The sequence below is a fragment of the Lepisosteus oculatus genome, chromosome 16, assembly GCF_040954835.1.
Source record: "Lepisosteus oculatus isolate fLepOcu1 chromosome 16, fLepOcu1.hap2, whole genome shotgun sequence".
NCBI classification, from domain to species: domain Eukaryota; kingdom Metazoa; phylum Chordata; class Actinopteri; order Semionotiformes; family Lepisosteidae; genus Lepisosteus; species Lepisosteus oculatus.
Window position 1 is genome coordinate 18,484,478 of NC_090711.1, and position 72,089 is coordinate 18,556,566.

A 72,089-nucleotide genomic window follows, 5' to 3' on the forward strand; every position below is an offset into this window, starting at 1 on the left:
CTGGCCCGGGGAAGGCACCGGTGTATGTAATGGGTTGTTTGCTGTAAGCCCAGAATTTGGTCTGGCAGGGGTTCCGCGGTATTGTGTACAGGCGTTCGAAGCTGGTGTATGCCTTAATTGCGCGTGGAGTTTTGAACGGGTTTTGGACCCTTACCGTGAAGTCAGGACTGGTGTGGGTCTTAATTGCACCCGGAGTTCTGAAGGTCAGAACTGGTTTGGGTCTTAATTGCACCTGGAGTTCTGAGGCTCTGAATCGGTGTGGGCCTTAATTGCGCCCGGGGTTCTAGAGCAAGTGGTGCATTAAATGCACGTAGTTCAGGACTGGTGTGGGTCTTAGTTGCACCCGGAGTTCTGAAGGTCAGAACTGGTGTGGGTCTTAATTGCACCCGGAGTTCTGTGGCTCGGGATCGGTGTGGGCCTTAATTGCGCCCGGGGTTCTGGAGCTGAGTGGTGCATTAAATGCACGTATAATCCAGGATTGGTGTGGGCTTTAATTACGCCCGGGGTCCTGAGATTAGCTACGCCTTGATCGTGCACAGATTGGCGTGGCGTGGTTTTTTTTTTGTTTTAAAGGAAACAGGAGTAGAAGAGATATATGTATGTATGTTTTTGGTGTTTTCCTTGTTTGTGAAATACATATACACACGCACTACACTAACATAAACACACCTCATAATAAAAGAGCAAAGCATTAAGTAGCAGGATTTAAAGGACGTTGAGACCCGAGAATCGCCCTGATTGAGCTCAGTGCGTAAGTCCACCCCGGGGCAAAAGCAGCGATGCTGGCGTTCTGGGGATGGTGAATTACTGATCAAGAAAGGGGGTTTTCAAGGTCTCGTTTCTTACCTGTGAACTGTGCGGTGTAAGTCCTCTCTAAAGTCTCGGAGAGGCATTTAGATCTGGAGGTAACAGACGCCCTTAGCTGAATGAGTGCAGTAATGCACAGGTTTTTCCAAGTGAAAACATCCCCCTACTGAATGAGCTGTTACCTCACACACGACAAAAGTAAATCTTAAAGAAACCAAACATGTGTGCTAATTGGGTGTTTGAGAAAGTGGTGGAAGTATCTGATTACATATCAGAAAAGTGTAAATTGACTGAAAGGGAAGAGAAATATAGGAAGAAGCTGAGTCTGTCAGAAGGAGTTTGGGGCGAAGATGCCTGTAAAAAAGCGTACGAACATTGGAACAAAAACAAAGATTTAGCTGCAGCCCTGGTGATCGGCCGACACCTGAGGTGGCAGATTAGCATGAAGGAGAAATCAGAATGGGATAGAAAAGAGAAGGAGTTCACAGAAAAAATAAAAGCGTTAAATGAGAGGAAAGATAATTTATTCGCGGCAAAAGAGGTACTAGAAAAAAAACTAAAAGAGGCAGTACAGGAGAATGAGAAATTAAAGAAGGAATTAACTCCTGGTCACGCTGCACTGGTTAATGTGCTACAGCCGGCGACTAAGTTATATCCTGCTCTCCCACAGGGGAACAAACAGGCAGGAAACGAAAATAATTGGGATCAATTCCCTCAGTGGCCATATGGAGAAGGGGGGTCTGATTGGGATAACACTTGGTATGAGTGTGATAAAGACGGATCAGGGTCTCCCCTGTTAGAGGGAGGGCGCCCGCAGGTCTGTACTCTCACTCGAAGTGGGAAAGGACTTGATGTAGCAGGGGCTGGTGCCGTTGATGACAGCGCCACTCTAACTCCGTCTCGCACCCCGCTGAGGGGGTCCGTTCTCGCACCTACCTTCCCTGAACCCCCAATACGATCAAATCCAAAACCGGAGGATATTGACCGGTGGGCTAGAGAAGTACCGCACCCAAAATTAGGGATGCAGCGAACCTGGAGTGCGCTTCAGGAATTAAAAGATACTTATGGTATCTCCCCCCTGACTGCCGCTATGATCCTCAGAAGGACAGGGGAAAAGCGTGTCGGAGAACTTAAACAATTGTGTGAGGATAACGGCAGGGGAGGGCGATGGGAATGGGTTTGGCGATGGCTTAAACAAAATTATCCACCAAAGACAGATTGGAAAAAGATATCTGCGTGTCAGCAAAAAGAAAGCGAGGATGTGGCTGACTTCACTGACCGCTTCGTCACACTCTGGCTGGAATGCTCAGGACTGAGTGACGAAGATGATGTGAATAGCGACGCCTCTGCTGTAATTAAACAAATTTATTTGGGCGGTCTTAAGCCTGATATAGCCAAAGCCCTTCAGTTAAAAGAGCCCGAAATAGGGTAAGATACGACTAAACAATTTGAGGAAATAGTTAAAATGGCACGGCAAATCGAGAGAAATATGTATGCTAAGGTGCGGGCAATACAAACAGGGTGGACACCCCCCATACTGAAGGGTGGAACTGGCCCGGACACCCGACTAAATCCAAAAAGCGAAATTACAACTCGGTGCCATTATTGTAAAAATTTCGGACATTGGCAAAAGAATTGCAAAAAGCGATTAGCCAGTGAGGGCAGGTTTGGAAGATACCGAGATCCCCCTTTCAATCCCTCGAATCGAGAGGGGCAAAAAAACCTGTTGTCACAATTACAGGATCTGAGCGAAGCAGACAAACGCGCTATCAGGGAGCTTTTAAACTAGGACTCCCCCTAGTGGCCTCCCTACGCCTATCTCAGGAACTGAGTGAAAAAGAGCTCAAATTACAATGCATGATTAATGGGATTCAAATGTCACTTTTATGGGACACTGGGGCTCAATTATCGTGTTTATCTGAACAGTCAGCCAAACGGTGTGGTGTCATGTTCACAGGGAAGGAGCTGGAGGCCACTGGTGTAGGGGGTAATAGAATAACACTCAGAGAAACTCAAGAACTCAAGATTAGACTAGGAGATGGGGAGGTAACATTTAATGCTGTCATGTGGGTAGGATCTACCCCAGATCTGTTGGGATGGGATGCTCTGAAATACCTACAAGGGGTTACATTAACCGTACATGAAGAGAGGGTGGAGGTAAACATCTGGTCCCTCCAAAAAGACGAACTAAAAGGGCATCCAATTTGGACTATGGATAAGGACGAATGCGGGCTTCTGGATATGGAACCCGCCACATTTACTGGGAAATCCCTGCCATACACAAAGCCATATAAAATCAACAAAGAGGCGGAGGAAGGGGTTCGACCAGTAATACAAAAACTATTGACTCAAGGCATTGTACGAAAAACACATAGTACAAGCAACAGTCCAATATGGCCCGTAAAGAAAGCCAGCGGAGCATGGCGATTCACAGTTGATTACTCAAAAGCTAATCAACACATCAACCGTCTCACCCCCTTAGTAGCAGACCCCTCTGCTATTTTTCAACTACTGACCCCTGAGCACCAGGTGTTTTCAGTAATTGACATGGCTAATGGGTTCTGGTCTGTTCCTCTACACCCAGAGGTACAAGATTGGTTCGCCTTTGTTGTAGATGGAGAACAATATACTTGGACCAGGTTACCACAGGGGTTTCATAACAGCCCCACCGTGTATCACATGGCACTTCGGAGGCATCTCCGGGAGCTGCCTCAAGTGTCCTCCGTCGTTATCCAATATGTGGATGATATTTTAATCGCGTCTCCTGACGAGGAAACCCACAAGAAGGACCTCCAAATTATTCTCGACCATTTGGTTAAAAAAGGACACAAGGCTAAGTTATAGCAAAGCACAGTTATGCCTAGACACCGTAATTTACTTGGGACAAAAGATTAGTCAGGGAAAAAGGGAATTGACAGAAGATCGGGCCCAGGCAATCCGAACACACCCTAGTCCCAATACAGTGAGAGAGCTCCGATCATTTCTGGGTCTGTGCAATTTCAATAGAAATTGGGTTGATGCTTTTTCTGAAAGGGCCAAACCACTTACAGACCTATTAAAGGGGGGAGGGAGGTCCCTTGATCCTATTGCTTGGAGTCCTGAAGCTGAACATGCTTTTAATGATTTAAAACAAGCTCTGTTACAGGCTCCTGCATTGGGGTTTCCTCAGACAGATCAACCATTCTACCTCTACGTAAGTGAAAAGAATGGATTTTGGACAGCTGTACTAACACAGGAACATGGGGGTAGGTACCGCCCGGTAGGGTATTACTCTGGATCCTTGGACGAGGTAGCCAGGGGCTGGGGACCATGTCTACGAGCCGTTCAGGCCGTCTGTCTAGCAGTACAGGCAGTCAATAACATAGTGCTAGATCAACAACTGATTGTTCGATGCCCACATGCGGTACACACCCTCATGTCCCTGAATCGGGTCAGTCAGGTTAATGCGATACGATGGAGCAAGTGGCAGGTCTTGTTGGAGGCTCCAAATATTACCATTGAACGTGAAGGAGCTCTTAATCCAGCCACATTGTTACCTGACCCATCAGAAGCCTACATGTTAGAACACAGCTGTGATGTTTGGGCAATGGGAGAAGATGAGGGCATCAAAATAGCCGAGCAACCACTAAGGAATGAAGACCTCATCCTTTTCACTGATGGAACTTCATTCATAAATTCTAGTGGGGAGAGGAAAGCGGGTTGGGCTGTGACTACAGAACATGATATCCAATGTGGGGGAAGATTTGAGGTACCCACGTCAGCACAGCGAGCTGAACTGAAAGCTTTGGTGGAAGCCTGTAAATTAGCAAAAGGCAAGACCACCACAATATACACAGACTCACGATACGCATTTGGAGTATGCCATGATTTTGGAAGGTTATGGAGTAATAGGGATTTTTTAACCTCTGCTGGCACTCCGGTAAAGAATGCAGATCTGGTGTCTGAGCTGCTTGCGGCTCTCCAACTCCCAAAGCAGGTAGCTGTAGTCAAATGTAAGGGCCACAGCAGAGAGGACACTCCCGAGGCCAGGGGCAATAAGCTAGCAGACTGGACAGCACGTCAAGCTGCCCTGGGGCAATGGGAGGAGTGGGCTATAGAAAAACCTCTTCAGATTATTTCAGTTTGCACAGTGAACATACAGGCACTCCGGACGGAACAGCTCAGCGAGCTCCAGGCCCAGGCTCCAAGGATTGAGAAATGGACCTGGATGGAACGCAATGTGGGGCTGCAGAAGGATGGGACCTGGAGGTGCCAGCGTACAGGCAGACCCGCCTGTCCCAAGCAACTAATGCCATACCTGGCACAACAAATACACTCCACAGGGCACCCAGGTTTTAGCCAAATGACTCGACGCTTTGCTCAGAGCTGGGTGGGCACAGGCTTCACACCCTTCGCAGCTGATGTGGTACAACGCTGTGGAGAGTGCCAAAAAGCCTCTGGAGCACCGCCGGTTCGGGCTCCTAATCTTCGACGTCCTGCACCCAAGGGACCCTTTAGACACTGGCAAATAGACTATTGTTCACTGCCACCCTGTAAAGGGAAAACAGGCCTCCTAGTGATGGTGGACCAGTTTTCTAGATGGGTGGAGGCTGTCCCTGTCAAACGAGAGACTGCGCAGACAACTGCCAAATATCTCGTGACAGAAGTAATTCCCCGATGGGGACTCCCGTGTCGCATAGACTCAGACCAGGGCACACATTTTACTGGAAAAGTGTGTCAGGTGGTGGCAGACCTACTAGGGATCAAATGGGACTTGCATTGCCCTCATCATCCGCAGTCCTCCGGCATGGTGGAACGGGTGAACCGGACTTTGAAAGCTAAATTGACAAAGTACCACTTGGGAGGGATCCCCTGGGTGGATGCATTGCCCGCCGTACTGTGCAGCATCCGGGCTGGGACAAATCGAATAGTGGGGCTGAGCCCATTTGAGGTGATCACGGGGCGTCCCATGAGACTGAGTGACTCTCCAGGACATGACAGAGTAGGCTTGAGTATACTAACTGATTCTCTGTTACAGTATTGCAAGTTGCTGACAGAGGCCACCCAAGGAGCCCGTGAGCAGGTCCTGGAGGCGTGGGGACCACCACCTGAAGGAGGGCACGACCTCATCCCAGGAGAGTGGGTGTGGATCAGGAAATTTCCTTCACAGGTTCTCCAGCCCAGGTGGGACGGACCCTACCAGATCCTGTTGACAACCGAGTCTGCGGTTTGAGTGGAAGGAAAAGATCGCTGGATCCACGCGTCACACTGCCGACGAGCCTCATCCCCGGACCCAGAATGAAATCATTTCTGTCAATAATGATAATTGTTGCTGTAGAACTATGTTCCGCAGGGATTAATGATCATCTCTCCCACAAAGGAGAACATGGAATTAATTCCTTTTTAGGCCTCTCCTATCTGACAGCTAAGAAAACCAACCAAAGTGCCTGCTGGGTGTGTGCCGCATTACCCAAATATGTACAGGGAGGACTTCCTATGGGGGCCATTCCTTGGCGTCTCGAGGAAGTCATAGGCATGATCATTTGGAGGGATAATTTAGGAGATTTTAATATGACAAACTATGGGGGTTGCCATAACACGACTTTAACCTGCACAACATTACAATATCTACAGGAGCGAGGCTTAGAGCCCACGAGTTTCACAGGCTCTTACGCTCCTAAATATAACAGAAGCCATACACCACCATACCTGACTCTAAATAAGGAACGTGAGGGAAACATATGTTTTCAGCACACTAATGGTCTGCACTTGGTTGGATGGAGTCGTTGCAACCTTACCATCGCTGCAAATATATCCACCTCTACCTTCCAAATTCCAGGATGGGATCGGCACACCCCACAATTCGGTATAAGTTTCTTATTTTCAGAGGCATGAGGAGCGCCAAACGGAACATATTTCATTTGTGGAAAACGAGCCTACCCATGGTTGCCAGCCCAGTGGTCTGGCTCTTGTTATTTAGGATATGTGGTTCCTCATATCCGCGTTCAAACCCACACCCCCTTCGGACCTAACCACAGACCACAAAGAAAATTGGCTGATTGGGAATATTATTTAGGTATAATATTTCCACAAGCCGGCATGAACTTTCTGAGTCGAGAGTTAATTCAAATGGCTTCGACTTTAGAAGAATTAGCAAATTCTACCTCATCTAGTCTGAAGGCTGTTAATGATGAGATGGTAGCCCTCAGAACAGTGGCCATGCAGAACCGACTAGCTTTAGATTATGTACTGGCGGCCCAAGGAGGAACTTGTGCAGTAATTGGCACTGAATGCTGCACATATATCCCTGATAATTCTGAGCACATCTCAGATCTGGCCCAACACATTTACAATGAGTGACAGAAATATCAGGACTATTATACTGAAAATTGGGGAATTGGATCTTGGGTAAAGTCTGTGTTTGGGGCCTGGGGCGGAACTTTTTTACAGTGTTTATTTGTAGGAATAGTATTGTTTATATGTATAATTGTAATCATCACGTGCACAAAAACATGTATCACATCTTGCCATAACCGTGGAACGTACAATGTCATGGCAATACATACCCTTTCGCCAAGAAAGGAAAGATCTGCCCTGACATTGTATGTATAAAAATAGGCTACACTGACGTATGCCATATTTTATAAGGGGGGAATGAAGAAAGATGTGAAGACGGGGGTTTGAATTTAATCTTTTCTGTAGGGGGTTTAGACTTCCAAGTCACAAGCAGGGGTTTATGGCAGGAAAGGGGGTTAACTGATAAGGATTGCAGATGCCAGCTAGGAACCCCCCTGGGTGTAATGTTAAACTGACCATTTGCCCAGAACATCATAAACTGGCCAAATACCATGAACCCCCCTCTTTACCATCAGACCGAGTGACGTCAGAAACGGAGAAGAAAACACTATATAACCCAAAAGTTTGTAACAGTACGGGGAACAATACTTCGGTTTTGTTGTTTCTTGCGGGAAACAAGACTTCGGCTTTATTGTTCCTTGCATGCAATAAACTCATCTGTTTTACTTCATCTCGGGATCAAGAACCTTATTTCTTCTGTTACAACACATGGTTTTATAATTATATAAATATATGAGATGGAAAGTAGTATTTTGAAATTGTAAAACTAATGTTTTAGAATATTTTGTAAAGGAAAACTACAAATGACTTCTTACTTCCTTAAAGCTCAAAATAAGACTTTACAGGTAAGACCCAATTAAAAAAATACTAAAAAAGCTATGTTTTTAAATGCAGATAGTTAAAGGAGAAAGAGTACTTTCCAAACCTAGTTAATCACAAATTTAAAAAATCTCATTCTGCAAACAACCATTTAGAAGTCTGGATAAAAATTATGAATGTTACATTGTAAAGCAGAACTGCTCTGAACATTTAAATATCAAGTGTTTGGTAGAAAAGGGGATATTTTAAATTACTATAAATAGATATTACAAAATGTGAAGACCTAAAAAATATGCAATTCACATCACTTTAAATAGATTTAAATATTATATCCAAGTTAAGAAATGATTTATTTCAAAACTGTCTTAATTGAATTAAAGGGAAGAATGTAAAAAAAATAGTCCCATCTCCCAAATCAGGTTTTTAGGAGAAATACAATTATATGTGCCACAGAATAGGTACATAGCAAAGTAATGTAATCGTTTTATAACATTTCTGTGATCATTTCACTGTTAAGAACTCAACTGATAACTATTTTTTATTGTATGTGTTCAAAGTCACACCTCAACTGTCTAATGATGTTAAAAATGACACAAATAACGATGTTAAAATTGTATTTCAATACTAGAACTGTTAAGAATAAAGCAAAATGATGTAGGATAAGGTTATACGTTTACACAATGAAAGAGAAAGGAGAACAAAATTCTTTATATTTTATTAAAACACAAATAGCAGAAATATTCAGATTAAAAAACTCATGGGATTGAAGATATCCTACTAAAATGTAGTCAACTGCATAATACAGTAAACGAACTTGAGAACCTATTATTTTTTTCCACATTCCACCTTTTTTTCAAAACGAATTAATTTTTGTACTAAAGATTTTACACGAAAACAAATCTGAAGTGATAATTTTCGCACTGAACTTTCACATCGAGTCATGAAAATAACGATTTCTAAGCATAATTAAAAAAAATATTTGGCACCTTAGCTATGACACGGGCTATGTTGCAACTCACTCTTACAAAGGATTCTGATAGTTATGATCGCTTTGTGAATATTTCACGCTGATAAACAATTTTTCTTCGGGGTTTCTACTTTATCTTAACATATTTTGCATCAAGTCTGAGTACTTCTGTGCTTCGTATCGGAATGGCTTCGGATATTAAACTCTGACAACAGCGACGATTTCTCTGCATATTAAGCACAACGCTTTGTTGTTGCTTTCAAATACAAAATATTTTTTTACTCCACTTCTCATTAAAAACACAGCACTATTCGTCAACGTTTGTCCTAACATTTCGATGTAAAATAAATTAAAAAATGCAAGAAAACTCGAGAACAACAAGCATGTGAACCTGAGGTCAAGGTTACTTGACGTCACACTTGAGCGTTTGCATGTAGTGGTGGCGCTGTTCTCTGTTCTCGGGACGTAAGATAGAGACACTTGCTCAAAATCACTGACTGCTCTAAATGACTGATTTCTGAAAACAAAATCGGGTTAATGTGATAAAACGATTATTAACAGTCCAAATTCAAGAGTGCGGTGAGGTTGATATGTGTAAATTCAGATTAGGACTTGAGTTTTATTCAAATATATGAGTTTATCAAGAATAAAACTAATACAAACAAAAGGCTTGTATAAATAGTTCAGGGAATGGTTGGAAAATAGCAAATTAGAAGTACTGTATTGTACAATTAGTAATTTCAAGTTCTAATTTGAGGCAAAAGGCATAAAGTGACATTAAATTCTTATCAAGATCAAGCCTTTACACTATCCCTATCAAGCTCTTGTAGGGGTTTTGTCAGCTTACTGGCACAGTATTTACAGGTATCTGTTATAGTAAATTAGGTGTTTACCTTGGCTATTAGGAATCAATCGTTTGAGCAACATGGAGTCTTCACAAGTATTTACGTCACATCAAAATTAATAGAAGAAGTGTACATAAGATGTTAAAAATATCAAATTGATACAGAAGCGATACATAAAAATAGAGATATTATGTTAGTACACCATTGGTTACATTAATCTCCTCATTAATCTAATTAAAATGATCAACATTAATGCACTTTTGATTAACTATGGAGACGTTAATATCAATTTCTTCAAAGTAGAAGTAGTTATGAGCACCTGACTTGATTATGATAATGAAAGTGATCAAGTTAGAAAAACCAACAGTTTACTCAATACATTGTCTTTATTTTTATGCATCTCTTCTGTGCACTTGCTATAAGCTTGATATTTTGAATGCTTTTATGCATCAAATGTTTTCTGTGTAATGATTCCTTGTGGATCCTTGAATCAATTTACTGTTACAACTAAACACTGCCAGTAAACTCACAAAACCCTTACATATTTGGGCATCCCATGTGAGGATTGGTTTAAACTAAAATAAGAATCAATTGAAAAAACAAAATCTTGAGAACTACAGATGCAGCCATTCAAAATGCACGGGCGATACCGCATTATTTTCCGGTGCGCTTTACACAGTCTACCGTGAGTTACCGGTAAATACCGCTAGTTACTGTAAATTCTCCTATAATACCACAAGCAAAATAATAGTATCTGGAATTTCCACAAGGTGGAGCTAATAAAGCTCAACCTCTCATGTTTGAGCTGTCGCCATCAAAGTCTTTAACGAAGATATTACAAATAGTATTAATAATGAATGACCTTGGACAAGCTGTAAACTCAAAGTATTGCCCTGGTCCACATTCTTTTTTTCATTGACCGTCTTTGTAAAAGTAACACCACAGCATTTCGCAATCACGCATTTGTTTCCAATCATGCAAAGTACAGTAATTTTTGAGAATCGATTCACCATGCCTTTCACATGCTCATAAAAGAGATTGATTTAGGAACATAAACATATTACTGTATGCAAACTGTACTGTATACAGTATGTATATGTATATTTAATGTCTTAATTGTGCCCGTTTAAGTATTGAATATTTATATGGAATTTTACCACTGAAGGAAATCGTAGTACCTGAGCATAAAAAGAATAGGAGCATACTGTAACGCGTGTTAAGGCCATAAACTATATTAATTTTGGAACTTAAACATACAGTATATGGCTGGTCTCGGTACTTTAAAGAAAACATACACACCAGTATTCCATTTCTCCCTATACATTTTTAGCATCGAAGTCTTTAACTAACGTGATACCGGAGTCAACAAGCATACTTTTAGAATTTGATTAAAAGGGAATATAATATGGAATCGCGTATCTAAAGAAATTAATAACAATATAATTATATTCATGTTGCAAAAAAACTTAAACGGACATAAAAACTCCCTTGCTTTTGTAATGTACCCATAGCCAAAATATAAATGTAGGGTTTGGGCATTTACTGGGACAATTATTAATCGTAGCAGTAAATCACAAAATTGATTCTTTTGATGGCTTTAGAATCCAACCATGCGACATAACTCAAACAACGCACACACACAGGTACTAATACACGAGGATACATTTATTAATACATAGAATATGCATGTAAACCTAACAGATCTTATCGAGAGGGTTATCAGAAAACAAAAGGTATATATTCAGTCAGTTACAAAGAGTTACACATCAAGAGGACATAAGTTCAGTATATCATTCATTTAGACCGTTTCGTCAGTGAACTTTGTTATAACTTCTACATTAGATACTCAAAACAAGTACATAACTCTTAGGAATTAAATTGATATCAACTGGTTGGGATAACAATTGAATTCTCGAGCAGTAATGCAGTGAAGTTGAATACTCATCCAATCTCTGGGGATTCAGATCTCCTGCGGGCACAAAGAAACAGTTGCAGGCTGTTGCTGTCCAATCCGCGCTCTCTGGCTCGGTGCCAGGCTGTGCTGTGCGGCTTGCGACGGTGCGCTGCTGATGTTCACTGGCTGGCTAGTTAGTGTTGGCTTTAACTAGCAAAGTTTGTGCACAGGAGAAAAGATGACTGTGGGTCCCAGCAAGTCAGGAAGAGGACCGGTTCGTTCCTGATGAAGAGCTAGTTCTGAATAGTGATTCAGCTGTCCACAGTTCTGACCTGTTCACAAGGCCTGCTGCTGGTCCTAACCTCGGGTGGATCCTCTGGTTACTCTCTGGCAACCTCCGCTCTAGACTCTTAGCACAAAGGAAAGTTCTGGCACGCTGACACACTGGCCGTTCCGTGGTTGTCTGGGCTGAGTCTCAGGATGGTCAGGAGGTGCGCTGCGAGAATGTCCTGCCCTTGGGAGCCTTCTGCTCCTGGGCCGTCCTGCCCTGGAATTCTCCTTTGAATTCCCTTTAGAAAAGTCCGCAGAATTCTCTCCAGAATCCTATTGAATCTCTCAGGCTCTCTGTGTTGCCTGTTTTTACCTGGAGGAACTTCAGCTCGTTGATTGGCTGAAAGTTCCATGGGCATCAGAGTCCCACGTGGGTTACTCGGCCCTACCAGTCCCTGATTGGTTGATCAAGGTGAGATATGAGTCACTTACTCCTGACACTTAGGAATGCAGTCCAGATGTCCATCTGGCACTCCCTAGACAGATAGGCGCCAATGGATGACCATTGATCATGATAGCCAGGCTTAGCTAAGTGCATCCCCCTTTGGGAGCTGTCCTTTATCCAAGGAACCTTAAATCAGCCTGCATGAATAGTTTCTCTGTGGCTGCACCACAGAGATGAACAGAGAGATGGGGCCTAATTTGGGAAAGTTCAGAAACACTTAATTCTGCCCTATTAATAAGCCTCGTCGCTACAGTAGCTAGGATTAACTAGGATTAACGTGTCTCTACCTACTGCGACTCGGACATGGAACGGCTAAAGATGGCGACAAGTCAGGCACCAATAAAAGAGGGCGTATTTCCGCCTCCATAACTAAAATGCCGAATAAGGGGTGGCATAAGCGACATACACAGTCGTGTAACTGACAGTTTGAGGTAGCCTATCGTGTTCATTTCGCTTTGTTGCTGATAGGTTAAGCTTTCCAAACTCAGCCCCGAAGTCATGTGAATGATTTTTCACCCTGTTTCACTGGTTAAATGCAATGATCACAAGCAACACCATGGTAGGATGTGGGACGTGTAGTTTTTAATTCAGTTTGAATTATAACTGTACGTTCTGTCTTCGTATTTGGCCACGGCTTTAAAGAGAGGGCGCGCCAAAATTTTTCAGTGCCCTCATCTGCGCTTTAAAGGTACCCCTGTCGTGGAAGAATTTGACCTCGGAACATTTACCCAGCGTAATTATTGTATTTCATTGCACTTTGACAGATTGTCTTTAAATCAATCGTTGTCAGAATATCCCCACCTCCAAACAAGAACAAAATTGCAATGATTTTATTACGTGGCTGTTTCAGTAACTTAAAGTATATATTCAAAGTAATAATTTAACAATATATGTACAGATGCAGCCATTCAAAGTGCGCGGTACAGACACGTACCGGAGGTAATTGGCTACGGTGTCGCGCATTGTGACGCACGATGACGCGCGGTACGTGATTGGTTGACCGACAGGGGCACTCGTGGTCCGTTGGTCTGTCGTAGAAAGAATTACAGTAAACATCTTTACTGTGCCCGTTGTAGTATTGAATATTTATATGGAATTTTACCACTGAAGGGAAATCTTAGTACCTGAGCATAAAAAGAATAGGAGCATACTGTAACGCGTGTGAAGGCTATAAACGATATTATTTTTGGAACATAAACATACAGTATATGGCTGGTCTCGGTACTTTAAAGAAAACATACACACCAGTATTCCATTTCTCCCTAAACATTTTAAGCATGAAAGTTTTATGAAACGGTTCACAAATATGCGATTGCTGTATGGAATGAATTTTAATTAAAAAAAAAATATGTAACACGAAAATTAAGCTGTTTACATCTTCCGCCTGAGAACAGTCACCTGTTGCTACCCAATGCAGAAACACAGCCACTAACAGCAAAGAGAGGACATTAGCTAGCCAATATGATAAAGAAATAAATGATTATTTTGTTTATTTCTTTTGCACATTTATTTGAACATTTCCATCGATTGTACAAGCACTTGGAAACTGTCCAATCCCTAGTTCATCAGGCATTTTCTTTTACGCTGTGGGCATTTTCCTGGTCTGGCGCCGATCTGTGTCTTCTAGGATATAATGCCAGCAAACTCTTGTTTTTATGTCCACTATAACAGACAATCTCCTTTGCTTTTAACCAAGCGTCTAACCCCTCTGATTGGAGAAAAAAGACGTGCTGGTTTGCAATACATACTGTACTAGGAAGATGATTTCTTTCTATTCGAAACGTGTATTTTAAAAGTTTAAGAAGTAAAAACCTTACAGCGTACACAGATTTCTAAACTGATCAGGATCGTTATCTTTGTCTTATCCATAATAATGTTCACCGCTCTGTCCAGCAAATTAATAATAAACTTTATTTTATATAACATTTTAAACGAATAATTAATTAGATTGCTCATAAACCTAATCGCTTTTTCTACATAAACACAGCATGATTGCTCTCTGAAAATGCTTTTTCTTTTTATTTAAGCTCAGATTTCAACTATAATACTATAGATCATAGTATTATAAACTTTCCTGGAAAAATGTCTTTTATGTAAACCATGTTTGCTATTAATTCATTTAGGGCTAGAATATGTTCATTGTCTTCCAATGAAAGAAGGGTTCCTTTCGCAGTAGTCGAGTTGACATTAGAAGCTTGCCACGCCCGGACTGTTGCACCAACGCATTAGCATCTTAAAGCGATTTCATTGAGGAGCCTAGCTTTCTTAACTAGTAAGTACTGAACTTCCTTGGTTTTGGAGGGGGAGGTGTCTTTCGCTGGAAATCTTGCCCCCTTCTACTTTGAAAATACCTGTGAAACCGGTTTAATTTGTCACAGCCAGCACTCCCGCAGAGAGGGGGGTTGTACTCGTTAATGTCTTAGCCGGAACACATCATTATATCTCATTTTGTATTTCTATAAAAAAATAGTTTGCCCAGCTTAACACTATTGCTGTTGTTTTTATCCTGTAAAGCGCTTTGAGGAGCACAGCTTTCTCACCACTTAGATTACCTTTTGATACCATCCTTACACAAAGCAGAAACTTATTGTATTTTCCGATGACATACAAGTGGAAAAATAACAGATTTTAATTGTCTTTTTTCTGAACCAAGGAAAATCTGATCATGTTTCTCTATAACAATAATAAAAAACTTTATTTTACTTATCACCTTTAAAAGTGGCATCTCAAAGCAATACAGTAGATGTAAACCACAGATTACAAAGTAAATACCCAGACAAACGCAAACGCGTTTTTAATAAAATGCTTTTATTCATTCAGCAGAGAGAGAGTGTAAAACCTGGGCGTAACAGCTGTTCCTTTTTCTGATCACTCGCTCTCTGGATAAACGTCTCACCCGTCCTGTTCTTTGTTTTCCTAATTTGCTGATTATGCCTTCTGCGATCCACTCCTGCCCTCACACCTAAAGAAGACTATTTTAAATTTCTTTGCGTGGTCCATTGTGCAATTAACCCTTGTATGTGCTGTCCTTAAGGTGATATCACATAAAGGTGATATGTTAAATAATGTTTTTATTATTGTTATAGAGAAACATGATCAGATTTTCCCCGGTTCAGAAAAAAATATCTAAAGTATACTAGTTTGTCACTAGTATACTTTTAATACAGTCTTTGCTGTGCTCTAGAGGATCCTTGTGATATTTCGAGCTCTGGTTGAATGATAAGTGTCGCAGTTTAAATAAATTTCGTAGTTGGAAATTATGGAACGCTCTGTTAAAAGTGTAGCGGCGAGGCTTATTAATAAGAAAGAATTAAGTGTTCTGAGCTTTCCCAAATGAGGCCCCATTTCTCTGTTCATTTCTGTGGTGCAGCCACAGAGAAACTATTCATGCAGGCTGATTTAAGGTTCATTTGATAAGGTTTCCTAGGACAGCTCCCAAAGGGGGATACACTTAGCTAAGCCTGGCTATCATGATCAATGGTCATCCATTGGCGCCTATCTGTCTAGGGAGTGCCAGATGGACATCTGGACTGCATTCCTAAGTGTCAGGAGTAAGTGACTCATATCTCACCTTGATCAACCAATCAGGGACTGGTAGGGCCGAGTAACCCACGTGGGACTCTGATGCCCATGGAACTTATAGCCAATCAACGAGCTGAAGTTCCTCCAGGTAAAAACAGGCAACACAGAGAGCCTGAGAGATTCAGTAGGATTCTGGAGAGAATTCTGTGGACTTTTCTAAAGGGAATTCAAAGGAGAATTCCAGGGCAGGACGGCCCAGGAGCAGAAGGCTCCCAAGGGCAGAACATTCTCGCAGCGCGCCTCCTGACCATCCTGAGACTCAGCCTGGACAACCACGGAATGGCCAGTGTGTCCGAGTGCCAGAACTTTCCTTTGTTCTAAGAGTCTAGAGTGGAGGTTGCCAGAGAGTAACCAGAGGATCCACCCGAGGTTAGGACCAGCAGCAGGCCTCGTGAACAGGTCAGAACTGTGGACAGCTGAATCACTATTCAGAACTAGCTCTTCATCAGGAACGAACCGGTCCTCTTCCTGACTTGCTGGGACCAAAAGTCATCATTTCTCCTGTGCACAAACTGTGCTAGTTAAAGCCAACAGTGAGCATCAGCAGCGCACCGTCGCAAGCCGCACAGCACAGCCTGGCACACAGCCAGATAGCGCAGATTGGACAGCAACAGCCTGCAACTGTTTCTTTGTGCCCGCAGGAGATCTGAATCCCCAGAGATTGGATGAGTATTCAACTTCAATGCATTACAGCTCGAGAATTCAATTGCTATCCCACCCAGTTGATATCAATTTAATTCCTAAGAGTTATGTACTTGTTTTGAGTATCTAATGTAGAAGTTATAACCAAGTTCATTTATGAAACGGTCTTAATGAATGATATACTGAAAGTATGTCCTCTTGATATATGTTACACTTCGTAACTGATTGAATATATATCTTTTGTATTTTGATAACCCTCTCGATAAGATCTGTTAGGTTTACATGCATATTCTATGTATTAATAAATGTATCCTCGTGTATTAGTACCTGTGTGTGTGCGTTGAGTTATGTCGCATGGTTGGATTCTAAAGCCATCAAAAGAATCAACTTTGTGATTTACTGCTACAATTAATAATTGTCCCAGTAAATGCCCAAACCCTACAGAACTGTTGCCTTCAGAGAGTGCACTACATTTAATTTTGCTATGGCAACATTACACTACAATACATAATTTTTAATATTTTTGTGGTAAGAGGGAGCAAAACATCAGTATTTACTTCTAGTTATTAGTGTATGATTTATAGTTGAAATTTGAGCCTAAATATAAAGTTAAAATCTCAACAAAGCAATGTAGGAAATGCACACACAGAAAATAAATCTGTTCTGACATCTCAAATCAGTTTCGATCAAGAAAAAGAACAAGAAAAAGAGCATTTTCAGAGAGCAATTAAACTGTGTTTATGTAGAATAAGTGATTAGATTTATGAGCAATCTTATTTCTTATTCGTTTAAAACGTGAAATGTCAGCTGCAAAAGATCACCCATTTTTCTCTCATAAAAAGTGACTATTAACTCTTGAAATCTGTTTTTATAGGTTTTAATGTCGTGCAATGTCTAAGCCAGAACACATCATTATATCTATTTTTTTTTTCTTTAAAAAAAAATTTAAATATCGTTTGCCCAGCTTAACAGTATTGTTGTTATTGTTTAAATTTAAATGGAAATGGGGGTGACGGGAACTCTTAATCTAAATAAAAATAAAATAAATAAAACAGGTTTCGATAGTTCATAACCACTTTTTATGTGCGAAACACGGGTGATTTTTCTTCCTCCTGATCAGCTTAGGAATCTGTGTACGCTGTAAGGTTTTTACTTCTTAATTAAACTTTTAAAATACACGTTTCGAATAGAAACAACATACTGTATGCTGTTGTCTTCCTGGTATGTAGAACAGATCAGCAGGTCTTTTTTTCCCAGTCAGAGGGTGTCAGATGGTGTCAGACAATCACCATTCTGAAGCCATACCGTAGTCTCTGGTATAGGGAGACCCCAGAATTCTGTTGCATAGTTTAAATCGTTTTAATTTTAGGAAATTATGAAACGCTCAGTTAAAAGCAAGGGAGATTGTCCGTTATAGTAGACATAAAAACAAGAGTTTTCTGCCGCGTTATTGGAAACCCAAATTTAACAAAAAATCTCCGGCATTATATCCTAGAAGACACAGACCGGCGCCAGACTGGGAGCATGCCCGGAGCATAAAAGAAAATGCAGATGAACTAGGGATTGGACAGTTTCCAAGTACTTGTACATTCGATGGAAATGTTCAAATAAATGTGCAAAAGAAATAAACCAAAAAATCACTTATTCCTTTATCATATTGGCTAACTAATGTCCTCTCTTTGCTGGTAAGTGGCTGTGTTTCTGCGTTGCGTAGCAACGAGTGACTATATTCTCAGGTGGAGGAATGTAAACAGCTTAATTTTCATGTTAAATATATTTTTTTACATTAAAATTCATTTTATACAGTAATCGCATATTTGGGGACCGTTTTATAAAACTTTGATGCTTAAAATGTTTAGGGAGAAATGAAAGACTGGTGTGTATTTTTTCTTTAAACTACCAAGACCAGCCATATACAGTACAGTTTACATACAGTAATATGTTTATGTTCCTAAATTAATATCATTTATGACCTTCAGATGCATTTTGCTCCTCTTCTTTTTATGCTCAGCTACTAAAATTTCCCTTAAGTGGTAACATTTCATATAAATATTCAATACTTAGTGGATTAAATGTGCACAGTAAAGACATTAAATGATTAAATCTTTTCACTACCAACCAGTGTCCCCTGTCGGTCATTTTGGCCAGCTAATCACATACCGCGGTACACTGCGGTGGCTTGTGGGTAGTTGCGTCTGGTACGGGTTTGTACCATGCATTTTGAATGGCTGCATCTGTATATTTTTTGGGGGGTTTGTCAAGATGGTTGAGTGTTTTAAAGCTTACATAATGATGCCCTGGGTTATATTTTCCATTCAAATTAGTGGAAGGTTGCATTAATTCTTCGGAGACAATCTGAACACCTAACCCTAACCACCCAAACCCTTAGCTAGGTTTAGGGTTAGGATTATTAGAAAACATAGAGGATGTTTGTTGGCATGGTTGTGTGATCCTTCAATGTTACCTTCAAATTTTTTGCCTTTCCTATATGGCTCTATGCAATGCATGATGACTTAATTACCCTAAAAGCAAAAGTTTGAAAGAAAGGGCTTCAGCTTTTCAAACCGTTGCATTTCACATTTATTGCACTGGCATTTTAACAGTTACAGGTAAAATGTATTGGCTATTCCTGACTCTTAACCTATTTAACCCTAAAACAATGCTTATCGAGCATATAATTCTACACACAATTTCTCATGACAGAATACTTGTTACAAAATACAATTGTAGCACAATACATACAGATGCAGCCATTCAAAATGTCTGCGGTACTTCATGGTACAACGCAGTGTGCCACGGCAGTATCACGCAGTATCACGTGGTGTAACACGTAATTTGACGTCATACCGGAAAGTATCCGGAATCACTTTGTAAAACCGACAGGAGGAGCCAATAAAGCTTAACCTCTCATGTACAGCATTTGAGCTTTTAAATTTAAACTGTGTATTACAGCATGTTAATCATCAGTCATTACAAAGTTGGTATATTTTATGAAAGCAAGATTACTCAGTTAGGCAAAAGTACACAACCTACATTTATCATAAAAGCTCTACTTATTATTTTACAAGAGAATGCACCTGACAAGCTGGACAATATGCTTCTCAAAGTGCTTTACAGGATAATAACAACAATAACAACAACAATTTTACAAGTCCTGGGAGGAAGAATATCATCAATATCAATAATAACAATAAAATTTATTTTATATAGTGCCTTTAAAGATGGCTTTTTTTTTAAAAAAACTTTTTTAAATGTATTTGCATTTGCACACAGAGCAGTGTTTACATGGAACATGGAGATGCCCTACTGAATAATTCCTGCACACAACCATTGCAGCAGAATATGCATCGTTTGGCAGGGCTATGATTCATACAAGTGGTGGTGGATTTGGAGAAAAATGTATTTACATTGGGTTGCTGTAAGTGGAGCACTAATAACCCCAAAGCTCTACTCATTATTTTACAAGAGAATGCACCTGACAAGCTGGACAATATGCTTCTCAAAGCGCTTTACAGGATAACAACAACAATTTACAAGTTCTCGGAGGAAAAATATGATCAATATTAATAATAATAAACTTTATTTTATGTAGGGCCTAAAAGGTGGCTCCTCAAAACGCTTTACAGGATAACAACCAATGAAACAACAGCGGCTGGGGTTTGAAAATACCTGTGAACCGGTTTGTTCACGAACAATGTACTGTAGACACAGAGACTCAGTAGCAGTAGCAATTAGCAATATCAAAATAGCAATATTATGGACACAAAATTGACTTTTAAAAAAAATGTTTTTGACAGCTGTTTTTTGTCGACAGCTTGACACAAGTTTATCGGTGAAAAGACCACGGGCATTCTTCCTCCCCCCTATATTCACAGAGTAGAATAGAATTTATTACAGTGCTAAATTGTAAGGGGTTAAGGAGGGGGGGGGGTGACTTTTGCTGGAAGACTCGACCCCTTCTACTTTGAAAATACCTGTGAAACCGGTTTAATTAGTCACAGCCAGCACTCCCACAGAGAGTGATGAAAACCGCGTAGCGCCAGGCGAATACACATTAATATGTTGGGCTTTTGGGCTCAGGTGGATTTGCGCCCTTCAGTTAAACCTGCGGTACCGCTGTGTACTGTACATACAGATGCAGCCATTCATAGTGCGCGGCACAGACACGTACCGCGGGTAATTGGCTACATCCTCGCGCAATACCGTGGTATGTGATTGGTTGACCGACATGGGCACTCGCGGTTGGTCGGTCGTAGAAAGATGTAAATGTTTTTACTGTGCCCGTTTTAGTATTAAATATATAATAATTTTACCACTGAAGGGAAATCTTAGTAGCTGAGCATAAAAAGAATAGGAGCATAATGCGTGTGAAGGCCATAAATGGCAGTGGGGGCAGGGTGTTTGGGAACAGGCTTCCCAGTTTAGCCAATCTTGTTACAGCATGTTACAGTTTACTATTATTAACCATATTAATTTTAAGTGCTTAATGCCATTTTTTGATCACGCACAAATATTCTTATGTCCATATCTTCACTTTCCACCCCCTCTGACAGCAGGATCTCCTGTTCTTAGCTCAGCAGCTCATTACAATATAGGGTGTTCAAAACGTTTTCTTTTTACACAGTGACACAGCGTCACGTTGTGAATCTGTTTTTTTGGGGCATTTACTGGGACAATTATTAATTGTAGCAGTAAATCACAAAATTGATTCTTCTGATGGCTTTAGAATCCAACCATGCGATATAACTCAAACAACGCACACACACAGGTACTAATACACGAGGATATATTTATTAATACATAGAATATGCATATTAACCTAACAGATCTTATCGAGAGGGTTATCAGAATACAAAAGGTATATATTCCGTTAGTTACAAAGAGTTACATATATCAAGAGGACATACATTCAGTATATCATTCATTTAGACCGTTTCGTTAATGAACTTGGTTATAACTTCTACATTAGATACTCAAAACAAGTACATAACTCTTAGGAATTAAATTGATATCAACTGGTTGGGATAGCAATTGAATTCTCGAGCTGTAATGCATTGAAGTTGAATACTCATCCAATCTCTGGGGATTCAGATCTCCTGCGGGCACAAAGAAACAGTTTCAGGCTGTTGCTGTCCAATCCGCGGTCTCTGGCTCGGTGCCAGGCTGTGCTGTGCTGTGCTGTGTGGCTTGCGACGGTGCGCTGCTGATGCTCACTAACCGGCTAGTTAGTGTTGGCTTTAACTAGCACAGTTTGTGCACAGGAGAAAAGATGACTGTGAGTCCCAGCAGGTCAGGAAGACCGGTTCGTTCCTGATGAGGCACTTGTTCTGAATACTGATTCAGCTGTCCACAGTTCCGACCTGTCCACGAGGCTTGCTGCTGGTGCTAACCTCGGGTGGATCCTCTGGTTACTCTCTGGCAACCTCCGCTCTAGACTCTTAGAACAAAGGAAAGTTCTGGCACTCGGACACACTGGCCGTTCCGTGGTTGTCCGGACTGAGTCTCAGGATGGTCAGGAGGCGCATTGCAAGAATGTCCTGCCCTTGGGAGCCTTCTGCTCCTGGGCCGTCCTACCCTGGAATTCTCCTTTGAATTCCCTTTAGAATTGTCCGAAAAAGTCTCCCAGGCCCTCTGTGTTGCCTGTTTTTACCTAGAGGAACTTCAGCTCGTTGATTGGCTGAAAGTTCCATGGGCATCAGAGTCCCACGTGGGTTACTCGGCCCTACCAGTCCCTGATTGGTTGATCAAGGTGAGATATGAGTCACTTACTCCTGACACTTAGGAATGCAGTCCAGATGTCCATCTGGCACTCCCTAGACAGATAGGCGCCAATGGATGACCATTGATCATGATAGCCAGGCTTAGCTAAGTGCATCCCCCTTTGGGAGCTGTCCCTTATCAAAAGAAACATCTTTAAATCAGCCTGCTTGAATAGTTTCTCTGTGGCTGCACCACAGAGATGAACAGAGAGATGAGGCCTCATTTGGGAAAGCACAGCAACACTTAATTCTGTCTCATTAACAAGCATTGCCGCTACAGGTGGTTAATGGTTTTGTCGGCAAACTGGTGAAACAGCATTCTGGTGTGAGACAAGGTTGCCCACTGTCCCCTTTGTTGTTTGTCCTTTATATGGAACCATTTGCAAGGATGGTAAACGGAGACCCAGGCATAGATGGATTATTGTTGCCTGGGAGTGGCGGAGAGCAAGTTAAGATGACTTTGTATTCAGATGACGTTACCTTGGTGCTGACCGCCGATCACAGCTTGCAAAGGTCCTTGGCCATCTTCGAAGACTTTGCTAGAGTATCAGGGGCCAGATAAAATAGAAGTAAAAGTAAAATTAAGTTTTTTGGGTTATGGAGAGACAGAGAGGAGGGCATACATGGCCTGGATTTTTGTAGAGGCCCTTTAAAGATTTTGGGTATCTCATTCCAAAATCAGGGAACGGTGCACTATAATTGGCTTCAGGCTTTGGAGGCAATAAGGGTGCGATTGTTAAGATGGGGTGATAAACGTTTAACTTTTGTAGAAAAAGTAATGGTTTTAAAGACTGACATTCTACCAGCCTTGATTTACCTGGCGAATATATATCCGATGCCTGCGAGATATAATAGGTATCTTACTAGAGAAACTTTTGTTTTTCTTTGGAACAGAAGATATGAGTATATTAAGCGCTGGGATATGTACCGGTCGATTGAAATGGGAGGTAGAGGAGTACCAAATATTCCAATTAAGTTAAATTGTATATATGTGTCGGGATTATGTGTTGCTTTGAGCCAATCAGTATTGCATAATTATCAGTTTTTTGTAAAGTTTTGGCTTGCCAACCGCTTGCGGCATCTCACCTGTTGGAGGAACGACGTCCCACACGGGGAGGACTTACCGTGGCATTATAGGCATTGTAAGAGGACACGGGGAAGGGTCATCTCTAACAGGTATTTCCGAAACGAAACACTGAAAATGCTAGAGATTGACCTTAGCAAGATGGCGGACAAAAATAATCAGCTGACCAATAGATGGAAAGGGTCTACCTTAAGAAACAATGAGACACAGCTGAGACGCATCAGGAACCGGAATATAAGTGCCCCGGAGGCAGTGAACAGGGCGGAAGCCTGTAAGGTGAATGCGTTTTGGAGGAAAAGAGGTGCATGGTAAGGATCGGGCTAAGGAACAACGAACTACTGCAAGGAGAAAGGTTTATGATTTTGGATTACGGACACTGTTTTAGGATACATCACGGATTGGCTTTATTACGAACTTTTGGAACTCGGAACGGATCAGGACTAAGGGAACGGATTACGGACTGTATTAGGAAGACAGTTATTGGAAGAAACGGCACGGATCTGAGGACAGTAAAGTGTGGTGTAAGTACTACCTTCGTTTACATAAACTATCCCCCGGAGACACCACAGCATGCGGTGTCCTGGGTCCGGAAACATCGGGTGGCAGAGGATGTGATGACCCTGAGAAATCACAGGGCACTGTACAGAGCTATAATGGGACAAGGAGAGGACAGAATTGTTGGGAACATGGATGCCGAGACCTGGAGGAGGGTTCAACCCAAAGGTTTGCGGCCGGACATGATGGATCTGAACTGGCAGCTGGTTTGGAAGAGACTTCCTGTGCGAGATGTATTGCACAGGCATAACTATCTAGACAAACTGAATGTCCGCGAGCAGACTGCCGGTCTCTAGAGACAATTGAGTCTTTTGGTTTTGTGTTTTTGCCCTGCAAGTGTGGAATAAATGTGCACCTTTATTAGAATCTATTCCCAAGCATTCCCATTCCCATTCTGCATTCCCAAGGCAGAACAGCAACCATGGTTTTACAAAGAGGCAGCTACTTGGCTGAAAAAGTATTCTGGGGCCAAGGTGGATGTGGAGTGTATGCGGTATCGGGTTTTATACGAGAGAGCGAGAGAGGTGTGCATGCGAAAGGAGTACCCGGGGATTACTGTACCAGAACAATGTTGGAGATTCCTTCACCACAAGGGCCTTCCCAACAGGATGAAGGACATCAATTGTGTGGGTGGAAGAGGCTTTCTGTGCGGGAGGTTATGTTTCATCACAGACTGACGAAGTCTCCGGAGTGTCCAAGAGCTGGATGCTCCAAGATAGAATCTATTGCTCATGTGTTTTGGGGATGTGGGGTTGCGCAGGCTGTCTGGGTTAAGTATCGAGCCTAGTTTTGCCTCTGTGGTGTCCAGTAGGGTTTTTAGGACTGAAGATCATGCGCCTTCTGCTGCTGAGGGACAGGAGAGAAGAACAGAGGAAGATGCTCATCAGGTGGCGTACCATGAATCAGCTGCACAGGACCCAGGGGAAGGCACGTCCGGGTATGCAGAGGTACCGGAGCAGCGGGTTTTAAAGGAAAGAAGGAGATCTGCACATAACGAGCTTTTTGAAGTGGGTTTGGCTGCTCTAGGATCGGAGTAAGTAACAAAAGGAGAGGCTGTTTCGTCGCCGGCATGGCAAATTGTTGGGAAAGGGAAGAAGTACAAGAAAACGGCGAGGGATGCTCGTGAAGATGACGGGCTGAGGAAGGAGGAAAAAAGGCCTAAAGAAGCAGGTTCTTCATCGGAGGAGGGTGAGACCCCAGTGTCTGCTTTAGTTTCTGAAGAGTCTGATATGGAGGAGGAAGAGTATGATTCAGAGGAGGAGTCGGGTGGAGTGATGTTGAGGTTAGGGAAAAGGTGGTGGATAAAGAGGTGGGAATAGAAATCGACCCAGAACAAGAAGAAAGAAAACCACCGGACCCGTCCGCGGGAAGCCAAGGGAAGGGGCCACCCCAAGAGGAGAATCAGGGGGAAACGGGTGGTATTAGCGGTTCTGAGGTGGATGGGACGTTGCTACTTAGTGGTGTTTCCGGAGCGGAGGAAGGGTTTTCTCCAGGTCTGGGTTTCCCCCTGACCCCCTCATGTTTGACGCCGCCAAACGCGGATGGGATGGGGGAGGGGTATAGCTTTTTGTTGTCTGGTCTCGATTCCTCTGCATTCATGGATATCAATAAGATTTGTTCATGTAATGTTCAAGGACTGAGGAATGATGTGAAGAGGCGAGCAGTGTTCTCCTATCTTGCAGACTTAAACCCTAGTCTCTGTTTTCTTCAGGAGGTACATTTGGAGGGCCCTGGTGATATTGATAAATTCTCTAGTGAGTGGAAGAAAGGTCCCTCTTGGTGGAGTGTGGGAGGGGTGCACTCCTCTGGCTTGGGTATTTTATGTGGGGATCTAGGTTTTCAAGCCACGGAGGTGACCTCTGTAGTGCCCGGGCGCCTTTTGGTGGTGGATGGGTGTTGGGGGAAGGTTAGAGTGCGGGTGGTTGGGGTGTATGCCCCAGCTGAGAGAGCTTTGCAGCCCTCCTTTTTGAAAGATCTAGAGCCCTGGTTATATACAAACAGGGAGATTTTTTTACGAGGAGAAGAAAGTGCTTGCGGCTTTGCAAAAAGAACTTGAGGATGTGTATATGGATTTTAATCTCACTGGTATTTTTCAGGAAGATAAGGCTTCCAAGCTAAAGTCCACACTCAAAGAGACCTGGATGAAGAAGGCCAAAGACTTCCTTTTTAGAATAAAAGGTGTGGTCTTGGAGAAGGATGAACAATGCTCTGCGCAGTTTTTCGGTACTGTGAGAGCCAGACAGGAGAGGACCCTCTTAAAGGAGCTCAAGATGGCTGATGGAAGAATCACGGATGACATGGAAGAGATGGTGACATGTGCCACAAATTATTATAAGGACTTATTCTCGGAGGAAACAGTTAGACGGGAAGTGTGGGACAGTTTACTGGATGGTATTGACTGTCCGTTTGATGCCTCTGAATTAGACCAGAGTCTGTCTTCCGTTGAATTGAGGGAGGCAATGTTAGGTTTGAGAACAGGTAGTGTCCCAGGGGTGGATGGTCTTCCGATAGAATTTTATAGTGTATTTTGGGATCAATTGGAGCCTCTTTTGATGGAAGTTTTTAAGGAAATCCTCGCCGGCAAGTGCTTGGGATCGACTATGAGGAGGGGTATTATTATGTTGATACATAAGAAGGGTGATAAAAGTGTTTTAGATAATTGGAGACCCATTCAGCTCTTATGTAGCGATTATAAGATTCTCGCTAGATTACTGGGTCACCGTTTAAGGCAGGTGATGGGAACCATGGTGGGCATAGATCAAACATGTGGGGTGGAGGGTCGTAGAGCTAGTTGGACTTTGCAATTGATTCGAGACGTAGTAGAGTGGGTAGAGGATAGAGGTCTTCCCCTCATGATGGTTAACTTGGATCAAAATAAAGATTTTGATAGGGTCCACCATGGCTTCCTTTGGGAGGCCTTGAGGCGCTTAGGATGTAGTGAAATTTTTGTTGGGTGGCTACGGGCTCTTTACAAGGATGCTGAATCCAGTGTGTGTGTGAATGGTTTTTTAGGGGGAGGTTTTACTGTCCAGCGTGGAGTGCGACAGGGATGTCCCTTGTCTCCCCTGTTGTATGTTTTATATCTTGAGCCCCTGTTAAAGAAAATACGCTGAGAAGGTTTGGTGGAGGGCATCCTCATTCCAGGGAGTGGTGGGTTAAGAGTCAAAGTAGCCGCTTATGCGGACAACGTTTCCTTGTTTTTAAGTTTGGATTTTAGTTTGTATAGAATTTTAGAAATTATTCAGGATTTTACGGCTGGGACTGGGGCCTTTTTAAATGTGAATAAATGTACAATCAAATATTTTGGAACATGGAAAGATAGGAAAGATGCAGTTGGTGGGATTCCGGTAGCAGATGGACCTGTGAAAGTATTGGGAATTCTATTTCAGGCATCTGGTTCGGCCAATATCAATTGGGAAGCACGTCCGCAGATAATCTATCAAAGGCTGGGCCTTTGGCGACAGAGACCTTTGTCCTTGGTAGGGAAGGTTCTAGTGCTAAAGGTAGACATCCTGCCGCTTTTGCTTTATTTAGGGGAAGTGTTTCCTCTACCTGGGCGCTATCGGAGAAAGGTCGTGAGAGCAGTTTTCAGTTTTATCTGGAGTGGAAAGTATGAATATATACGGAGAATTGATATTTACAGAGCAGTGGAAGAGGGAGGCAGGGAGGTCCCAGATATCCCCTTGAAGTTGGATTGTCTTTTCATTTCTAGATTGTGTTTCCTACTGCATTCTTCAGTGTCCCATCCGTGCAGATTTTTTGTCTTACTGTGGTTGTCTCAAAATGTAAGACACTTGGTACTTTGGTCAAACACTACCCCAAAGGCTGAAAATCTCCCGTGGCATTACAAGCACGCTATTGAATGGATTAAAAAGCACCCTGAGGTTAGAGAGGGGCAGGTAATTCTGGACCATAGACCAATGTACAGAATGATAAGGAAAGAGGAGAGTCAGGCTGTGCTGAGGGTGACTACAGAGGTATGGAGGAGGATTCAGCCAAGTGGTTTGGACAACCGTCATAAAGACCTGAATTGGTTGGGAGTGTGGGGCAGGATGGCAGTCCGTGAAACCATGTCTAAGCACGGACTGTCGAGACAGCCCTTGTGTCCCAGGTTGACGTGCAAGGAAGTTGAGTCCATAAAGCACGCTTTGTGGGACTGTAGGTTTGCGGGTGAAGTGTGGAGCCAATGTGCCCCTTAGTGTTTTTTGGTGTCAAAGGACATTGTTTTAACTTTTGCTCTGATTATGAGGGGAATGCCTCGTGTCAAGAAATGGAGTATCAATTTTTTGCTCTGGGTTACGCTAAGCATTATTAAGTTTCATATCTGGGCGTCAAGGGATGACTTAGTCAAGCACAATGTGCAAGTTACAAGTAGGATGGTGGTAGGGAGAATTAGAGCAGGTGTGTATGGAAGAATTAAAAGGGACGTCTTGCGGTGGGGTTTTGCGGCGGCCAAAGAGATGGAGGAGATTGTTTTTGCTGTATGGAGGACCCTGAGGTGGTGGATTAACTTAGTGGTGGTGTATTATTGTCTAAAATGTGTTGATGGGATATTTTGGTGTTATGGGTGGTTTGTATTCTTTGTTGAAATGGGAATAATTTGGGAAGGGAGGATTTGATTTGAATAAGGGGCGGGGTTAGGGAAATTGTGTTGTTCCGTGGCATATTGTTTTTTGGTGCTAGTGTGATTTTTGGGATAACGTTGTTGTTTGGTTCTGTTTGGGGTTATTGATTTTTGTTCTTTTTGATCAAAAAAAAAATCTGTTCTTATCAGTTTAATATCTGATACGTCCCCCATCGGGGGACCACATATTAAACGGATTTTTGGAACAGGGAGCTGGATCAGGAGCTTGCTCCGTCCTCTCCACGCATCGGCCCGGTATTGTAGCCCCTCCGGGAGCGGTGCACCACCTTCTCTCAGCGGTGAAAAGACAGACGTAGCTAGCAAGCAAGCAAGCAAACAAGCGAGGTGGACTGGAGCTCCTTCTTCTCGGGTCTCGTCTCTCGTCCATCTGTGTGTGTCTGTGTCCGTCTCTCTCTCGCCGTCTCCGTTCCCGTGCTCCCTCTGTGCACTTTCCCGCGTCTCGACTCTCTCGGCAAGCAGGCCGGCCCCCTTTTTGGCTCCTGTGTGTTTTCCCTCCAAAAAACTTAGGTTTTTCAGCCTTTTTCCAAGGAGTCAGGCGTGGCTTGTGTGTGTGTGTCCGTCCCCGTCCTTGCAGGCGGGCCCGTTTCGACAGCCGGGCATTTTCCCTCCAGAAAACTGAGTCTATCCACCTTTTCTTTCTTTTTTTTCGGCAGGCAGGCGCGTGCGTGCGCTCGCGTCCCAGTCCCTCCCTCCGGAGAGAGAGCTGCCCCTTGCCTCTGCCCGCAGGTGCTGGCGCTCCGCTTTCGCTTGCAGCCGGTTGGGCACAGCTGCTGCCGGTGGGAGAGGCCTAAGCTAAGGAGGCCGGGCGGCTGGCGCCCCCCACGGCAGCTGTCGTTGTTGGGCCGTTGACAGAAGATCAAAGAGGAGGGCCCCCGCAGGAAGGCAGGCAGGCAAGAGAGAGGGGGAGCAGAGTCCGGCGACAGGCCTCTGGCTGCAGGGAGGCCGGCAGCTGCGCGGGTCCCGGGCTCCAGAGGAGTCGGCCTGCGCCACTGTGCGCCAGCGGAATGCCTGCGCGTCGGTCCGCGCCTTTAGGGGCATCGCTTCTCTGCCTTTTGGCTAAAGTCAGATTGAGGGAGAGACGAACAAGAGGACAACTCTACGAGGACACTGCTTTGGACTGCTTTTGGAACTTTGAACCCGGATTGCTTTTTGGACAACGTTTCTTGGCTTTTGGATGTCGGCACCTTTGTTTCTTTTTCACCAGGCTTTGCGCGTGGGCTGTTTTGCAGCCGAAAGGCTGCTTCAACCATGGCGGCGGAGCCTGGGGAGGCGAGGAGGGCTGGAAAGGACCCCAGCATCAAGTGGACCATCCGCTTCCACTGGAAAGCGGAGACGGGGCCACTTGGAAGAGAAGAATTTGAGGATGATGTTTTGTTTGGAGCTCTGGGGCTGAAGGTGACGGAGATCAAATGCGTGCAAGGGAACCGGGCACAGAAGTTTATCGACAGCACGTTCATGAGCGCTGAGATCCACAAGAAAATGACGGAGAAGTGCCAAAAATCATTGAGGCCGGCGGAATGGGGGAGTACGAATGTGGCGGATTACAGGGCGACAGCAAGAGGTGGGTGGTCCTACACACGTTTGACCCGTTCATTTCAGATGCCGACGTGACAACCTTCCTGCGCAGATACGTGGAGGTGAGGACGACAGGACAAAGGACGGGTTCACCCACCCACCAGCGACCTTCTCAATAGGGACAGGTAGGGGGTATCAGTTCTACTTGGACCAGCCAGAATTCTGCAGGAAGTGCCGGGCCTTCGGGCACCGAGAAGGGGCGTGCAACGCGGAAAAGTGTGGGAAGTGCCACCGACAGGGCCACTATACACAGGACTGTCCGGTAAAGGAGTGCTCCCTGTGCGGGGAAACGGGGCACTTATACAGGCAGTGTAAGAAGAGGGGCACGGACATGGACAAGGTGGTCAAGGAGTGGATCAGGCAGGCAGATGAGAACAGCGAGGGGGAAGGCCGGCCAACGGGTAGCAGACCCTCCGGTAAGGGGGAGAAGAAGGGGGGAAAACAACAGGAATGGGAACAGGAGAAGGAGGAACGCCAGGTAGAAGAGGACGGCGAGCAGCCGGGAACATCGTGGGGAGCAGACGGTGAGCAGCCAGGAACATCGCGGGGAGCAGACGGAGAGACCGGAACCTGGGCGGAGGTGGTAAGAAAAGGGCGCCCCCAGAAGGGCGGGGGAAGAACTGCAGCACCAGCACCAGCAGAGGAGGAGGGGATGGTAACCTTGCAGAGCGCAGGGAAGAAGAGGAGAACAAAGAGACAGCGGGGAGAAAAGTGTCAGCAGGAGACGCAGGAGAAAAAAAGGAGGACGGCTGAGGAGGAAGGCCAGGAGGAAGATCCGGGGGACCTCGCGGACTCTGAGGGGATGGAAAAGGAGGAGGGTTGCTTGTTGGCCTTGAGCGACTCAGAGGCCGGAAGCACCTCGGACTCTCTCCCCCCAGGGCAGGGGTCAGGAACAGTAATAGGGCGCGTCTACTCAGTGGCGCCCAACACGACAGAAGACGGCAGCCCCCTAGTCGTCTGCCTGCCGGAAACACCCACCCCAGGACAGCCCCATGATCCAGTACATGGACACCGAGGACGAAAGCTCGGTGAGTACAGCAGGGACGGCGAGCTCCACCGATTTCAGCCGCTTGGAAGGAATGGAGAGTGACAGCCTCCCCCGAGAACCGCCATGACCCTCACTGTAGCAACAGCTAACATAAGGGGTCTGAGGAAGCAGGAAAAAAGATTGGTGGTTTTTCCTTACCTGTCTCGAAGGAAATTGGACTTGATCTTCCTACAAGAAGTCCACCTCAAGGACATAGACGACGTGAGGACCCTTCGGAGAGAGTGGAGGTGGGGCCCCTCGTGGTGGAGCGTCAGAGGGGTGAACTCCTCTGGTGTGGGCATCCTGTGCAGCTCGCCAGGGTTCGCCGCCCAGACAGTCAGCTCAGTGATTCCCGGACGTCTGCTGGTGGTGGACGGAACCTGGAGGGGAGTGAAGATAAGGTTAGTCAACGTGTACGCCCCAGCAGACAGAAGGCAGTGGGGCTCCTTTTTGAAAGACCTGGAGCCTGTGCTGTACACCAACAGAGAGCTGATTGTAGGCGGCGACTTCAACATCAACCTGGGAGACCCGCACGGCCAGGGAGTTCATCTGTTGAGGTCCTTGATTGCGGATTTTGGCCTTCGAGACGGGTTCCAGAACATTGCACAGCACACCTGGGACAACGGAAGAGGGAGCTTTCGACGCCTCGACTACATCCTCTCTACTGTGAAGTGGACAACGCTAAGCAGGCAAGTGGTTCTTGGACCCACCTGGTTCTTGGACCATTGGCTGCTGTCGGTCACCTTCGGTGTTGAGGACCCGCGCTTCCAGGCTGGATACTGGAAGCTGAACAAACAAGTTCTACAGGAGGCGAGATAGCTCTTTGAGAATGGAGCTCTTTAGCTCCATGGTGCACTGGTGGGAATCATGCAAACAGACTCTCGCAACGGTCACTAGAAGATACTGCTGGATCCGGCGGAGTCTGGAGGAACACCAGTGCGCCCAGCTCCAGGAAGAGCTAGAAGCACTGTACGAGCAGCTGAACCAGGGGGGCGCTTTCAATGGCGAGAAGATCACAAACGTCAGGAGCCTGCTTAGAGACGTGGCTGCAGAGAGCAAAAAACTACCTTTTCAGGCTGCAGGGAGTTTGGAGGGAGGGAGAAGAACAGTGCTCACCCCAATTCTTCAGCGCCGTGAAAAGACAGCAGGAGAGCAGCTGCTTTGAAAGCATACGGCGCGAAGATGGGACTGTAGCCACAGACTTACCCGGGATGCTGGAGTGTGCCACAGGGTTCTACACAGCCTTGTTTCAGGAGAAGGAGATTGACGCCAGCATCAAGGAGAGGCTCCTGGAGGGTGTGGAGAAGGCGGTGGATGACCCCGCCATGCTGGTTGGGCCTGTGACAGGGGCGGAAATTAAAACAGCAATGCTCGGTTTGAAGAAGGGCACAGTCCCCGGTGTCGACAGCCTACCAGCGGAATTCTACTGTACCTTCTGGGACCAACTGGAGCCTTTTCTGGTGCAGGTCTTCAACGAGGCCCTGGACAGCGATGAACTGGGCCTCTCTATGAAGACCGGCGTTGTTTCCCTGATCTACAAGGGAGGAGACAAGGCGGACCTGGGAAACTGGAGGCCGATCCAGCTCCTGTGCACTGACTATAAGATCTTGGCAAGGGTGCTGGGAGGCCACCTGAGAACGGTGATGTTGCCGCTGGTCGGGGCAGACCAGACATGTGGCGTGGCAGGCTGGAAGATCAGCTGGACCCTGCAGCTGATCCGAGACACCATCGCCTGGGTGGAGGACAGAGACCTGCCGCTCATGCTGGTGAGCCTGGACCAAGTGAAGGCGTTCGACCGGGTCCATCACGGGATCCTGTGGGCACTCCTGAGGAAGAAAGGTCTGCCTGACGACTTTGTCAGGTGGATTGAAGCACTATACAACGGCGCCACGTCCCAGGTAAGCGTCAACGGAGCAGTAGGGAGGAGGATTCCGGTAAGGTGTGGTGTGCGACAGGGCTGTCCACTCTCGCCCCTGCTGTACGTCATCTTCCTCGAGCTACTGCTGGATCAGCTACGGAAGGACCCTGGAGTGACGGGAATCAAAGTGCCAGGTGGAGGTGGGCAGGAAGCTAAAATCGCGGCCTACGCGGACGACGTGACACTCTTCCTAAGCTCTGACAGAAGCCTGGGGAGGGTGTTTGACATCGTGGAGGCCTACTCCAGAGGCACAGGCGCCCAACTGAACCGCGCCAAGAGCCTGGTGAAGCTGTTTGGAACCTGGCCGTATGCACCGGAGATCGTTGGGGGATTGAAGGAGACAACGGACCTGGTGAAAATCCTGGGGGTCCTGTTTCACACCTCGGACCCCTCAGGACTGAACTGGGAGGCCAGATTCCGGAAGATTAAGCAGAAGCTGGGCCTTTGGCAGCAACGATCCCTGACGTGGATAGGGAAGGCGCTGGTGCCGAAGGTGGAAATCCTGCCCTTGCTGCTCCATCTGGCGGTAGTGTACCCCCTACCTGTGAGAAAGAGAAGAGAGCTGGTCAGAACAATCTTCGCCTTCGTATGGGGCCACACATACGAGCGCATCCGTCGGACAGATATGTGCAGACCCATCGAGGAAAGAGGCAGAGGGATCCCGGACTTCCCAGTGAACCTGGACTGTATTTTCGTCACCAACCTGTGCGTCATCCTGCACGGTAACCCGCCCCACCTGTGTGGCCGGTTCTTGAGCCACTGGCTGGCTGCGAGTATGAGACACCTGGCCGTCTGGACAAACGCGACCCCGAAGGCCGAGCAGCTCCCACTGCACTACCGCCACGCAGTGCAGTGGCTGCAGACGCACCCAGAGGTACGGGACAGAGAAATAGCGCTGAGCCATAGACTGATGTACCAGACAATCATGGCAACGGACAGGCCAGCGCTCCTGGGTGTGTCCAGTGACATCAGGCAGCAGGCCCAACCAAAGGGCCTGGATAACAGACTAAAGGACCTGAACTGGCTCGGTGTGTGGGGAGGAATGGCGGTCAGGGCAGTCATGTACTTGCACGGACTGTCAAAACAGAGCCAGTGCCCGAGGCACGGCTGCACAGGGGAAGAAACTGTCAACCATGTCTTTTGGGAGTGCTGGTTCATGCAGAGGGTGTGGAGGGCCAGTCAGCACCTATACGCGCAGGTGGGCCTGCCCAGTGGGCAAAAGACATATAATATACGTCTATTAAACGCATACCTTAGACGTCTAAATGTGGTCTGCAATTCGTCTAGAATGAAATTCTAATATACGTCTAAAGTTATACGTCAATTATACGTCTATGTTTAGACGTTCATTATACATAAATGGTTGGAGTTCTATTATACGGATAAATTTAGAGGACTATTATACGTATATGGTTAGAGGTCTATTATACGGATAACTTTAGAGGTCTATTATACGTATATGGTTAGAGGTCTATTATACGGATAACTTTAGAGGTCTATTATACGTATATGGGTAGATGTCTATTATACATCAAAGATAGGTTTTATAGGTGTAGAAACAAGTAAACCAAGCCAATGATTAGGTTTAGAAATTTATTCTGAAAATACACATTCACACCTGAAACATATGTATTTCAAATTATACATTGTATACAATCAATCAACAATCAACATATGGGCAATAATCATAAAAAACACAACTAGTCTTAAACTTCAGCTACAAATTCTGGTAACATGGCAATATACAGAATAGTAATGACAAACACAAACTACAGATGCAGCCATTCAAAATGAGCGGTAAAAACCCGCGGTACAGTAACCTACCCGCAGGGCACCGGAGGGCACTGCAGTAAGTGATTGGCTGGCCAAAATGACCGACAGGGGCACTCGTGGTGCCTTGGTTGGTAGTGAAAAGATTTAATCATTTAATGTCTCTACTGTGCACATTTTAATCCACTTAGTTTTGAATATTTATATGGAATTTTACCACTAAAGGGAAATTTTAGTAGCTGAGCATAAAAAGAAGAGGAGCATAACGCATCTGAAGGTCATAAACAATATTAATTTAGGAACATAAACATTACTGTATGTACATAAACATACTGGTCTGGTCTTGATAGTTTAAAGAAAAAATACACAACAGTCTTCCATTTCTCCCTAAACATTTTAAGCATGAAAGTTTTATGAAACGGTACCCAAATATGTGATTGCTGTATAGAATGAATTTTAATTTTTAAAAATTATTTAACAGGAAAATTAAGCTGTTTACATCTTCCGCCTGAGAACAGTGACCTGTTGCTACCCAACGCAGAAACACAGCCACTAACTAGCAAAGAGAGGATATTAGCTAGCCAATATGATAAAGAAATAAATGATTATTTTGTTTATTTCTATTGCACATTTATTTGAACATTTCCATCGATTGTACAAGCACTTGGAAACTGTCCAATCCCTAGTTCATAAGGCATTTACTGGTCTGGCGCCGGTCTGTGTCTTCTAGGATGTAATGCCAGCGAACTCTTGTTTTTATGTCCACTATAACTACGCTGGGCAAATGTTCCGAGGTCAAATTCTTCCAGCACGGGGGTACCTTTAAAGCGGAGACGACAGCACCGAAATTTTTTTGCGCGCCTTTAAAGCCCTGGCCAAATATGAAGACAGTACGTACAGTTATAATTCAAACGGAATTAAAAACTACACATCCCAGTTACCATGGTGGTGCTTGTGATCATTGCGTTTAACCAACAAAACAGGGCGAAAAATCAGTCACATGACTTTGGGGAGAGTTTCGAAAGCTTAACCTATCAGCAACAAAGCGAAATTTACACGATAGGCTACCTCAAACTGTCAGTTACACGACTGTGTATGTCGCTTAAGCCACTCCTATTTGGCATTTTAGTTATGGAGGCCAGAAGACGCCCCCCCCCTTCTCTGGGTGTCTGATTTGCCGCCATCTTTAACTGTTCGGTGTCCGAATCGGAGTAGCTACGCGTACAAAATAAAGTTAATCCCAACTACAAAACATATATTTTTTGTGGTAAGAGGGTGCAAAACATCAGTATTTACTGCTATTAATTACTGTACGATTTATAGTTGAAATCTGAGCCTAGATATAAAGTTAGATATAAAGTTAAAATCTCGACAAAGCAATGTAGGAAATACAGAGAAAATAAATCCTTTCTGACATCTAAAATCAGTTTTGATCAAGGTCTCTAAAATGAACAAGAAAAAGAAGATTTTCAGAGGGCAATTATGCTATGTTTATATAGAATAAGTGATTTATGAGCAATCTAATTTCTTGTTCGTTTAAAACAGTGAAATGTCAGCTGCAAAAGATCGCACCAGAAACAGCACCCTCTCTGCCTGTCATAGACGTTCAGGAAAGGCTGAATTAAGTCATGTCAAGTACAATAATTCGGTGATCAATAATAACAGTTGTAGGACAAGAAACAAAGGATAGTGAAAACTTAAGGCTAAAACTCAAATTCATTCTACAAATTAATGCAAATGAAAATTCAGGACGTTAAAGTGCACAAAAATGCACATGGGCAAAAAGTTTTAGAAATGGAGCAGGTGTTACTTTGAAATAAACAAACAGAAAAAAGCCATGACTATAGTGCAGAAGAGGGATGCAGGAACACTTGCTTAGATATACAAAAAAATCACAAAAAGGTGTATGTTACAAAAGAACATGCAAACATGTTCATCATGTACACGAACATGTACATCAATTTCCCTTCGCGATCAATAGTCTTATCTATAAACATGAAACAGAGTGAGGAATCAGAAAATTATCATGCAAAAAACAGCAATTCTGTCAGTGAGCCCTAAATGAATTAATAGCAACCATAGTTTCATGGAGGGCTTCTCAGATAGTTGGGCATTCAGGTAGATTGGCAGGTGAAAGGATTTGTAAACATATTTTGTTAAAGCAAGTCAGTTTTTTCTGCAACACATAAAATACATTTTTCCAAGAAAGTTTAGCCTTTGTCACTAATGAAACCACTAAATAAAGACATAAATATAGAAATCTTAATATTTTTTTTTATTCAATGTTGGTAGCAGGATGAACTGTCAGGTTGAGCTAAGTGTATATTTTGTTGCAGAGTTGCTGCAAGATGTTAACAATGAAAAAAGTATTTAGAAATGAGTTATTTCAAGAAGAAAATTTTCAGAATAATTGCAAATCTAGCAGGATAGAGAAAGCACAGAAAACAGGCAGTTAGATTGATCAGATTAGTATGAAAAGTCATTTAGCAAAGGGATTGAGAAGAGTGACAAACTAGTATACTTTAGATAATTTTTTCTGAACCAGGGAAAATCTGATCATGTTTCTCTATAACAATAATAAAAAACTTTATTTTATATATCACCTTTAAAAGTGGCATCTCAAAGCAATACAGTAGATGTAAAAACAGATAAAAGGACCACAGATTACAAAGTAAATACATATAAGAAAGACAAGCAGTTAGAGGTGCTACCAAAATTAGAAAATGAAGCAGATACAGACACTAAGTCTTCTGAAAAGAAAGGTTCTGAGGTTAGATTTAAATGCACTCAGGGTACGTGACTGATATCACTGGGAATAAAAATTGAGAGCTCCGGGGTGCATGTAGAGAAGACCCTGTCACCCACAGAATGTAGATGTTCTTGAGGACAGCTAGAAGACCAGAGTCAGACGGACAAAGATGGGGAGTAGACAGATAATAAGCCATATACTGTAGGTACTGAATGAGGATAAGGATTTTGAAGTTGACTCGAAATCTGACAGGTAACCAGTGCAAGGACTTGAAAACAGGTGTAATGCATCCCTGATAGGATTCTTGCTGTCATATTCTGAACATATTGAAGATTGCTCAGTGTGGATTTAATTTCCCCAGTGAACAGGATGTGCGTTTATTAATTTTAGAAAAAAAAAGCCTTTCTTGATTTCTCTAGTTCTTAGTTTCTCTAGTTCCCTTTAAAATAAACTATTATTCCACAATGCAGAGTATTACATGGCCAGTATTTACACATGATATTTGTGATTTAAAGAAATTAACACAAGCAGCTTTTGGAGATTTAAGTGTTGGCTGAGTTATTGCAGGATAAAAAGACTAGAGATGTTGGTAAGAAGAAGATAATTTGGGGAAAGCTGAGGAATACACTGATAACAAGAACACTTCCTAATGGGGTTAGGCATACTTTTGATGAAGATGATGAAGTTAACAGACTATATGTTTACATAGATACTGAAATAAGGATTGTATTTTAGATTATGTGTAGTTGCTGGCATTGAACTGTGTGTTGGATGCACATGAATTGTAGGAATGCGCAAACATAGCTGATGAGGATCCACAGAGCCAGCATATTAAGATGTTTATAATTAGAGGCAATTTGTTTAAATAACTAGGTATGGACACTGATGTGCAAGAGAGGTGGAAAGGGCAGCACTATAAAATATTTTATTCTCAGTGAGATGCTGCCATTTCATAGTGGGTTTATAACACTGTGTATAGTTCCATCCACACAGTGCCTTTACTTCCATCCATTTCTAATCTCTTTATCCAGTACAGAGGATTTGGAGCCTATCCCAGTAAGCAACGGACACAAGGCAGAATACACCCTGGACATAGCGCCAGTCCATCACAGGACAGACAGACACAAACACACACACCAGGGCCAGTTTTCCCATAAACCAATTAACTTACCAGTATGTTTTGGAGTGAGAGAGGAGAGTCATATCACACATATGGAGAAAAACCATGTAACCCAGAGAGAACATGTAAACCCCACACACACAGGATGGCAGGAATTGAACCTAGGACCCCAGTGCTGCAAGATAGCAATGCTAACCATTTTGCCACCATTATAAATGGATGAATATCTTAGTTATCTTTCTAGTTCACAGGTTTGCATGCATAATTTAATTTTGAAAGCCACTGAGACATCAGGTACTACTGTTGTATTTATGAAAAAGAAACAAAACAAAAAACATACTAACAACTGTGCCATCCTACTCCTTAGTTAATACGTTTTATAATTCATAAACAGTTAACATTGTTAGCAAAATATTTTGAATTATATTTAACCCTATTTTTTCTTTAGTTTTGTATTTAACTTATTATATGATAGTCAGACTTAATGTATATTTGAACAATGAAAATATATTTTTACAAGATGTGGGGGAAAGTGCAACAACGTATTACAGTGCTAAATTTAATATTATTGATTGCTAATAGTTTATGCTAACACCTAACTTTCTTAATTAGATGTATTTAAAACAGTGAACTAAGTGTATCATACTATTCAGAAATACAATCGAAAATAGTTTTGTGGTGTTTGTATGGATGAAATGTTTCTAAAATGTATAACGTAACAAAATTAAAGACGATTAAAATCTGTAATCTTTCCACTTGTAATGTCATTAGACAGAACAACACGTTTCTGGTTTGACTAAGGATGGTATCAAAAAGTAGTCTAAGTGGTGAGAAAGCTGTGCTTAATGATAATTAAGTGACTTAAAAGTAAAAAGAGATGCTTCATATTGCTTGATTAATTTTAAAAACTAAGTTATAAATGCAGACGCGATCGCTGCCATAAGCGCTCCAGGCAGTAGAACGTTCGTTCTGTACTGCTGCGCTCCGCGCCTCCTCCCTCTCTCGGTGCCGCGCCCCTCTCTGACGGAGCGCAGTGTGCGGTACGCTATTTTCAGAGCCTCTGATTAGGGAAAAAAAGACCTGCTGATGAGTTTCACACAACAGGAAGAGAAAAGAATGGGATCAACATAAAGCATTACTGCTTACTGGGTTTTTGAGGGGGGGAGGTGTCTTTCGCTGGAAATCCCGCCTGCATCTACTTTATGAGTACAACCCCCTCTCTGCCGGAGTGCTGGCTGTGACGAATTAAACCGGTTTCACAGGTATTTTCAAAGTAGGAAGTACAGTGTTAACTGGTAGCTGGGCTCCTCAATGGAATCGCTTTAACATGCTAATGCGTTGGCTTAACAGTCCGGGAGTGGCAAGCTTCCAATGTCAACTCGACTCGATTGGAAGACAATGAACGTATTTTAGCCCTAAATGAATTAATAGTTTAGAATACAGTTAGTCTAAGCTCTATCAGCTTTATTTATGGGTTGCAATTTAGAAAAAGTCAAAAAACGCACTCAAAATGCAATTTAGAGCTTTCTGGCAAGAGGAGACACCCAAATTAACACACTCCATAAGAATCAGCGCTTTTATACAGTATATCGCCTTTAAACACATATATTTAAACACGCGTTTATGATTTAAATCAAAACGCAATTCAAATCACATCTAACACAGTGCCTGAGGCTTTTTACTGCATGTATCGTGTGTGCCGCAACTAGGAGTATACGGCACTCTGCACAGTGTACGAAGTAAATTATTTTCACGGTAATTAATTTATTATATTTACTATATTTATTATACACGTGTAAATTAATTACTGCGAAAATAATTTACTTCGTACACTGTGCAGAGTGCCATATACTCCTAGTTGCGGCACACACAATACATACAGTAAAAAGCCTCAGGCACTGTGTTAGATGTGTTTTCGATGTTATATATGCGTTTATTAATGTCGTCGATTTTACGGTTGAAATTCGACGTTGATCATACGTCGAGGCAACGTCTATATACGTATAGCCGTATTTTCTCCGTGAATATACGTATATTCGACGAATCAATGCCCACTGGGTGGGGTCCCTCCTGTCTCTGAACGTGGTGATGAAGGGCATCCTTTTATGGCTCCTGATCAGCCTGACTAAGCTCCACGTATGTGACGCAAGGGCAGAGCTGGTCAAGCACGGTGTGGAGAGGTCAGTTCCAGCCATCCTGAGGAGAGTCAAGAGGGATGTCTCACGGAAGATCCAGTGGGAAGTCCTCCGATGGGGATTTGCTGCTGCACAGGAGAGATGGAAGAACTTGATCACGTGGTGTTAAAGGTGGTGGGTAGAATAAACTTTTAAGCACTGTTTTTTGTAACATTTTCTAATAAAAACTTTAAAAAAAAAATCTGTTCTTATCAGTTTAATATCTGATATGTCCCCCATCGGGGGAACACAAATTAAACGGATTTTTGGAACAGGGAGCTGGATCAGGAGCTTGCTCCGTCCTCTCCACGCATCGGCCCGGTATTGCAGCGCCTCCGGGAGCGGTGCACCACCTTCTATCAGCGGTGAAAAGACAGACGTAGCTAGCAAGTGTAGTGTGCTCTCTGAAGGCACCAGTTCTGTAGGGTTTGGGCATTTACTGGGACAATTATTAATTGTAGCAGTAAATCACAAAATTGATTCTTTTGATGGCTTTAGAATCCAACCATGCGATATAACTCAAACAACGCACACACAGGTACTAATACACGAGGATACATTTATTAATACATAGAATATGCATATAAACCTAACAGATCTTATCAAGAGGGTTATCAGAATACAAAAGATATATATTCAATCAGTTACGAAGTGTTACACATCTCAAGAGGACATACGTTCAGTATATCATTCATTTAGACCGTTTCATAAATGAACTTGGTTATAACTTCTACATTAGATACTCAAAACAAGTACATAACTCTTAGGAATTAAATTAATATCAACTGGTTTGGATAACAATTGAATTCCCGAGCAGTAATGCAGTGAAGTTGAATAATCATCCAATCTCTGGGGATTCTCCTGCGGGCACAAAGAAACAGTTGCAGGCTGTTGCTGTCCAATCTGCGCTCTCTGGCTGCGTGCCAGGCTGTGCTGTGCGGCTTGCGACGGTGCGCTGCAGATGCTCACTGACCGGCTAGTTAGTGTTGGCTTTAACTAGCACAGTTTGTGCACAGGAGAAAAGATGACTGTGGGTCCCAGCAGGTCAGGAAGAGGACCGGTTCGTTCCTGATGAAGAGCTAGTTCTGAATAGTGATTCAGCTGTCCACTGTTCTGACCTGTTCACGAGGCCTGCTGCTGGTGCTAACCTCGGGTGGATCCTCTGGTTACTCTGGCAACCTCCGCTCTAGACTCTTAGAACAAAGGAAAGTTCTGGCACTCGGACACACTGGCCGTTCCGTGGTTGTCCGGGCTGAGTCTCAGGATGGTCAGGAGGCGCGCTGCGAGAATGTTCTGCCCTTGGGAGCCTTCTGCTCCTGGGCCGTCCTGCCCTGGAATTCTCCTTTGAATTCCCTTTAGAAAAGTCCACAGAATTCTCTCCAGAATCCTACTGAATCTCTCAGGCTCTCTGTGTTGCCTGTTTTTACCTGGAGGAACTTCAGCTCGTTGATTGGCTGAAAGTTCCATGGGCATCAGAGTCCCACGTGGGTTACTCGGCCCTACCAGTCCCTGATTGGTTGATCAAGGTGAGATATGAGTCACTCCTGACACTTAGTAATGCAGTCCAGATGTCCATCTGACACTCCCTAGACAGATAGGCGCCAATGGATGACCATTGATCATGATAGCCAGGCTTAGCTAAGTGCATCCCCCTTTGGGAGCTGTCCTAGGAAACCTTATCAAAGGAAACCTTAAATCAGCCTGCATGAATAGTTTCTCTGTGGCTGCACCACAGAAATGAACAGAGAAATGGGGCCTCATTTGGGAAGGCTCAGAACACTTAATTCTTTCTTATTAATGAGCCTCGCCGCTACACAAGCAAGCGAGGTGGACTGGAGCTCCTTCTTCTTGGGTCTCGTCTCTCGTCCATCTGTGTGTCTCTGTGTCTGTCTCTCTCTCCCCCTCCCCGTCTCCGTCTCCATTCCCGTGCTCCCTCTTTGCACTTTCCCGCGTCTTGACTCTCTCGGCAAGCAGGCCGGCCCCCTTTTCGGCTCCCGTGCATTTTCCCTCCAAAAAACTCAGTATATCCACCTTTCTTTCTTTTTTTTCGGCAGGCAGGCAGGCTTGTGTCCCCGTCCCTCCCTCCCGAGAGAGAGCCGCCACTTGCCTCTGCCAGCAGGTGCTGGCGCTCGGCTTTCGCTTGCAGCTGGTTGGGCACAGCTGCTGCCGGTGGGAGGGGCCTAAGCTAAGGAGGCTGTGCGGCTGGCGCCCCCTGCGGCTGCGGTCGTTGTCGGGCCGTTGACAGAAGATCAAAGAGCAGGGCCCCCGCCCGGGATTGTCAGGAAGGCAGGCAGGCAGGCAAGAGAGAGTGGGAGCAGAGTCCGGCGGCAGGCCTCTGGCTGCAGGGAGGCCGGCAGCTGCGCGGCTCCAGAGGAGTCGGCCTGTGCCACTGTGCGCCAGCACACGCGTCGGTCCGCGCCTTTAGGGGCATCGCTTCTCGGCCTTTTGGCTCAGATCTGATAGTTCGTGGCTTGACCGCGGCTAGAGGACTGAGTCTGGGGAAGAGAAGACGGCGGAGAAGACGACGACGATGGTGGTGACGGCGAGGAAGGAGAAGGAGAGCCAGCTGGAAGAAGGAGCAAGTCACCGGAGGAGGAAGGAGGCCGGAGATCCTAAGCCACCACAGGTAGTCGCTCTGGGTTGAGCCCAGGTGGCGAAGTGGGGCTTCCGGATGGCAACGGCGGCAGCGACGGGTGAGTGGACCCGCGACTCGGTGGCTGGGCGTCCCTCTGTCCCTTGAGGGACAGATGCGGCGCACAGTGTGCTTTGTAACGACGACTGCGGAAGACAAAGCTAGTTGGAAGAACAGAGACAAGTTTGAGAAGGATGTTTTGTTTCCTACCCTGGGAATCCGTGTAAAGGACATTAATAGTCTAGAAGATTTTCCTGCAAAGGGAATTTTTGACTTGACAATGGAGTTAGACAAACTTTGCGAAAATTATGCCCCGCTGAACAGTTTCTTCACAGAGCCCCTCTTTGTGAGAGAGCTACGGTCTCTCACCACTCACATGTTTAATACTCTGCTGCCAGTACGTGACGTGGTGATGTTCCTATCAAGGTTTGTGGACATACAAGTTGCTGGAAGCAAGGAGATAGATTCGGTGAAAGTTTGGACTGGGAGGAGGAGGTATATGGTTAGGCTCCGACCGAAGCCGTCGGGGGAGGAGGGCGTTCTGCACCCTCCAGCCTACTTTTCAATTGGACCTAACAGGGGTTTACTTGTTTTACCCAGGTCAACCCCTGACCTGTAAAAAGTGCCTACAGTTTGGGCATATTGCGGCGAACTGTCCAGGGGGAGTTTGCAGGAGGTGCAGTGCAGCGGGACACGAGGCCTGCGGACAGATTCTGACCTGTGATCTGTGCGGGTCGATGGACCATGTGTACCGCTCGTGCCCCAGAAAGCAGAAGAGTTTTGCTGCAATTGTGAAGGGCACTTCTGAGGGCCCAAAACGGGACGCACCGGGCCCATCTGAAGGTCCAGTAATGTTTTTCGGGACCAAGGTGACATCTAAAAAGTGTGATAAGGGTGAGCCAGAGCAAGAAGGAGAGGGGTCGGGCGGGACGGTTACTGCTCAACCTGAATCCAGGTCCTGGGCCGATATGGTTCCAGAGGGGGGCCTCGAGTCCCCAAGCTGGTCCCCTGTATTGAGCAGGTCCCCAAAGAGGAAGGGAGGGGGGGGGTCGAAGAGTCCTACCTTGCGCTGTGCTAGGTTAAGCACTCTGAACCGTTTTCAGGGGCTGCCTGTAGAAACTCTAGGCAGCGATTTGGAGGGGGCGGAGGAAGAGGGTAGCAAGGAGGTGGTTGCAACAGATGACCCCCTTGTGTTAGCAGGAGAACGAAAGGAAGGTGCCGGAAGGCCGGCGGGGCGGAAAAGCAAAAAGGCAGTAGGGAGGTTGACAGCTAGAGGAAGGGGCCCCGAGGGGGTGCTTGAGGTGAGGAGTGATGAACCACCTGCAACATCTGTCTCTCCTGAGGGACCGGAGGAGATGGTGGTCAGAGAGGAACCCATTCCTCTGTGAGTGAGTTATCTTCCTCGGGGGAGGGGAGCCTGCAGCAGTCTGGGGAGGAAGAGAGTGACTTGACATCTGGGGAGATGGAAAACTCCGATGTGAGTCAGGAAGGCGAGGTAAGGGTTCAAACTCCTCATGACCCGACATGAACCGCGTCATTTGTTCGGTAAACGTCCGGGGGTTGAGGAGCCCCGTGAAGCGGACTGGTGTCTTCGAAGACCTCGCGAGACACCAGTTCTGCTTTTGTTTCCTTCAAGAGGTCCATTTAGGATCTCAGGAGGATATTTCCGAGTTTAGAAAAAATGGCGGAAGGGTCAGTCTTGGTGGAGCATAGGGGGAGTGCACTCATCAGGTGTGGGGATTTTGTGTGGGATATCAAATTTTGTGTGTGGTGAGGTTTTGTTGGTTGTTCCGGGGCGATTGTTGGTGGTTGACGGGGTGTGGGATTTTTTAAAGGTGTCTAATTGCAGTGTACGGTCCAGCTGAAAGACGCCTACAAGCAGATTTTGTAAAACAAATAGAGCCATTACTCTTCACAAACAGAGTAGTGTTTATGGGCGGGGATTTTAATATTGACGTCAGTGACACAAACACAGGGCGGGGGCGCGAGTCCTAAGGGAATTGGTGGACCACTTCAAGTTGCAGGACGGGTTTAGCAACTCTGGCCCAACTTCCAAATATTACACCTGGAGCAACGGCAAGGATCGCTTTAGGAGGCTGGATTTCATCTTCACCACCCTGAGGGGATTGTCACAGGCTGAACAGGTAATTCCGGTGTGGTTTTCCAACCATATGATGTTGTCTGTCAGCATGACCTCTGTTAACTCCAGGCCCAGATCTAGCTTCTGGAGACTAAATACAAAAGTGTTGTCAGAGGCTGACTACAGAAGTCGGATCACGGTATTATTAGAGAATTTTCTCAATAAAACATGGAGGTTTTCATCTGCAGTAGGTTTATTGGGAGGCTTATAAAAGAGCCGTGTCTAAAGAGTCAATAAAATATTGTCGTCACAGGAAAGATCGAGAAAGGAGAGAGGTGGAGCGGCTGCAAAGTGAACTGCAGAGTCTCTACGAAGCCTTCAATCGGGGTAGGTCCTTTGATGCTGTGAAAGTTGCAGAACTTAGACTCAGAATGAAGGAGGTCTGGCAAGCAAAGGCTAGAGACTTCCTTTTCAAAGTTAAGGGTGATCTACAGGAAAAGAATGAAAAGTGCTCTGCACTTTTCTTCGGTTCACTCTAGACAAGCTCGGACCCTTATAGAAGGTCTAAGGCAGAAAGATGGCTCCGTTATTACTGACCCGTCTGACATGGTGATGTGTGCCTCAGAATTTTATAGAGAGCTGTTCACTGAAAAATCGGTGGACACAGCTTTGTGGGACGAGTTGCTGTCAGGGGTCGAAGGAAAGACAGAGAATATGGATGAGCTGGATGGTGCCTTGTCGGGTGAGGAGCTAAAAGCAGCAATGGCTGGGTTACGGAAAGGCACGGCTCCGGGCATTGACGGTTTGCCTATTGATTTTTACTCTGTTTTCTGGGTCCACTTGCAGCCTATGCTCCTTGCAGTTTTTAATGAGATCTTGGAGTCAGGGGAGATGGCCGGGACTATGAAGACGGGGATCCTGACCCTGGTCTATAAGAAAGGGAATAAAGAAGACCTGGAGAACTGGAGGCAGATTCAATTGCTCTGCACCGAATATAAGATCTTGGCCAGGGTGCTGAGCAGGCGGCTGAGGAAGGTGATGCCAGGCTTGGTCTGTAGGGAGCAGACGTAGTGTTGAAGGGAGGAAACTAGCCTGGAATCTCCAGTTAGTAAGGGACACTATTCAATGGGTAGAGGAGAGGGGTCTGGAGTTGATGCTTGTCAATTTAGATCAAAGCAAAGCTTTTGACAGGGTCCATCACTCCTTTTTGTGGGAGGTCCTAAAGAGGCTAGGGCTTAGCAGGACCTTTATTCAATGGATTAAAATCCTGTATAACGGGGTCGTTTCCCGGGTCTGCGTAAATGGTAGGCTGGGGACGGGGTTTGTGGTGAGTTGTGGTGTGAGGGAGGGGTGCCCCCTGTCCCCTTTACTATATGTTCTATACTTGGAGCCTTTTCTGCACCGGATCCGGAGCGACCCCGGGGTGGAAGGTGTGGTAGTTCCAGGCAGTGGCGGGGCGCAAGCAAAAGTTGCTGCCTACACAGATGACGTAACGTTGCTCCTCACTTCGGACAAAATGGCGGAGGGAACAGGTGCACTACTAAATAAAAGTAAGTGCAATGTCAAATTTTTTGGCAGATGGAAAGACAGACGGGACGTGGTCGGAGGCCTCACTTTGGAATCTGGCCCCATTAAGATTCTAGGAGTCAATTTCCTGTCCAGTGGTTCTGCCACAATAAATTGGGAAACGAAAATAGCAAAAGTCAAACAAAAACTGGGATTGTGGCAGACTAGACACTTGACGTATATAGGAAACGTTTTAGTGGTGAAAGTTGATGTCTTGCCGTTGCTCCTCCATCTGGCCTGGGTGTTTCCGCTTCCTCCTAGATTTCGTAAAGATCTAGTGAGGACAATCTTCCGTTTCATTTGGGGCGGAGGTTATGAATATATTCGGAGAGTGGATATGTACAGGCCGGTGGAAGAGGGGGGACAGACGGTGCCTGATCTGCCCGCAAAATTGGACTCCCTCTTCGTCTCAGGGCTGTGCAGGCTTCTGCACAGAGTCTGGACCACTTGTGCGTTCATTTTCCACACCTGTGGTTTTCACCCATAGTGAAGCACCTGGTGGTCTGGACAAACGTGACTCCAAAAGCAGAGAAACTGCTGTGGTGCTATAGGCATGCAGTGCAGTGGCTAAAGAAGCACCCCGGTGCCAAAGAAGGGTTGGTGTCTCTAAACCACAAAGCTTTGTATCAGCTAGCAACAGCTAGAGAAGAACCAGCTGTAGTGGGTATTACGGAGGAAGAGTGGAGACAGAACCAACCTGTAGGGTTGGAAAATAAATTTAAGGACCTGAACTGGTTAATTTTGTGGAAGATGCTCCCAGTCAGGGACACGTTACACTGCCATAGTTTGTGAAGACAGGACAAATGTCCTAATTCCGAATGTGGCGAGGTATAAACTATTCAACATGTGTTTTGGAATTGTGGTTTTGCACGGAGGATCTGGGACTTGTGTGGGGGGGTCTTATCCTGGGTGAAACCGGACTTTACTGCATCGAGCCAAGTGATACTGCGTGGGATCCCAAGGCCACGAAGATGGGGATAGAGTTTTCTGCTGTGGTTTTTAATCAGCTTGGTAAAGTATCATCTCTGGGCCTCCCGCAAGGACCTCACGGAACATGGAGTAAGCGGACCGCCATCTACTGTCATATATAAAGTAAAACATGACATATTCTGCAGAGTTAAATGGGACGTCGTGAGGTGGGGTTTCGCCGCTGCTAAAGAGAGATGGAAGGGGTTATTTTCGCTGACTTGATACTACACTGGTGCAGATGATGGTTGCTGTTTTGTGTTTTGTAAATTTATAATAAAAAAAAATCTGTTCTTATCAGTTTAATATCTGATACGTCCCCCATCGGGGGACCACATATTAAATGGATTTTTGAAACAGGGAGCTGGATCAGGAGCTTGCTCCGTCCTCTCCACGCATCGGCCCATTATTGCAGTGCTTCCGGGAGCGGTGCACCACCTTCCCATGCTCCCTCTGTGCACTTTCCTGCGTCACGACTCTCTCGGCAAGCAGGCCGCCCCCCTTTTCGGCTTCCGTGCGTTTTCTCTCCAAAAAACTTAGTTTTTTCAGCCTTTTTCCATGGAGGCTTGTGTGTGTGTGTGTGTGTGTCCGTCCCCGTCCCCTTTCTTTCCTTTTTTCGGCAGGCAGGCGCGTGTGCGTGTGCGTGCGTGCGCGTGTGTCCCCGTCCCTCCCGAGAGAGAGAGCTGCCCCTTGCCTCTGCCCGCAGGTGCTGGCGCTCGGCTTTCGCTTGCAGCTGGTTGGGCACAGCTGCTGCTGGGAGGGGCCTAAGCTAAGGAGGCCGGGCGGCTGGCGCCCCCTGCGGCTGCGGTCGTTGTCGGGCCGTTGACAGAAGATCAAAGAGCAGGGCCCCCGCCCGGGACTGTCAGGAAGGCAGGCAGGCAGGCAAGAGAGAGGGGGAGCAGAGTCTGGCGGCAGGCCTCTGGCTGCAGGGAGGCCGGCAGCTGCGCGGGTCCCGGGCTCCAGAGGAGTCGGCCTGCGCCACTGTGCACCAGCGGAACGCCCGCGCATCGGTCCGCGCCTTTGTGGGCATCGTTTCTCAGCCTTTTGGCCAAGATCTGATGGTACGTGGCTTGACCGCAGCCTGACGTCTTGTCAAGAGTATGAGAAGGGCGGTGGCGGAGCGGCGGACGGCTGTGAGAGAGACAACCTGGAGGGAAGGAGATGCTACCGGTGAAGGAGGAGTCCAGTCAATTGGAGGAACATCTGTGGAACACCGTCCAGCCACCACTGAAATCGCTCTAGGTTGAGCCCAGGGGGTGAAGGTGGGGCTCCCGGATGACTTCAGCAACCGGTAGGATGGCGTCGGGGATGGCGGCCGGACCTTCATTGTCCCGCGAGGGACAAATGAAGGACACGGTGCATTTTGTCCTGAAAGAGGAAGGAGATAGAGAAGGTTGGATGGTCAGGAGTGTCTTCGAGAAAGCCATTTTGTTCAAGATCTTGGGCGTCAAGAAGGAAAATGTTTTATGCCTGTAGGACTTTTACTGGAAGGGCACGTATGATATTACTCTGCATTCTGGTAACCTTTTTGACAAGTTTTGGACAAAGACTCAAAGTTTAAAAGATCAGGTGCCTCTTGATAAGTTTCATATTGAACCGCTGTTTGCAAGAGAATTACGCACTCTGACTGTGCATATGTACAACCCTCGTGTGCTAGAGGAGGACATTATTACCTTTTTGAGGCGGTTTGTTGACATGCAGGGGGCAGGCAGGAAGATAATTGACGCCGAAGGGTTCTGGACAGGGAAAAGATCGTATGCATTTCGCTTGAGGTCAAATCCCGGGGCAGAAGGGGGGCATCCGCCCGCCTTCTTCTCCATCGGGGCAAACCGCGGCTAAATGTATTAGCGCGGTCAACCATTAATATGCCAAAACTGTGGCGGGCATGGACATGTTCAGTCCGAATGCAGGGAAGTAACCTGTAGGAGGTGCGGGAAGCTCGGCAACCTAGCGAAGGATTGTAATAGCGCCCTAATGTGTAATCTTTGCGGGACTACAGGGCACGTATTTAAAGACTGTGCAAAAAGAGCCAGAAGCTTTGCAGATATTGTCAGAGAAAAAAACTTACCTGCCAAGGATACAGGTGATGGTGTGGCAGACGTCTGGCGGCGGCCCATGGCATCCTGGGTGGCCGAAGAACCTGTGAGAGGAGGAAAGACGGCTAGATCATCTGGAGACACAGCGATCGGAGAGGGACAGACATCTTTACCAGCAGAGGCGGAACCTGGACTTCCGGAAAGGAACAGCTGGGTGACTGAGGTGGAAAGAGCCAACCCTGGCGAGTGGTCGACAGTGGGGTCTTGGAGAAAGCGGGGGGGAGGTGCAGGGAAAGGTCTGGGGAGGAGAGGGTATCCTTTGAGACAGACAAATCGATACAATGCTCTGTTGTCCTCCGATGAGGAGGAGGGACCCAGTGTAACTATGGGGAAAGGGTTAGAGGAATCTGTTTCCTCGTGTAAGGAGGATGAAGGTGAGGATGGCTTGAATGACAAGGAGAGTGAATGTGAGAGTGTTTGTGGTTCAAGAGTTGATGTGGGGGCGACAGCTGGGCCCAGTAAGGTGGAGACAGGGATCATAAAGTCTACTGACCCTAGGAGGAGGAAAAAAAAGAAAGGTCTCAAAGGTCAAGCTTTTATGAATCTGCAGGGGAAGCTGCAAAATGGGTAAGAGACAGCTCCAATGACAAGTTAGATTTTCATGAGGAGAAGAGAAGCAAGGAAGGGATTTCCACGTTGTTTGAGCTGGGACCATACCTTCAGAGCTTCGTAGAGCACGAAATCCCGCCTGTAACCCAGGAGAAGAAGGAGAAAGAGGGGGAGAAAGAGGTGGAGGGCTTAGGTAAAAAGCAGGAGGGGCCAGGAGAGGGGGAAGTTGAAGAAAAGGGCGAGGAGGAGAGGTCGGAAGAATCTTCCGGCCAGATAGTCGAGGAAACAAGCATGGAAACACGTTCTCCAGGGAATTGTCAATCCCTTCCTTTATGATCACAAGCCCAGTCAGCTCCGTTGGGGGGTTTTACTCCAGAGCCCTTGGCAAGTATAGAAGGGAACAGTGATTTAGATAATTTACTTAGCCCTAATGGATAGTCTATCCATCGGTACTATTAACGTGAGGGGACTTAGGAATTGTAGAAAAAGAGTTGCAGTCTTTTTGAAGAGCTTGAGGTCAGATTTTTATTTCTTACAGGAAGTCCACGTCAAGGGTGAGGGGGACCGCAGACGTCTCTCCAAAAGGGTGGACATGCACAGGAAAATAGAGGAGGGAGAGCGGGATGTACCCAACATCCCCCTTAAATTAGATGTCATCTTTGTTTCCTGTTTGTGTAAAGTTTTAAAAGCAGACGTGATGCACAAGAGTCAATATTTTGTCAGGTTATGGTTTAGTTGGACCATGCCACGACTAAGACCGATAAGTAACTCAGGTCCCAAAGCTGATGTAACTCCTTGGTATTATAAACATGCAGGGAAGTGGTTGAAAAATCACCCAGAGGGAAAAAATGAGACCGTATGTGTACAGCAAAAGGCCCTTTATAACCTGGTCAATGAGCAACCAGGTACTGCCTTAATAGGGAAGAAGAAAGAGCATTGGCTAAGGGTCCAGCCAAAAGAACTGGACGGTAGTTACAAAGACTTGAATTGGTTGTGTGTGTGGAATCGCCTCCCGGTAAGGGAGGTGATGTTTAGACATAAACTTACTAAAACCAAACATTGTCTATATTCAGATTGTGAGGAAACCGAAGCAATAAAACATATGTTCTGGGAATGTGCAACAGCGAAACGCGTATGGGATAAATGTCAACATTTTTTTATGTGTATACAGCCAGGTTTTTTATTAACCAGTGAGAAAGTTATGTCAGCGTGGAAGGGTACAGAACGAAAAGGAACAGCAGACTGGGTGTTATGGCTGGTAATAAGCATTATTAAACAATTGTTGTGGTCTGCAAGATGTGCCCAACTCAAGGACGATACGAGAAAGAGAGATCGAATTATATACTGGGGAATTTGTAGTGAATTAAAGGCTCGGATTAAAAGAGACATTTTGAGATGGAAGTTCCACGCAGCAAAAGACAAATGGAAGGGTTTGATTTCTTTATTTCTGACTTGGAGGTACACTGGTTGTTTTTTCTGGTGTTTCATGTATTGATTCCCGTACTTGAATTTGTTTTGTATTTTCATAATAAAAAACAAAAAAATCTGTTCCTATCAGTTTAATATCTGATACGTCCCCCATCGGGGGACCACATATTAAACGGATTTTTGGAACAGGGAGCTGGATCAGGAGCTTGCTTCGTCCTCTCCACGCATCGACCAGGTATTGCAGCGCCTCCGGAAACGGTGCACCACCTTCTCTCAGCGGTGAAAAGACAGACGTAGCTAGCGAGCAAGCAAGTGAGGTGGACAGGAGCTCCTTCTTCTCGGGTCTCGTCTCTCGTCTCTCGTCCATCTGTGTGTCTCTGTGTCTGTCTCTCTCTCCCCCTTCCTGTCTCCGTCTCCATTCCCATGCACCCTCTGTGCACTCTCCCGCGTCTCGACTCTCTCGGCAAGAAGGCCGGCCCCCTTTTGGCTCCCGTGCGTTTTCCCTCCAAGAAACTTAGTATATCCACCTTTTCTTTCTTTTTCTTCGGCAGGCAAGCGTGTGTGTGTGCGCGCGTGTCCCCGTCCCTCCCTCCCAAGAGAGAGCTGCCCCTTGCCTCTACCCGCAGGTGCTGGCGCTCGGCTTTCGCTTGCAGCCGGTTGGGCACAGCTGCTGCCGGTGGGAGGGGCCTAAGCCAAGGAGGCTGTGCGGCTGGCGCCCCCTGCGGCTGCGGTCGTTGTCGGGCCGTTGCCAGAAGATCAAAGAGCAGGGCCCCCGCCCGGGACTGGCAGGAAGGCAGGCAGGCAGGAAGGCAGGCAGGCAAGAGAGAGGGGGAGCAGAGTCCAGCGGCAGGCCTCTGGCTGCAGGGAGGCTGGCAGCTGCATGAGTCCGGGGCTCCAGAGGAGTTGGCCTGCGCCACTGTGCGCCAGCGGAACGCCTGCGCGTCGGTCCGCGCCTTTAGGGGCATCACTTCTCGGCCTTTTGCCTAAGGTCGAGGAAAGAGGAGGGACAAGGAACACCACCTATTTGAATTACGGAAGGATTTCTCGGATTTTGGACCCCGGACCGGATTTGGACTGCCTTTGGATTGTGGACTGCATTTTTCGTTTGTTTTGTTTCACTAGGGGCGAGTAGGCTGCTTCGGCAGCCGAAAGGCTGCTTTCCACGATGGCTGCGGACCCCGGGATGGCGAGGAGGGCTGGTGGGGATCCCAACCTGAAGTGGACCATCCGCTTCTATTGGAGAGCGGAGACGGAGATGCCCGGGAGAGATGCTTTTGAAATGGAGGCACTTTTCCGGGATCTGGGAATTGATGTGGCGGAGATCAAATGTCTGCAAGGGAACTGGGTACAGCGTTTCATGGACGTCACCTTCGAGAATGCCAGCATGCACCAGCGCACAGTGGAGAAAGTACAGCACGCTCAACAAGAAGGGAAGCTTGGCGAGTACGAATGTACAGGGCTGCAAGGCGACAACAAGCGGTGGGTGGTAGTCCATATGTTCGACCCATTCATCCCCGATGCCGACATCACCACCTTTTTGCGTCGGTATGTGGAGGTGTTGAGGGGGCCTTCGACAATTCTGGACCGGAAGACTGTATGGACGGGGAGGCGGCGATATGAAGTCGAGCTGCAAAAGGAGCACAGGTCCGAGGATGGCTTTGCCCACCCACCGGCCACCTTTGCAATCGGTTCAGGTAGGGGGTATCTTTTCTATTGGAACCAGCCGGAATTTTGCCGCAAATGCCGGGAGTACGGGCACCGTGAAGGGGCATGTCAGGCGACTGAGTGCGGGAAGTGTCGCAGCCGGCAGCACCCAACACAGAGGTGCCCGACGAAGGAGTGCTCTCTTTGTGGTGCTACCGCAGAGATGCCAGCTACAACAGAGCCATGTACGAGGGGGCAGCTCTTGCAGGAGAAGAACAGGTGGAAGATGACCCAAGGGAAGAGGGAGATATTTCTGGGAGGAAAGCAAGGAAAGGCGGAAGGCAACAGCTGGAGGACGGACAGGGAAAGACAGGAGGACCGGAGGAGACAGACGTGCAGCCGGGAACATCACGGGAGGCAGGAGGTGGCAGACCAAGTTGGGCGGACGTGGTAAAGGCCCCGAGGGCGGTTGAAACATCGGTGGTGATGGCGCCAATAGAGGAGGAGAGGATGACGGTCCTGGGGCCCTCGGATGAAGAAACACAAGCGGCAGCGGGATAGGAAGATGAAGAAGAAGATACAGGAGAAGAAGAAAAAGACGGCTGAAGGAGAAGAGCTGGGAGATCATCAGGAAGAGACACCAGAACCCGAGAGGATGCAGGATGGAGGATGGAGCACCAGTCGGATACGAGCGACTCGGAACCCGAGAGTGTCTTGGAATCTTTTCCCCCTGGACAAGGGGATGGACCTGGCCGGGCTGCCTTCTCAGTGCCGTTGGCCGCACTGGAAGGTGACAGCCCGTACACTGGCGGTGCGCCCGACACGCCCACTCCCATGCAGGAGTCGGATGCGAGCCCCTGGTCAATCCAACAGTTTTTGGCCTCATCAAACGGCAGCAGTCCAGGAAGTACAACAGGGGCGGAGAGCTCATCCGAGCCCGGCCCCGAAGTGGGAATGGAGAGTGATGGCCCCCCAGAACCACCATGACTTTCACGGTAGCAACCGCTAACGTGAGGGGTTTGAGGGCACGGGATAAATGAGCGGCAGTCTTTCAGTACCTGTCCCGCAGGAATTTGGATTTGAGTTTTATCCAGGAAGTCCACCTAAAGGGCCTTGACGACATCAGGACCTTTTCGAAGGAGTGGAGGAAGGGTCCTTCTTGGTGGAGCGTCGGAGGGGTGAACTCCTCTGGCGTTGGCATCTTGTGCGGTTCGCTATGGTTCGCCGCCCACACGGTCAGCTCGGTGATCCCAGGATGTCTGCTGGTAGTGGACGGGACCTGGAAAAACGGCAAGATCAGACTCATCAGCGTGTATGTCCAAGCAGACAGACGTCAGCAGGGCTCCTTCTTGAGAGATTTGGAGCCTCTGCTGTATACCAACAGAGAGCTGATCGTGGGGGGTGATTTCAACATCGACCTGGGGGATTCGCACGGCGAGGGAGTTCACCTGTTGAGGTCCTTAATTGCGGACTTCAGCCTGCGGGATGGGTTTCCCAACACTGCACACCACACCTGGGATGACGGAAGGGGGATTTTCAGACGCCTGGATTATTTCCTTTCTACTGCGAAGTGGAGAATCCTAAGCAGGCAGGTGATCCCCACCTGGTTCTCGGACCACCAGCTGCTCTCAGTTTCTTTCGGTATTGAGGACCCCGGTTTCTGGGCTGGCTACTGGAAATTGTTCTACAAGAGGCAAGATACCGAGAGAAGATTGTGACAGTGCTGAAGGAATTCGAGAAGAGGAGGGAGCGTTTTAGTTCAGCGGTACACTGGTGGGAATCCTCCAAAGACACCATCGCTTCTGTCACCAGAAGTTACTGTTGTATCCGGCGGAGCCTGGAGGACCGCCAGTGTACCAGACTGCAAGAAGAGCTGGACAGACTGTACGAGCAGCTGAACCAGGGGGGCACCTTCAATACCAAGAGAATTGCACAAGTCAGAGGCCTGCTTAGAAACAAGTGGTTACAGAGAGCCAGAGACTTCCTTTTTAGGCTACAGGGAGTCTGGCGGGAAGGAGACTAACGCTGCTCGCCCCAATTTTTGGGGGCGGTGCGGCAGAAACAAGAACGGAAGCTCTTCGAAGCCATCTGGAGGGAAGATGGGACTGTAACCACAGACATACCAGGGATGCTGGAGTGTGCCACAAGGTTTCACACAGCCCTGTTTGCGGAGAAGGAGACGGACCCCAGCATCAGGGATAGGCTTCTGGAAGGTGTGGAGAAGGTGGTGGAGGACCCCACTACACTGGTTGGGCCGGTGTCAGGGGCAGAAATTAAGACCGCAATGCTCGGCCTGAAGAAGGGCACTGTCCCTGGCGCTGATGGCCTGCCGACCGACTTTTACCACACCTTTTGGGAACAGCTGGAGCCTTTCCTGGTCCCGGTTTTCAACGAGGCCCTGGACAAGGGCGGATTGGGGTTCAGCATGCAGACTGGCATCGTCTCCTTGCTCTACAAAGGAGGAGACGGGGCGGACCTGGGTAATTGGCGGCCTATCCAACTCCTGTGCACTGATTACAAGATCTTGGCCAGGGTGTTGGGAGGGTGCCTGAGAACGGTAATGCCAGTGATGGTTCGGGCCGACCAGACATGCAGCGTGGCAGGACGCAAGATCAGCTGGAACCTCCAGCTGACCCGAGATGTCATCGCTTGGGTGGAGGTCAGAGGCCTGCCGCTCATGCCGGTGAGCCTGGACCAGACGAAGGCTTTCGACCGGGTCCATCACAAGATCTTGTGGGCACTCCTGCGCAAGAAAGGCCTGCCGGAGATTTTCGTCGAGTGGGTCAAGGCGCTATATAATGGCGCCAAATCCCGGGTATGTGTCAACGGCGCAGTAGGAAGGAGCATCCCAGTAAGGTGTGGTATGCGACAAGGCTGTCCGCTTTCTCCCCTGTTGTACGTCATATGTGCAGGCCCATAGACGATGGTGGCAGGGGGATCTTGGATTTCCCAGTGAAACTGGACTGTGTGTTCACGGCCAGCCTGTGTGTGATGCTGCACGAAAGCCCGCCCCCCTGTGTAGCCTATTTGTGAGCCTTTGGCTCACGGCGAGCATGCGTCACCTGACAATCTGGAACAACGTGACCTCAAAGGCCGAGCGGCCAAACCTACCTTGAGGACTGAAGTGCTGACAGCCGGGAGGAGATCCGGGATCCTTTTTGTTGGTGGAGAGAGAGAGCCGAGGAAGGAGCGGAGGAGCGTCTGGCCCTGGTCATCTTTGTGATGGCCTGGGCTATGGACCCTGCTGAAAAGCAGGGAAATGGGCCAAGCGTGAAATGGACAATTCGTTTTAAATGGAAACTGGAGAAAGAGATGCCGGGACGGGATGAATTTGTGGAGAAGGTAGTGATGAAGACCCTACAGGTAGGAACCTATGATGTTAAGTGCATACAGGGAAATCGACCAGGAAGCTATTTTGACATGTCATTACGGGATGAAGCAATGTATAAGAAGGTATCGGAGTTGTGTGCGGAAAAGTTGGAGAGTCAATGGCTGAGAGACTTCAAGTGTGTGGGACTGGCTACAGATAACACTAGGTCAGTTATTGTGCATATGTATGACCCGTTTGTGGAGGAGGATGATGTTACGGCGTTTTTAGAAGTACACATCGAATCTGCGGGGAAACCAAGGAAAATTAATGGCAGGTTTGGATATTGGACCGGGAGATGGCAGTATACGGTTACTCTGAAGGCCAACCCGAATTCCGAAGGAGGGTTTTCACAGCCCCAGCTCTGTTTTCTTTGGGTTCGAGCCGGGGGTACCTATTTTACCGTGATCAGCCCCCGTTTTGTCGCCACTGTTACGAAATTGGGCACCTAGAAAAGGACTGCAAGGCAACAGAATGCACAAGATGCCATGAAAGAGGGCACATGGAAAAAAAACTGCGTATCAAATTGTGCTCTCTGTGTGGGGGTGATGATCACGGGTATAAGCAGTGTCTTTGGAGAGATTTGAGTTTTGTTGCAGCGAAAAAAGGGCTTCTGGAGAATGCTGTCGAGGCAGAGGACGAGGAGGAAGAGGAAATGAGTGGGCAACGCGTACAGTCCAAGGAGAGGAGGAAGAGACGCTGGAAGAACTGATCTGCTGGAGGAGAAGGTGTAAAGGCAGTGGAGGAAGACCTGGGAACCCGAGAGAGCAGTGGAGGAGTGAGAACAGCAGACGTTCATCCGGCAGAGCAGCCGGAGGAGCCGGTCCAAAGTCCTAAAGAAACAGTACAAGAAACAGAGCTGGGAAGTGAACGAGAGGAGGATGACACAGAGGCAGGTAAAGAAAAGGCATCGAGGGGAAAATGACGAACAAGTTTTGTCTGAAGGTAAGAAGCCCAAAATAAAAACAGGAGCTGGGGCGACAGAAGGAGGCGAGGAGAGTCAAGAAGAAGGAGAAGGCAGTCAGGAGGACCTGGAACATCGCCAGGAAGAACAAGAAGGACCAGAGGACATGGAGGGGTCCTTACCACCAGGGCAGCCAGTGCGGGCAACTGGGTCTTGTTACCCGTTCTCCATAGTGACTGGTCTGAGGGAGCTGCGCGGGTCCCGGGCTCCAGAGGAGTCGGCCTGCGCCACTGTGTGCCAGCGGAACGCCCGCACGTCGGTCCATGCCTTTGGGGGCATCGCTTCTCGACCTTTTGGCTAAGGTCAGAGGTAGAGGGAGGGAGGAGATCGAGAGGACAACACTCTTTCACCAAGGACACGATTGGATTGCTTCGTTTTGGACCCCGGACTACTTTTGGATATGCGCTTGGATTTTGGACCTTTGGACTTCGCTTTTCACTTGGGATTTTGGTGCGTGGGCTGCTTGACAGCCGGAAGGCTGCCTTTTGCCATGGCTGCGGATCCCGGGGAGGCGATGACGGCCGGGAAGGACCCCAGCGTACGATGGACCGTCCGCTTTCACTGGAAGGCGGAGACGGAGCCTCATGGAAGAGAAGCCTTCGAAGACGAGGTATTCTTTGGAGCTCTGGGATTCAAGGCAAGTGAGATTTTATGTCTACAGGGGAACCGGGCACAGAAATTCATTGAGGTCACCTTCAAGAGTGCCGAACTCCACAGGCGGGGGGCAGGGAAATGTGCACAAATGAAGGCAAACGGAGGAATGCGTGAGTACGAGTGCAGGGGCCTGCAAGGCGACAACAGAAGGTGGGTGGTCGTCCATATGTTCGACCCGTTCGTGACGGATCGAGATGTGACTACCTTTTTACGCTGGTACGTGGAGGTGCGTAAGGGTCCAGGTACCATCAGTGATACCCGCACAGTCTGGACCGGGAAGCGTCGATATGAGGTCGAACTACGGCGGGACGAGAGGACACGGGACGGCTTCACCCACCCCCAGGGCACCTTCTCCATCGGATCAGGTAGGGGGTACCTCTATTACTGGAACCAGCCGGAGTTTTGTCGGAAGTGCCGAGGCTTTGGACACCGCAAGGGGACATGCACCGTAGGAGAGTGTGGGAAGTGTCACCGCCCGGGCCACTCCACACAGGATTGCCCAGTGAAGGAGTGCTCCCTGTGTGGGAACATGGGGCATTTGTACCGGCAGTGTAACCAGAGGGGCAAGGACCTAGTGAGAGGCATCGAAGCCTGGGTACAGCTTCTATTCTATTTGTGGACTTTTATAAGGCTTTTGACACAATTGAACATTATTTTTGAAACTCAATTTTTTTGGCTTTGGTGAGTATTTTCAAAAGGTAATTAGAACTTTGTACAATCAAGGTAACAGCTCTGTTAAATTGGCTCATGGAACTTCTCATAGATTTAGAATGGGTAGGGGAATTCGACAAGGATGTCCCATAAGCCCATTCTTATTCCTGCTGGTCACACAAGTTATGGCTATTAATATAAAGAAAGATGTGTTTCAGGGTATTCAAATACAGGATAGAGAGATTAAGTGTTCCCATCTAATTTACCCAGTTAAAACTCTTGTTACCCAACGATTTAAAATTAATATAGATGACAAATGTGTTTTTTTGTGACAATGTGGTACATATAATCCCCAATATGATATTTCAAGAAGTAGGGGTTCTAGAGTTTTTACTAAAATGTAACTTTGACATTGGAAAAATCCCCTTGAAACTTGCCAGTTTTCATAAACAAGTACTTCTGATGTGGTCACTTATGTATAAACATAACTTTTCCCCACATAGATTTACTATCTGGAACAACAAATATATAAAAATTAGAAATAAAACCTTATTTTTTAAAAACTGGGTCAAGAATGATATAATTTGGATTAAACAATTAATCAAGGCTGATGATGAAATATATAGTTACACCGAGTTTGTTAATAGATACAATATTTCTATTACTTTGGATCAGTATTTTGCTGTAATTAATACGATGCCTGGGGAAATATTACCTCTTTTAAGGGGTTGTAATAGTAGTCCTTTAGAAACATTGGAAGAATTTATAGCTCATATTAAACTACAAGGAAAGGATATTGTGAGGTGTGGATGTAATAACCAGTTTTTGAGATCCCCGTTAAAAAATGATAATTTGCTTGCGACTACAATATATTGGAATTCCGCATTTGAAAAGCGGATTGATTGGAGAAAAATTTGGATGATGCCCAATAAATATTGTATAACCAATAAAATTAAGGAGGTTACATACAAAATAATTCATTGAATTTACCCAGTTAAAACTCTTGTTACCCAATGATTTAAAATTAATATAGATGACAAATGTGTTTTTTGTGACAATAGCCCTGAAACTATTCAGCTTTTGTTTTGGTTATGTCCCAGGGTAAAAATGTTCTGGACTAAGTTGCAGAATTATATAAAAGAAGACACGAATATTGATATTTGTTTTGTTGAAAAAGATATTATGTTAAGTTTCAGCCCCAATGAAAACAATATAAAAATTTATTTTGTAATGAATTTAATTATTATATTGGCGCGTTATCACATACATAAAATGAAGTGGTCTGGGAGGTACCCTGTATTTGAGCATTTTAAAATGGAAGTAAAGGGGTATTTGCAGACTATTTCGAAATGCAAAAATATGAAAGCGGTGCGGACATTATTTTTATTTAATTTGTTTAATCTTTTGTCATAACTTGAATTGATGTAGTAGTATGTACCTCTGACAATATTTTTGTTTGGAATTGTTATATGTACCCTTGTTTGTATTGTAATGTTTGATCTTTTGTTAAGGATAAATAAAAATTAAAAAAAAAAACTTAGTGGGACCAATCTTGCTGAAGTTGTTTAGAGAAGCGGTGCGCGAGTCCATGAGGACAGGGGTATTGATGCTCTTATATAAGAAAGGAGATAAAACGGACCTGTCAAATTGGAGGTCTCTCACGATGCTCACTACTGATTCTAAGATCTTGCCCGACTTTTGGCCAACAGACTGCAGACCGTGTTGACTGACATTATTGGAAGGGGGCAAGCGTGTAGTATACCTGGAAGGTCTGGGATGAAAGACTTGCAATTGTTGAGGGACATTATGGCTTGGTTGGAGGATAGGCGAGTGCCCTTGTTGGTGGTCGGACTCGATTTCGAGAAGGCTTTTGATAGGGTTAACCATTGTTTTTATTTAAGGCAATATCCATTTACGGTTTAAGTAATGCCGATCTCTTTGATTCAACTGTTTTATCATAAGGCAGGGAGTAAAGGCGATCTGGGGATAAAGTATTTCAGGAGGCCAGTGTTAGACAGGGATTTCCCCTCTTCCCACTCCTTTATGTTCTTATTGAACCACTTGCGAATGCGATTAGGGGTAATCCAAGGATTGATGGCATCTTTCTCCCTGGAAGCAATGGGCCGTCGCTCAAACTTTTGCTACATGCGGATGACGTGACAATGGTCCTTAGTTATTAGCAGAGTCTTTATGTGGCCTTGGAAGTGATAGAGCAATATTCCAGAGTATCAGGATCTAAACTCGCTGATGTGTGGTGAGCGTTCTGGCGCACTGTGGCTGCCAGGTGGATGCTGCACATTGGTGGTGGTGGAGGGGATCCCCATTACCTGTAAAGCGCTTTGAGTGGAGTGTCCAGAAAAGCGCTATATAAGTGTAAGCAATTATTATTATTATTATTATTAATAATTAAACTAAACAAGGAGAAATTCTGCATTAAGTATTTTGGTAATTGGCCTGACCAAACGAGAGAATAATGGGCTTGGTAGTTTGTAAACGTCCCTTAAAAGTCTTGGGAGTCCTTTTTGATGAGGGAATGCCGGCCAGAATTAATTGGTCAACAGCTCTGGCTAAGGTCCAAAAACATTTATGATTATGGAAAGCGAGACATCTGTCCTTCTTGGGCAAAGTTTTGGTTTTGAAGGCAGACATTTTACAGTGACTGTTATCGCATCGGCTACCTGCAAGGATGCGACAAGATTTTGTAAGGATGTTTTTTTTCTTCATATGTGGTGAAGAATATGAATACATTCATATATGAAGGAATATGAAGGTGGAGGAATATAAATACATTAAGCGTTTGGACATGTATCGCAGATTAGATGAAGGTGGCAGGGATGTACAGATGCAGCCATTCAAAGTGCGCGGTACAGACACGTACCGGAGGTAATTGGCTACGGCGTCGTGCATTGTGACGCACGATGACGCGCGGTACCGCGATACGTGATTGGTTGACCGACAGGAGCACTCGTGGTCAGTTGGTCTGTCATAGTAAGATTTACAGTAAATGTCTTTAGTGTGCCCATTGTAGTATTGAATATTTATATGGAATTTTACCACTGAAGGGAAATCGTAGTAGCTGAGCATAAAAAGAATAGGAGCATACTGTAACGTGTGTGAAGGCCATAAACGATATTAATTTTGGAACATAAACATACAGTATATGGCTGTACACACCAATATTCCATTTCTCCCTAAACATTTTAAGCATCGAAGTCTTTAACTAACGAGATACCGGAGTCAACAAGCATACTTTTAGAATTTGATTAAAAGGGAATATAATATGGAATCGCGTATCTAAAGAAATTAATATCGATTTAATTATATTCATGTACCGCAACACAAGAATAGTACACGCTGTACATTGTCTGTTGATAATGTTTCTGTAGTGCTTTTTCAGCACTCTCCATGTGACCTTGCCGGTGGCACTGTGGGTTAGGTTCCTGACTCCCATGTCACATGGTCTGTGATCGAATCCCACTGAAACCATGACTTTTTTTTAACAAACATTTCTTTGAAAAAATGAAACGTTTCCCTTGGTCAGAGATTAAATAAAACCTCACTCGCACCAAACAAATGTGTATTTCTAAATAGCACAACATGATCGAATTTAAGTCATTATAATAACAATGAATAGTCACCTAGGCATTACAATATAAACATTGATGTTGATCTGAATCGCGTTTGATTTAAATCGTAAACGCGTGTTTAAATATGTGTTTTTTGATTCACAATCAGAGAAATGCAACATAAATTGATATCTTTGTCTTCTAAGTATCTTAAACTTTCAGCATAGCTTTCTCCCCGTTTAGATTTATTTTTCTTGGGATCAAACGTGGAAAGATTAGATTGTAATCGTTTTTATTTTTTAAATACATTTTATAGAAGTGTAATCTATGCTAAAAAGTTGTACACCGCCTGCTATAAAGATACATATTGTAATACTTTCGGGTTCGGATAGGACAGACACGAGAACTCAGACTTGCGAAGTTAAAGTTAAAGCCTTGATTTTATATATCACCTGTAAAAGTGGAATCTCAAAGGTAAATACCCAACACTAATTGTACCCAATTGTCATGCTAATAAAGCACCTTGAATTGAATTGAGGGAGAGAGGGTGGGAGGGCGAGCGAGAGAGCCAGGACAGACAGACAAATAAGACAGACATTCACAACAGCGACATATCATAAAACGTTTGCACATATAGTTAAGTTATTACTTGGTTTTCAAAGTGCAATGAAATACAATATTGTTGTTGTTGCTGTTATTCTTGTTTTTATCCTGTTAAGCGTTTTGAGAAGCCACCTTTAAAGGCGATATATAAAAGCGCTGATTCTCATGGAATGTGTTCCACCGGGGATTCAAAAAAATTATTTTTTCGAATCGCGTATCTAAGGAAATAGCAGTATTACTTTGTTCATGCACAAACAGTGGCATGTTGCATTATTAATTTGGGTGTCTCCTCTTGCCAGAAAGCTCTAAATTGCATTTTGAGTCCGTTTTTTGACTTTTTCTAAATTGCAACCCATAAATAAAGCTGATACAGTTTAGACTTATTTTAAACTGTATTACAACAGCACAATGGACAATGCAACGTAAATTGCAAAAATGCACTTGGAATCTGTCCAAGCCCTACTTTGTCAGGCATTTTCTTTTACTGCAACTTCCATTTCTCCCTAAACATTTTAAGCATGAAAGTTTTATGAAACGGTACCCAAATATGTGATTGCTGTATAGAATGAATTTTAACTTTAAAAAATTATTTAACACGAAAATTAAGCTAGAAATCTCGCCCCCTTCTACTTTGAAAATACCTGTGAAACCGGTTTAATTCGTCACAGCCAGCACTCCCGCAGAGAGGTGGGGTTGTACTCATTAATGTCTTAGCCGGAACATCATTATATCTCATTTTGTATTTCTATAAAAAAAATCATTCAATCAAAAAGATCATGTTTCTGTATAACAATAATAAAAAACTTTATTTACATATCACCTTTATGTGATATCACCTTAAGGACAGCACATACAAGGGTTAATTGCACAATGGACTGCGCAAAGAAATTTAAAATAGTCTTCTTTTGGTGTGAGGGCAGGAGTGGATCACAGAAGGCATAATTGGCAAATTAGGAAAACAAAGAACAGGACAAGCGAGACGTTTACCCAGAGAGCGAGTGATCAGAAAAAGGAAGAGCTGTTACGCCCAGGTTTTAGGCGCTCTCTCTGCTGAATGAATAAAACTTAAAATTTCAGTTTAATAAAATTTTATTAAAAACGTGTTTGCGTTTGTCTGGGTATTTACTTTGTAATCTGTGGTTTACATCTATTGTATTGCTTTGAGATGCCACTTTTAAAGGTGATATGTAAAATAATGTTTTTTATTATTGTTATAGGGAAACATGATCAGATTTTTCCTGGTTCAGAAAAAAAGATCTAAAGTATACTAGGTTGTCACTCTTCTCATCCTCTCTTTGCTAAATGGCTTTTGAATAGAGTCACATGAAGACAGAGGTGAAACAGCCCTACACAGCCCTGTCGCAGTACACGAATATAATTATAACGTATTAATTTCTTTAGATACGCGATTCTTTTAATACAGTCTTTGCTGTGCTCTAGAGGATCCTTGTGACATTTCGAGCTCTGGTTGAATGATAAGTGTCGCAGTTTAAAGAATTTTCCTAGTTAGAAATTATGAAACGCTCTGTTAAAAGCAAGGGAGTTTTTATGTCCGTTGCAGTAAAAGAAAATGCCTGACAAAGTAGGGCTTGGACAGATTCCAAGTGCATTTTTGCAATTTACGTTGCAACAGACAATGTACAGCGTGTACTATTCTTGTGTTGCGGTACATGAATATTACTATATCGTTATTGATTTCTTTGGATACGCGATTCCATATTATATTCCCTTTTAATCAAATTCTAAAAAGTATGCTTGTTGACTCCAGTATCACGTTAGTTAAAGACTTCGATACTTAAAATGTTTAGGGAGAAATGGAATACTGGTGTGTATGTTTTCTTTAAAGTACCGAGACCAGCCATGTACTGTATGTTTAAGTTCCAAAATTAATATCGTTTATGGCCTTCACACGCGTTACAGTATGCTCCTATTCTTTTTATGCTCAGGTACTAAGACTTCCCTTCAGTGGTAAAATTCCATATAAATATTCAATACTTAAACGGGCACAGTTAAGACATTAATATACATATACATACTGTATATAGTACAGTTTGCAAATGGTAATATGTTTGTTCCTAAATCAATCTCTTTTATGAGCATGTGAAAGGCATAGTGAATCGATTCTCAAAAATTACTGTACTTTGCATGATTGCGAAATGCTGTGGTGTTACTTTTACAAAGATGGTCAATGAAAAAAAGAATGTGGACCAGGGCAATACTTTGAGTTTACAGCTTGTCCAAGGTCTTTCATTATTAATACTATTTGTAATATCTTCGTTAAAGACTTTGATGGCGACAGCTCAAACATGAGAGGTTGAGCTTTATTAGCTCCACCTTGCGGAAATTCCGGATACTATTATTTTGCTTGCGGTATTATAGGAGAATTTACGGTAACCAGCGGTATTTACCGGTAACTCGCGGTAGACTGCGTAAAGCGCACCGCAAAATAATGCAGTATCGCCCGCGCATTTTGAATGGCTGCATCTATACCTCATATCCCATTGAAATTGGACTGTCTCTATGCATCTCAGCTTAGCTTGGCGGTGTCCACTCCAGTGACGCATGATTGTCAGTATTTTGTGAGGTTTTGGTTCTCCTACACTACAGCCCAGGCACTATCGGCATGCAGCACAGTGGGTGAGAACACACCCAGAGTGTAAAGCTGTCTCTTGACCATAAAAAGTTTTATTTCAGGAATCTATAGGTGGTATAGTTTTCAGGACCTGCAGTTTACGGAATTGACTGTGAAGTCTGTGCGAGGGTGCAGCCTAAGGGCATAGATAATCATTGGGACGATCTTAACTGGCTGTGTGTGGAACAGACTTCCAGTCATATCTATGATGCATAGCCACCATGTTGCGAAGTCTGCTTTATGTCCAGCGCCCACTTGTGGGCAAGAGGAAACCATTGAGCATGTATTTTGGGATTGCCATATAGCATGCAAGTTTTGGGGGAGATATTGCGAAATTTTTGTTTTGGGGTACAATATGTTGCTTTGTAATGTAATATATGATACATCCCCCATCGGGGGACCACTATTAAAAGGATTTTTGAAACAGGGAGCTGGATCAGGAGCTTGCCCTGTCCTCTCCACACATCGGCCCGGTATTGCAGCACCTCCAGGAACGGTGCACTACCTTCTCTCAGCGGTGAAAAGACAGACGTAGCCCACCCGCCAGCCAGCAAGCAAGCAAGCAAGCGAGGTGGACTGGAACTCCTTCTTGAGTCCAGGTCCGTCTCCATCCTCATTCTGCACACTTTGTATAAATCAAACAACCCTGTACTCAAGGATTTAGAGATCTGAGGAGCAATCAAGTGTAGCCGTAATGGAAGAGATATGGGACAGACTACAGCCCGAAAATTGAGACAATAGTATGAAAGATTTAAATTGGTTATGTGCTTGGGATAGACTGCCAGTGCAGGAAGTATTACATAGGCATAAACTGACACGATCCCCGATTTGCCCGAGGTCAGGTTGTAATGAAATAGACAGTCTCTCATGTTCTGGACTGCAAAATAACACAGTTAGCGTGGAGCAAATATGATAACCTGTTTATTAGATTGAAACCTGGATTTGTGTTGATGGAGGAGAAAGGTTATGGAAATGGGACTCAATTATTGCTACAAAAATATTTTGTTATGGTTCCTTTTTAGTTTAATCAAACGTGTGTTATGGGACAGTACGTAGTGAAGTACAGGTGCGATGGGGGAGTTTGTTGGTTTGAGGCGATTCTGGACTTTCTATGAATTGGTACATAAAAACAAATCTGAGCAAAAGGACAATCCTCTTGAGGCTTTGATGATGGGGGGGTGGAATCCACTTCTTAAGCACGGGTAAAGGAAAAGGAAAAAAAAATTGGCAAGGGATCACCTGGAGTGTCATAAGAAGCAACTCAGGCAGGTTTAGACAAGCCACAGGCAATGTGCAGTCTTACGAAGGCATTCAGAGATTTATGTGGACAGTTGAATTTCCAGTGGAGATTTTGTATTTCTTAAAACAATTGGGAAGTGATAACAAGGGGATAAAAATGAATGGATAGTCTTGTAGTTTTACGGACAGTGGGTGATGAGTTTTGTTAAGAATTTTACAATGTTAGCAAGATCCTTGTGGGAAAATTGAAAACAAACACAATGAGAGGACAGCACAAATAAAAAATTACAATAAGACTTGACTGCAGTAGAAAGTACTACAGTATACTCCACAAACAGGGATACTGCATTGGCCTTACATAGCTGCTGTGAGGTGCCGAGAGGCATGATTGTCTTGGTGCAGTTTCAGTAAATGATGTTTTGAAACATCTTTTTTTTTTTTAACGTGAGATGCAATTATAGAGCAGAGACAGCCGTTTCAGTGTCTGGTTTAGTATGGACATATGTCAGCATTGAAATAATGATACCAGCACTGGGATCAAAAAGAATAAGGATAGAATGAGACCACAATTAGAAGCCATAAGAAGATTAGGGACTTTAACCGGGACAGTTTCTGTGTGCAGTTGACAGAAACCAGATCGAATAACTTTGAAGAGGATAGTGCACTGAGGGTAGCAGAAGGTTCCGATGTGCACAACACCCTTAAGTTAACACATTAATATCAATTTCATTGAAGTAGAAGTAGTTACTCATGAGCACCTGACTGTTGATTATGATAATTAAAAAGTGATTTAGAAGTTACAAAAACCAACAATTTACTAAATATACTGTCTTTATTTTTATGCATCTGTTCTGTACATTTGCTATAAGCTTGATATTTTGAATGCTTTTATGCATCAAATGGTTTCTGTGAAATGAATCCTTGTGGATCCTTTAACCCTTGATGAAATTTACCGTTACAACTAAACACTGTGCCAGTAAACTCACAAAACCCTTACATATTTGGGCATCACATGCAAGGATTGGTTTAGACTAAAATAAGAATCAATTGAACAGAAACTCTTGAAGAACCCACCATGATCAATCTAGAAGTTTTCTGTAGACATTTTCTTGATCTGATGTGAGCTTTGTTTCATTGCTTACAACTTTCAACTCTTCTTTCTTATTGGACGTTTCCCTGAGCATTTCCAGAGTGATGCCACTTTTTCAGTTCTTGTTTGAGGCAATCCAAATTGCTTCAGTTCTTTGCGTCTTAATGAAAGAACCTTGTCTTCAATTTTCACTAGAGCCTCATTGAGGATAGTATAATCATATAAGGCATTTTGAATCAGTTGCTTTGCATGGTAAAAAATGTCTACAGTGAGAGCTTCCTTGTGATTCTCCAATAAGGGTTGTGGGTTGGAAAGATGACATGCAGTGAGCATTATGCAGGAGAGATCTCCAAGTCTATAAGGTGAACCAGTCAATGTAGCCTCTGTAAGAGCTTCAAGCCAGTGCTTGTGATCTTCTAGAAGCCCATGGAGATTGCAGGTTTCTCTGTAGAAATGAACACAAGGTCTTTCAACTTCTTTTGAAACACTCAGGACATTTGACCTGTAACAGTGTGAAGCAGTAAACATATATAGTACTCTTCATTGTTGAGATGAACAGCTTAAAATCTTCCTTAAAATCAGAGGCTTTGATTTCATGGAAATCCTTCAATTGGGGTTCCTTGTAATCTTGGTTTCCATATTCTTGATCCACTCAACCAAGAAAAGTATTTGGGAATGTCATGGTAAAGCAGTGTCTTTGCAAAATCATTTGAAGCACAGAGATCAAAGAAAGCTACTAGGTAGTGGCTTTTGCATCAAGGAGGGCTGCTTGATGGTTTTTGAGAGAAGTGGATTGGAGGGAACAACTGACTTGTTGTCCACAAATACTTCCTGACCTTTATCATGATGATTGCCTCATGGCCACCATCTGGCCTCCTTCTCTTGTACAATGGATAACCATCCTGATCAGTTTGAGTTTCTTGTAGAACTCTCTTGGATACTTCTTGGTACATTTTCTGTCCTACATACATGAGTTACGATTGAAAGGACCACAGGGCACAAGAATACTTTTTTTTCACTACAACAGCCAGAGCAAGATATGAGCGCGAGATAGACCTCTCTTTCGCCATTTTATGGTATACAAGTGGCATCTTGAATCACCAACAATTTTGCTCTTTCTTTGGAGATTGATTTTGGCCAGGCAAAAGGTTTCTGTATCTCCTGCCATGTAGGGTTGCATGTGAAAGTAATGGATAGGTCAGGTCTGACAACTATCCAACATAAGTCATGGCATCTTGAGTCTTTTCGTCAATGTATCTTGGTCCTCCTGGGAACGTGGAAGGTAATATCACCCTTTCCCCTGCCAATGTTATTGACGTCTCCATTACTGGTGATTAGATCGCTCAGAAAACCGTATGTCTCGGGTTGAAATAGTGCCCGATTTTGGCAAATTAACAAAAGATACAATTTCTTGCATTAGGAATTTGTCTTTTTGCATTCCCCAGCTTGCTCTCCAGGAGATACATAGACACACAGACAGGGAGAGAGAAGCTTGGGGTAAATGGCGGGGTCAGCCATTTATACAGCACTCCTGAAGCAGCTGGGGTTTCTCAGGGACACAGCAGAGTAGGATTCCTCAACCAGCAGTAGGATTTGAACCAACAAAACTTATCATATGCACATATCCTTAGCAACAGTGCCACTGCTCTGCCAAAGACACTTTCAATTTTTGCATCCATGTTAATGTACTGGTGGAATAGTTCTGTGCTCTTCAAAATGTGTTTGGAACCATTTGATCTCACCATAATCTGGTAAGCATAGTAATCACTTGCAACTACTGTCTTTCCTGATGAGAGCGATAGAATGTTGATGAAGTAGCCATTTTGTCCTATCCAAAATATTGCTGGGTACTGGAGCACATCATAAAGAGGACATTTCCAAAATTCTCTGTAGGGAATCATCACTCAGATGAAGGATAATGTCACGTTTCTTGGATTTGAAGGTGGGCATAAATCCTGGCTCATTTACTTCTTTTAAAGGATTTGGAAACATGAATTGTACTTTCTGATGTTTGAAAAGAAGCTCCTGGACTTTTCTGTGTCACATTCCATCAAGGAGAGAAGAGGTTCTGGTGGTTGTTCTATTGGCAAAAGGTTTACATTTCCATTATTGCAGCAAAGACCTGCTGGTTCATCTTTCCACACCACACTCATAGCTCCAATTTCAACAGCTTTGTGTTGGGAGATGTCCACAAGGTTAATGTAATCAAAAGCTGCATTGCAAAGCTCAAACCCTCTCTTTGAGCTGCTTTTCATCTTTGGTTTAACTGTTGCGTTGCTTCTCTTTGCTCATCTGTTTCAGCTTGGTGAGCTGCAGCTGTTCAACTGTGCAACTTTTGAAGTGACTTGGGTCTTTTGGACTTTTGAAGTGACTACCCAATGATCCAGACCTCTTCTTGGGTGGCATATTTTGATCCATTTTAAATTAAATGATTTATTAGAAGAAGATTTAAATCTCAGGGGTTTTATAGTCAATATCTCTCTATAATCACAACGTCACCATTATTTGCAAATTTGTGCAGAGCGCCACCGCCTGACAGTCAAAAAACGAATATCGTGAATTAAGCAAATTTACCCTCGGCATGTTTGGAAGATCTGCACCTGCGGTAATATGATGGGGGACAGAACTCCCATCGATTTGATACAACAATCCCAAGTTTTAAATTAAATGGTCAGCCTTGAAATGAGACCACAAATTAGAAACCATAAGAAGATTAGGGACTTTAACCGGGACAGTTTCTGTGTGCAGTTGGCAGAAACCAGATCGAATAACTTTGAAGAGGATAGTGCACTGTAGGGTAGCAGAAGGTTCCGATGTGCACAACACCCTTAAGTTAACACATTAATATCAATTTCATTAAAGTAGAAGTAGTTACCCATGAGCACCTGACTGTTGGTTATGATAATTAAAGTGATTTAGAAGTTACAAAAAATCAACAATTTACTAAATATACTGTCTTTTCTTTTCTGTACATTTGCTATAAGCTTGATAAAATTAAATTAAGTCAGCCTTGAATGTGAAAGGTTTTAGGTTAAAAACCCAACGCAAGATGTACTTGTGTGCAAAATAAGATCTTATGTAAAGAACTGACAAAACACTGCAATTTACAGATAGAAATGTTACCATCTTCCAAATATTGACAATTCTGAAAGCTTCAATAATACCAGCCAGCTTCTTTAGTTTTTATTTCTCCCCATATTCAATTTCACTTAGCCATAAGTGTACTCATTATAGACATTCTTTTCTGCATTCACTTTAAAAACACTTGTAACAGAATAGAACAACTTGATAAACCCTACTTTTTTTAAGCAATTAACCA

At 44.9% G+C, this 72,089-nt stretch overlaps 4 non-coding genes and 1 pseudogene across 4 annotated transcripts; all 5 read left to right on the plus strand.

Moving 5' to 3' along the window:
* Positions 1-28,792: 28,792 nt before the first annotated feature.
* LOC138223371 (U2 spliceosomal RNA) lies at positions 28,793-28,978 on the plus strand. Its single transcript, XR_011181819.1, has one exon. It is a non-coding gene; the product is annotated as a U2 spliceosomal RNA (small nuclear RNA).
* Positions 28,979-41,201: 12,223 nt separating this feature from the next.
* LOC138223473 (U2 spliceosomal RNA) lies at positions 41,202-41,398 on the plus strand. The gene has a single exon (XR_011181900.1). It is a non-coding gene; the product is annotated as a U2 spliceosomal RNA (small nuclear RNA).
* A 7,144-nt stretch (positions 41,399-48,542) lies between these two features.
* Positions 48,543-48,727, plus strand: LOC138223484 (U2 spliceosomal RNA). Its single transcript, XR_011181907.1, has one exon. It is a non-coding gene; the product is annotated as a U2 spliceosomal RNA (small nuclear RNA).
* A 3,713-nt stretch (positions 48,728-52,440) lies between these two features.
* LOC138223478 (U2 spliceosomal RNA) lies at positions 52,441-52,629 on the plus strand. Its single transcript, XR_011181903.1, has one exon. It is a non-coding gene; the product is annotated as a U2 spliceosomal RNA (small nuclear RNA).
* A 14,138-nt stretch (positions 52,630-66,767) lies between these two features.
* LOC138223523 (U2 spliceosomal RNA) lies at positions 66,768-66,948 on the plus strand (annotated as a pseudogene).
* The last annotated feature ends 5,141 nt before the right edge of the window (positions 66,949-72,089 follow it).